Source organism: Strix aluco, chromosome 7 (genome assembly GCF_031877795.1).
Source record: "Strix aluco isolate bStrAlu1 chromosome 7, bStrAlu1.hap1, whole genome shotgun sequence".
Classification (NCBI taxonomy): domain Eukaryota; kingdom Metazoa; phylum Chordata; class Aves; order Strigiformes; family Strigidae; genus Strix; species Strix aluco.
This window is the reverse complement of record NC_133937.1, coordinates 22,840,599-22,912,687: the sequence shown is the minus strand read 5'-3', so window position 1 is coordinate 22,912,687 and position 72,089 is coordinate 22,840,599. Positions and strand designations below refer to the sequence as shown.

The window sequence follows — 72,089 nt, the reverse complement described above, 5'->3', positions numbered from 1 at the left end:
ATAATACTTTTGTTTTGGGGAACGTGGCCTCATTATAACTGGGGAATCCAGTGCCATTACTGCTAGTGACTTGGGTGCAGATTCTGAAACTCAGCTGCTCCCTTATTTCTCATACCCCACCTTTGAACCTGCTCACAGATGCGGGAAGTGGGTAACCCCTCCTTTTGATCAGAAAAGGACAGTCACAGGCTCTACTCTGTGATAATAAAAAATTATTTTATGTGGACAACACTGCTGCACAATCCATTGCAATCTGCAAATGAAACAGAAGGATTTTCAGCAGTATGGTTTTCTTGTATATACAGCCTGTGTACAGAACTAACATTTAATTATATCTTTTTGGGTTAAGAACATCTGAAAATAGCCTCCAACTGCAATTATAACCCATGGATGGCAGACATATTTCTAGAGATAATCTGTTCTGGGCAGAAAATGGGACTTACATGGCCTGAGACCAACATCAAATTTTAAAAACACTTTGCCTTCCTCCTTCGCCTGTATGTTTCCTCACTTCTCTTGGGCCTGTGTGACCAGACAGTGACAGGAGCAGGACACTCATCCAGCTGAAAAACAGACTCATTCTTTGCTGGGTTCAATTTTCAGCAGTCTAAATTGGGATAATCCCAGATCAACAGCCAATTACAAAAGTGCTTTTGAACCATGTACAATTCAAATACTTTTTTACTCCTGTAAATAAGTAATTTGGTTTATATTGCAGCAGCAGCTCAGGAGGATGGGAGCTCCAGTGTGCTAACCACACAACAATGCATGGTCCCTTGTTGCCTACAGCTCGCAGTTTGAAGCCCTGTGCCTGCCAATGGACTCTTGGTCTTCTGCAGAAACCCTTTGCACGACGGGGAGCAGGACTGAAAGGACCTGTCTATATGCTTCCAGCTATAACGTCTGGCCCTGAGCAAACTTTCCAGCATGAGAACTCAGGATAAATAGACAGTTATAAAAAAAAAATATGGCAGCCAACTCTTATGAGTAGCTTTAATCAGAAACAAAATCTGAATGATCTACAAATGGGGAAACTTCGGTCATGGGAGACTGTATAGCAGTTTCCTCAAATGTATGTTTGTTGGCTGTGGCTGCATCAGTCTATCAAATCAATATTTTCTAAATTAAAAGGGATTTATATAAACAGTGTAGTCTTTAAAGTGCTGTTTATGGTCTGTCTGGTATAAATAGTTATGATCATCTAAAATTAGTGATTTTTCTAAAGTGTGATTTTTCTAAAGTTGTTTAATATAGCTCATGACAGCTCATATAGTTGTGGTAAACATGCAGTTTTGTTTTTTAGGAGAGAAACAGAGGCAATATAAAATCCCCGCTGTAAACAGTGCTACAATGGTGGCTAATCAATGGAGGGTTGTTCTTGTTTAATACTAAGCCTGCTTCTTGAGTGCAGTCTGTTTGCATTCAACCATAACTGGGAAGACTTGATCTTGGATATGGGAAGTGCTCCAAAATGCTTGGAGAAGCAATAGACTTCCATGTGACATATTCTAGGTAAAGAGCTGGTGTTATGGTATAACTGTATATGAAAATACAGATAAATAAACTAAATAATACACTTACATGGAAGTAGTTTTCCTGCATGGACCCCACTTTAGGCTTAGTGATCAGCCGATCTGTCTGTTTAAAAAAAAAAATCTTAAAATTAATCATTCTGTCATGTGATGGTTAAAACTGGGCTGTCCTGAGACAGCTCTTAACATCGTTTAGGACTGGGTTTAATGTTACTAGGTGTGCTGGCAGGGTAGGGGCATCTGCAGCTGCAATTCTTGGGATTTTCCCTGGGCATTCTCAGTTCTAGCAATCCAGGGTCCTGGCATCAGCATTATGGGCATAAAACAATGCAGATATTCCATTTCCCTCAGAATTAAGAAGTTTCTGTGTAATGTGCCCACAGAATATACTCCAGCAAACACCCCCTTGACACAGGCTCTTTCTGTCCAGCTGTATATACTATACTTTGCTTCTGAGGTCTTTTTCATGACCATGTAATGCAAAAGGAACAGTAGCAGCTCTGAACAGGGACAAGAGGGCAGGTTTTTCTCTGAAGGATTTTGAAATACGGAGTTCATTTTGCATCTCCCTCTGCTTTAACACATTACTGCTTTGTGCAGTTCTGGATCTTTCTGAATTTTCTTTTTGGATAGTACTCTGCACTGTTTAGTGAGCTATAGGCTGGCTGAAATGATTGTCTGTCGTTAATTGCTCAAGTCAGAACATTTAAGAGCACCGTAGTGTGTTTTTCTTTCTAGTCTGTTTTTAAATGCCTTGGTAAAAACACACTTCAAATACTCTGACAGGAATAGCTTACATGTCCTTACGTACAAATCTAAAGGTACACCTAAATATCTATCAAAACCCAGAAATATGGGATTTGCTGCCATACGTACGTGGCAGTTGCAGACTGTACAATTCAGGACTTGTGTGGTAAAATTATACTGGAATTTCACCTGTCTCTTCAGTTCAATAGTGTCACCTCTGTGTAAATATGTGATTTGCAGGCTCATGGGTTTTACTATTTGAAAAACAGGCCCTTCTTTATTCTCTTTTTATTAACTATATATTCATAAAGCACCCTACAATTATTTGAAAGTATATGTAACTCCTGACAAGCTGTGGTGGGTAGGATGCTTCCAGGTAACATAAGCATTGTAGTTTCTACTGCCAAAGTCGACAGCCATATCTCAAATGTGCTGAGAAGCAGCTGTTACCATTGACTGTGTGGTACCAGGTTAGGATTTCAGTTTGCTGCAACAGAAAACATACCTTGCTCTAATGTTCAGCCATGGCTGGAGTGCCTGGTTCTTAAAAAGTAATGTAGGTTGCTAAAATTAGTTGTGCAAATTTTTTCTTGTCTTTCAGCCTGGTAGATTTTTTTTTTTTCCAAAAATAAATTACTGTTGGCATTTTCATTCTTACCTTCATCACATTAGCAATGGAAAAGTAGCTATAGATTGTAACTTTGCTTGAAATTTTACTGGTGACATGTACAATTGGTTTTCACAAGTCAATGTCTTAGTACTTTTCTCATTATTGCTGAATAAATTATTTTCCAGGATGTTTGAAAAAAAAACTAGCAAATGTTTGCCAAACTGTCTGTAACAGACTATGAAATTGGTTGTGAGCTTTGCTGGAGTCATGAGAAAAGTTTATCTTTAATTACAATTCAAACATTGTATATCAAATTATTTGACTATAAAAAAAACCACCTCACAGCTTCTCAGTCTGATCTCAGCAACTGACCATCTCTCCCAAGGCCAAATGAATCACTTATGCTTCAGGTAATTGAGATTCATCTCGGGCCATTTACTGCAGATAGCAATTACTAGATCAGCTATAAAATGAATTCCTGCTCCCATTGCCTTGTATTCTCTTTGCAGCTGCTGGATCTAATCCAGATTTTTTTTTATCCATGTGTGCTGCTGCAATACCATGCTGGACTGATTCTGGCCAGAAAGTACATTTCATTCTGCTGCTTTCCTCCTCTGGCAGGTTAGCTGTGTGTACACAGCAAATTCAGTCCACCCTTTGTTAACTTGCTGTGTTTTTCATGCTGCCTTTTCCCTTGCTTGCCTGCCTTTTTAAAGCTCTTTCTCCTTTTAATAACATCTGTACACTTTTCAAGTGTTTCTGATTATACTCATCGTCATCTCTTTTCCATCTGATCTCTTGCAGCTCTTCTTTTGCCACAAGCTGCATTTCCAATGTTTCTCTCTCTTTGCTTGTTAGCAAGCCCTGTCAAGACTTGCTGTTGCCACTGTGCTGCTGCTCAGCTCACTCTGCAAAGGGTACTTGTTATTATGTGGATATTAGTCAGCCCTGGAGAGAAGGGCTGCATTGTGCTATGGATGAGGTTGAACCCTGACTGAAAAGGTCAAACTCTATTTTGCTTCCTTTCAGAGATCAAATTATTTTGCTGCAGCCTGCAGCAGAACTAAAGGTATAGAGTCTCAAGGCCATCAGAAGACATGGAGATTTCTGGAGTTTGTATACATGAACTGGCTCAAATTATTTTCTTAAAATGGGACAAACATCAGGAAAACTCTTATGAACAGCAGCAAAAAATTATGGAAGCACAGAGAAAGCCCAGTTGAGAATCAGCTTTTACTGGTTTGACTAGATGAGGCCTGACTGTTGCCCAGCATCTTGAGAAATGGCTGGAACTGACAGCAGAATTGAAATCTCCCTTCTGGGACATCACAAAAGAAACTGTGAAAGAAAAAGCTAGCAGCTACACAGAGAGGTGGTGAGAAGGACATAGAAGTCATTCAGGCTTGAACAAAACACTTCTGTTTTTTGGAGATCAGCTCTTGTTTTTTTAGAAGCAGCTCTCACACCTGGTCATATTCAGTTACTGTCATTGAATGATCCTGGATGCTGTCACTTCCACTTTGCCCTTCTTTCATTTTATCCCCATTGTTGAATGTTATCGGGAAGGTTACCTAGGGTAATTATATATCAGTGGTTCTGCGGGCTCTGGGGAAAGAAATCAGGGATGAAGAATATTGAGCACCCAGGACTTCTGCCCCTGTTCCAGGCCTGAATCATAAGAGCTGAAATATCCTTCCCCATTATCGCAGTACTTTCCTTACCTTCTGAGTCGCCATCTTTCCAATATTAGCCTGTAAAGCAATAGTTTATGTTACTTCTTGTATGCCTGGGTAAAACCTAGCCACAAGAGCTGCTCTGATAAGTTGTGAGAACCAGCCCTGCAGCCTAAAGAGCACTCCACTTGCTAAGCTGAGTTTCTAATTGAAGTACATCACATCTGACTTTCCTGATAGCTGACTAATTGAGCAGCATGGCAACACTCTGTATTAGGCTTTATAATGACTTCCAAGGTTTCAGTTCTTTCATTTACTCAAGATATAGTGACCACCACAGAAACAAGTCTCACACTGCTGCTTTCAGGAGGGGAGAAAGAGTTGCCTCTTTCCTTCAGATTCTGCTGTGGAATGAAAACCAAGGCACCAGCTACACAACACCAGCCCAAATCCCAGTGAGCAGGCTCCCCAGCTGCCAGTGGATCCTCCTTGGCATGAAGGAAACATGGGGAGAGCGAAGCCCCTGGACTTGGGGAACCAAGATCAGAGTCTTGTTCAAATTTGGAGAAGGGCTGGAAACAGTATCAGTCCACTATTTACATGTGAGAGTGAGATTCCTATCTGTGAAATCTGCCTTTCATTTACATCTGAATCAAAATATTGGGTATTTTTGGGACCCAATATCCTTTTTGCTGTTACTGTAGGTAGCATAAGAGACCGTATGCAACTCATGCAATTTTTTTTCAGCGAAGAACTGCCAGCTTTGCTCAACTATGAGCCTCCTGTGGACTCTCTTCTCTCTGTTTGAGAATAATTCACTCCTACGCACTTTTTCTCAAGCTACACGATCCTTTTCCCACATGACTGTGTAAGCATATCCATGCCACGCAGCAATATATTTAGGAACAGAGTACTGAGAGGAAGCACTGGAGTCTGCTGCTGCCTCCTGCAATAGAAAGAATGTGATCACATGGAGTGCATCTACTTACTCAGATCTGGTGTCAGAAGGATGATTTGTGTCCTCTCTGCAGAAGTAAAAATAAATAAGGTTCAGGCTAAGTTCAACAACCTAAGGTTGCATATTAGCAGCTCACAGTTTTCCTGGGAGATGAGGCACTTTTTGAGTTCCCACTAACAGGAAAGCAGCCAGATAAAAGCCCGGTGCATGGATGAAGGTGCTCTCACTGAAGCAACTCATACTTTTTGGTCGTGACTTTAGTGGGCTTTTGTGAGCCATGACTACAGCATATTTTATCAGGATTACCTTGAGTCACTGGCCTGTCTATTCAAGATCTATAGATCTGTGGACTCTGAGCAAGTTCCTGTTCATGCACTGCATTACGAATAGTAAAGTGCAACTGTGGGTAGACTGTCAATTAATTTCTATCTTAATCTCTTGTTTGAATAACAAAGCTGTATTAATAAGTAATAACCATCCCTTTGCCAGATCTTGCAAGTAAAATCTACTCTTAGTGTAGAAATACCAAATGAGAGTAGTAAACAACTGCAAATTATTATGAACGTCGAAATCCCTGACCAAATTAGGTCATCCAAACACTGTCCCTTCCTCCTCTGCATCTTTTCCATTCCCACTCTTCTCCCCCATTACATTGTGTAGGAACAAGACTTTAGAGCAAGAGCAAAAGCAAGTTAGCTATGGTCCTCCACTTGAACCACTTTAGCAAATCTCAAAGACAGAAACAATTTAAATTCATGTATGACAATTTACCACCAAGATGGAGAGCTGGCAAACTGTAAAGTGGCTGACCCACTGCTACAATTCAACCTGCATGAGCTGACAATCTGAATGATTAATGTACATTTGCAAATGGGAATAAATTTGTCCATAATGGAAGAAGCCAGGAGGTAGTCACTGAAGGGGGAAGAAATGGTTTCTAAAAATAATTTGAGGTCACATGGAGTAATTAATTGAACATCATATCATTGTTTATAAATACCTGATGGTTGTGGTGAGGACTAAAGAAGAATGAGCCAGACTCTTCTCTATGGTGACAGGGCTGTGACAGGACAACAGGCAATGGGCAAAACCTGAAACACAGGAAATTCCCCTTAAACTTAAGAAAAAATTTTTTCACTGTGGGGTGATTGAACAGTGGAACAGATCACCCAGAGAGGTTTTGGAGTCTTCATCCTTGGAATTATTCAAAACTGGACTGGACAGAGCCGTGGGCAACCGGCTCTAGGTGGCTCTGCTTTGAGCAGAAGCCTTGGACAAGATGACCTCCGGAGGTCCCTGCTAACATCCACCTCTCTGTGATTCTGTTAAGAAGTTGACTGTGGCTTTTCAGTACCTACACAGAGGTTGCAAATATGAGAATAGAAGGACCAGAAACTTACCTATGTGACAAGATTCAATGATACTAAATGATTTAAGTAAACTGCAAAGTTTTGACCATCTGACTTAGAGCAATTTGCTAAGGACTACGGTGGATACTCCATCAATGCCAATTTTTAAATCAAATTAGGCATTATTCTAAACACCACTGTTTTATTCAACAAGGAACTAATTCAGTAAAATCTCTGGTCTAAGCTGTAATGTGTTTATATTAGATTCTTTTAAATAAGGGTCTTTTTATTAATGGCCTATTCTATATAATGTATATTCTTATACTTTATAAAAACACATTGCTGAATGGGGCCTGTGTTCCAGTGAACTTAAGTATCTTGGTGCATCTTTTAACTCATAATTTTCATTACATTCTTTTGGCCTCAGAAAACTGAAAAAATACAAAAGATATTTTTAACATAGCATTGTCACCATGTAGGAAAAACCTACAGTGAGAAGACTAGCTGATGTACTTTTTTAACTTCATAAATACGACTTTGAAGAAAAAAAAAAACTTTAAAAAAGAAAGTATAGCACAAGAGAGACCTGTACAACCCATATTTCTCCCTGGGGTGCCCTGCAGTATTGGTCTTCACAGGGAAAAAAGTAATGGTGCATGTTTTAGGCTGTGGTTTTAAGAAGCTTTCAAGAATGAAGAATCTCCTAAAGTACAACTGTAACCATGATGCCAAACTTCAGTAATATTTATAAATTTATGGAAACTGTGCCCACCTCCTTCTGACTACAGAGGATGATCAGGTGTCATGGGCACAGAACTGAAGCTTACAAAGATCTTTTGAATTTTAAGCTAGCTCAAAACACAAGGTCACGTGCATCCAAGTGGTGCATTTTCTAGTTCACTGTGTCACTGGGACAGTGGTCAGTGTATGTAGCACATTGCACATGAATAGAGTGCCTTAAGAGGCCTGCTTCAGTTCAAATATTTATTTTGTAGACTGGACATCGATTAGGTCTATGCGGCCTCTTTGTCCATCTATAGTGTGCTGCAAGCATTCAGGTTACAGCACCCAGTTTGCTGTGCATCCTGCTTCTGTGAAAAGCAGAGTATCCTTCCCATCCCTCGCTTTGACTCTGGCAATTTTCAGAAGTGAAGGTGGTACAGCTTGTCAGCATCTTCCATGGGATACCTGGGTAGTGACATCTTGGGCTCCACACTGGCGTGTGGCAGACCAAGAGAGAGCTGGGGGCTGTTTTTCGCAGCCTTCTGTCAGGCAGCCAGGCCAAATCCCTTTAGACGCAAAGGGGACATTTTTAGAATAACTAATGTTCAGTCAGTGACAGGCCAGACAAAGTGATGTGTTTCAGAAAAATGCTGCTCAGGAAGGAAGACTGGAGATATCAGGGAAAGAGGATTCTCATCTTTAGAGAGTCATGTTAAATACGTGCTAAATTTTTCCAAAAAGAAAAGAAGTAAAACTAAATTGGCAAAAACCACCAAGTATGTTTGACCTTTTTTCCCTATAAGCAAAATCTTAGACTTGAGCTGAGGTCTCCCTCATGTGAAAAGAATAAAAAAGAACTTGTTCCCTGTGGTACATTGTTCCTTTCTGGAGATGGGGAAGATGATGTTTGTAATGTAAGTGATTGCAGCCTTTCACCATAATTGTCATGCCCTAGATGGGACTGCATGGCAGATACACCTCTCCACAGAAGCAAACCTCTGCATTGCTAATGCTTTGGAGCACCCTGGAATAGACCTTGGAATCTGCAAGAATCAGGGCTCAGAAATGACCAATGAATCTTACCAGTCTCCCCCTCAACCTTTCACTCAACTTTCATTAACAGAAAACCAAACAAAAATATCACACACACGTGAAAAGGAATAAAGAGCATTTCTTGCTGTTACAATTGCAATGAAAGTCCCCTCTTCCCCACTCCCGGAGTCCCCAGCCTCCAAGCAAAAATAACTGGGGAGGCTACTGCAGAAAGGGTACTACTCACTCCCTCACATAAGCACATTTCTAAATACCCAGTGAGGGTGATTAAATGCCAACATTATTTGCTGGGACTGGCGCTTTGTCTATGTGATTCACCTGCAAAGTTAATTTTGTAAAAGTGCAAACAAGCGCCGCCATTTTTTTTTTTTTAACTCTGAGTCTGATGACTGGCAGAGGTCTGTACCAGCTTCTCAGGCTGCCAAACCGTGGATCGCCTGCCCAACACAGAGTTAGAAGAGTAGTTCACAGCTTGTGAAAAAGAACTTTTTTTTTTTTTTTCCTCATTCCTCCCATTTATGGGCAGATAGAAGAAAAGAAAAGAAAGTAGAAAACTTTGCTAACTTTTAAAGTTTGCTGATTTTCTAAAATGCACCAGCAAAATACTCAGCTAGCAATGGAGAAAACTCTTACAATCCATTAAAGATGAAAACATTCCAATTTTTTGCTAAAAAAGCTGCATTCAAAACCCAGATCAGTGGAACTTTCTTGATCAGCCTCCATGTGTTTACTAACATGCAGATGTCTAAAAATACGTATTTACCAATCACAGGTTACCTGAGTTTAATAGATCAGAAAGAAACTAATGTCCGTTAAAATTTAACAGTCGTCTTCTAGCTTGTGTGCTTGCAGACTTTGAAGCCATGCCCAGGATAAAGTAGGAGTTCTCTGTGGGACTAACCTGATTTGAGGATGGTTAGAGGGTAACCTTTGAAGGACTGCCAATACAAATGATCCTTCTTGATAATGTCTGCCTTGAGCACGGTGAAATGTTTCTTGGATCCTATTCATTAAATGTTTCTGTCCTCTTTGAGCACCTTTCAAGTTAAAAAAAAAAATCAATCACAGAATTTTAGTGAAAAGTTTACCCTTACTAAATAAAGATATTTACTCTAGTGTTATGTTAATTAATAACTGTCTGATGGCCTAATTTGGAGGCCTCAGGATGGAACCGAACAATAAAAAGCAGAATCTTTTCTCATTTAGTCTGCATTTGCTGCTGAAATCAGTCTTTTAGACCTCTATTTCAGCTCTCTTACGATGAATTTAGAGAGATGAATGTTTGCAAAAATAGATTTGCTCGCTGGAGCTAGGATGTAAAGGCACTGGTATTCTCCTTTTCTCCTTCCTTCCTTCCTTCCTTCCTTCCTTCCTTCCTTCCTTCCTTCCTTCCTTCCTTCCTTCCTTCCTTCCTTCCTTCCTTCCTTCCTTCCTTCCCTCCCTCCCTCCCTCCCTCCCCAGTACAACAGTACCATTTTTTAGGAATGCAGCTTATGCTGAAAGTACACAGAGCCCAGATGTAGAGAGCTACAATTATGCAATAGAGAATTTTAGTCCACACTGAGCTTTCAAAATGTCTGGTTTAGATAGTACTTTCTCAAATGGGAGCCCGAATGTGCACTGTATGTACCTTCCTTTGCAGACGGGAAGGTGAAGGGAAACACTAGGTACATCTTTTCTGTTCATTTTTCTCCATGTATTTTGTGCCAGTGCACAGATTTGAGAAGGTTTCATCTAGAAGCCCAGGACAACGATTTCCCCTCATTTGCGGCAGGATTTCCTAAACTTCTGAAGGCTGCTTCTCCTGCTTCAGGAAAAGGAGCAAGGACTATGCTTCCTGCCCATCCCTGGCCCACCTTGGATAACCCTGAGGCATGTCTCCACTCGTTTGTTTTTTGTTTTTTCAAAAACACCACCTCAGATTGTCCTTTTAAAAAATGGAAACCCTTGACAGTTGTATTAGCACTTGTTGCCAGTGTTAATATCAGTATTCACCCCATCTATATGCCTTGTGTATGACACAGATTTCTCCTGCTATCCTATTAGTGAAGTCTTACCACATTTAAATCCAATTATCATTAATTCAAAAGACTGCCAGCAGTGGATATCTTTTCTATGGTTTTAGAGGCTAAAGTATAAGTATCACAGGTCCAACTTTATGTTTCTTTTTATGATAATTAAGTGCTGACTTTATTCCCAGAACTGAAAGGATGAACCCTCCTCTCTAGCTCAGGGCCCCTAGGCATCACCAAAATGTTAGAGGGATCTCTGAAGCCCTGCAGTGAATTTCAGCCTCTGCTTCATGTTGGAGATGCCACAAAGCAAACTTCCAGCAGACCAAAGAACCTCTGCTTTCAGTAAAATGGTCCCTAACCACCAAAGCGTGTCGGCACATACACAGTGCTTCAATTCCATCTGCCCTGTTTGGTAGCATGCGTAAACCTGGATTTTGTGGTATGACACTTAAAACAACAAATGTAGGCACATGAGGAAATAGTAGTAAAGCCAAATAAGCCTTTGTTGTGGCCTCTGCAGCATTAATGTTACTGCAGTAGAAAGCAGAGATGACTTCTTTGGTTATGGGAGAAATACAACTCTTGACAAAACTGTGTTCCATATATGAACAACATGAAACGCTTATGAAATGTGAAATTCTTCTTTTTCATAATATATTTTAGAACACATTCTCCCAGTAATATCTTCTGGAAACATACAGGATAACCCTGCTGCAGCTTAATAAACCATTTGTTTGCTCTGTGCTTTTTGTATTTCAACACACTTTCCCAGATGCCACTCTCAGCTGAAAGAGATGGGCTGTTTCTACATTTAGCAAACAAAAATGTAAACACTCTGCAGTTTAATGAACTAAAACCATGTCATGAACTAGAGGTCTTCCTTTCCTCTCCTGCCTCCCCAAGCAAGCATTTCACTCGGCCTCTAAGCAAGTATTTAAACTTCTCTAAAGGCAATATTGCCAAAAATTAAATCAAAGTGGCTTTCATACCATTTTCATACCTACTAACTATTAAATATGGAAATATCCTGGGACTCATGAACTGACAGGCAGTCGTATTGTCATTTCAGTCCCACAAGAATCTGTTTAGTTTTTCCAATCTCAAAGAACAGTAAAAAAAAAGACAGATTTTGTTTAGCAAAAATGTGTGTATGTTTAAAACATTCATAGCAAATGTAGGAAAATATATAAACCTCACAGCTGATATATTAAAATTATTTTGCTAAGAGCCATGATGTCAGGTGGCCAGAGTTTTCCAGAAAGCTGGTATGTGAACAAATGGATGCACTTTTTGGGTACAGAAAACAGACACCTGCAAACAGCTGAAGTGCTGCCTGGTGTTGCATACAACCCTGTTCCTGTGATGCAACCACGCAGGTCTCATCCACCAACGCTGGAACGAAAGCCAACCATGCTATATAGTAAATTTTCACTTATATTTTACCAATGAATATTTATATCCCAGAAGTACACAGCTGTGATACGAACTCAGACGCACAGAGTATCCACACCACCACAAACAGAAAACAGAGTGATGTGGCTCTTCCAAATGCAGCCCATCAATGCACCCCTGAATTTTGAAGGATGTCAGTCAGAATCTCTCTGTTGACTCTCAGTTTGATCAGAGCTGTTAGTCCTCCTGGTTAAGTGAACAGAGGCAGCTGTTTGCCATCCAAGAGCAAATGCCTTACCCGATTCTTCCTGCAGCGTTAGGAATAAGAAAACTGTATGAGGTATTTCTGTTTCAGTGGCCAAAATCCTCATTCTGCATAATTTGTATGGCTAGAAATTACTGTGTCTTATTCCAGTAGTGGACTAATGTAGCTCTGACTGGGATTAATTGACTGTGTTGAAAAGATAACATGTTGATAAGGCTTATGTTATCTAAATGAGCTATTTTGTATACTTTAATGTCAGGTAAATGGATAGTGTAGAAAGGAGGGAAAAGACAGAGCTAGGGCAAATGTTCAGCCATTTCAGGAAAAGCAAACCCAGCTGGGAGTAGCTACGCCATACCTTTGGTATCAAAACATCCTCACTTTCAGCAGGCAGACAAGCCTTATTCTGGGCTGAGCCAACCTGCCCACACATCGCTTCTGGTTCATGGTGTCTCTCTTTCCTTTCTCCTAGTCACCCAGGGTATGGAAAACACAGAAATCTGGAGCAGGTGAGCTCCTACTAAGCAGGGGCTGCCCCAGGAGCTGGACTCTTCCCTGGCCGCAGCTTTCCTTTGTTGAAGTAGCTTCAGGATATTCTCCCCCAAACATCCCCAACCCTGCCTGCCCTTTGCGGCCTTTGCCAGCATTGTTTTCTGGTTCTGTTAAACCCTCTCTAGGGAATTTTGTGACTACAAAGAGGAAATTTCAGTGGAGTTAATGTTCATACCAGCAGTGTGTGGGCTGCAGCAAGTGGGATACCAGACAGTGCAAACTTGACCACACCTTACCAGTTGCTGAAGAGAAGGAAGGACTGTTGTGATAAGGAAATGGGCAGACAAAAAGCAACTTGGTAAAAAGAAATGAGAGCAACACTCCTGGCACCCCAGTACCTTGCTTTGACCCAGGAATAATGAAGGTTAAGGCTGGCTGGAAATTTTTGGTATTATTATGCTGACTCTTGCAGAGTCAGGACACCATCATATTTGCCTTCTGCAAAGCTTCCTGTGAAGAAACAAAACAGTCTCCTGAGATAATGCTGTAAACTAGCATAAACCCACCATCAAATATAGAAAGATTGGCTGCACTTTCTTACTATACAGACTATGTACTTGCCTGTGCTGACCTCTAAAATAAAAGAGGGCAAGGTAGTGCTTGCCATGAGAGGAAGTGTTTCAAATCCAGATGATTTTAATTCTTTACTTTGGCCAATATATTATTTTGCTCTTACTTCCTAACTAATTTGTCTTGGATTTTAAAGGTGGCTGTGAGTTACCAGAATGCATCTGGGTTTTCAATGGACTTCAGCTTAGGTAATACTGTGTAAAATACAGCTGAAATAGGAAAATACCATAAAAAGAAATTTTTTGAAAGCACTGCAGTCTTTAGAATAGATAAAACAGAAATTCTAATACACGCCAGACAAATATGCATAGTATGTAATCATATGTGTCATCCTTGTGTTACCCTGGTTTGGATTCATTCTAAGTGCACTGAAAAAAGTCTTTTCATGGGCACTGGGCTGGGACCACACTGATATTATCAGGGTGGAAAAAGTAGCAATCTATTATTGGAAGCAAAATACGCTGGTGACAAATACTGGAACTGCTTACATTATATTAGCATTTCCCAATACTTTTTCTCACCTGTTTTTGTTGCCTCTTCTGCTTGATTGTACCGCTCCTTCAATCTATTGCATCTGCCAAAGATGGGGTAACCACTGAACTTCTGACAGTCCTGCTCTGGAGAAAAAAAAAAAAGCAATGCTTAGTGGTACTTGTTGTTGTAGAGAGTGGAAATCAAGGGTCATTGGGAGTTGTTGCATATGGCTTAATAGTCACATACCATTTTGCACATCTATTCATCCTGGGCAAAGAGAGAAGTCAGTAGCACGGAGATGTGTGTTCCATCTTCCAGAGTTGTTCTGCTAATGCAATGCTAATAGACCATGTCCTGGAGAAAACTCTTTCTTCGGGGAATATGGACACCCTTTTGCTTAAATGTGGTGAAGATTTGGACAAAAAGTCATTCCACATGTAAACAAAGTCTGCTTGCTTATTTAAGAACAATTTTGAAAAAGATGAATATGGATCAATCTTAGGGGAGAATGATCAAGAACAACATATTTCTTGGGTGAAAAGGGGGCTGCTCCAATACTTATTCAGCATCATTATTTATTGATGCTACCAGGTTTCAACAACTGACTAGAAGTTGTGGGTTTAGCACCCCTTAAGCATAAAAACATCAGTACCACACTATTTTAAGAAATTGCAAATGATGGCCAGAAACACAAAGCTTTTTTCTTAATCTATGAAGACATAATTGGGAGTAGGCTGAGCTAGATGCAGAGAAATATGAAACAACCATATAAAGGCAAAGAAAGTCTATTGTAGTCACTGGCTGAGTTTAATCTGTATTTGTAAGAAGCGTGTCAACTCAGCCAACAGAAGTTGGCAGCTATGTGTGAGCAGCTAGGTTTTCCAAAGGAAGGCCAAAGAAAAACTAGAGTGTGTTTGTTCTGGCATCAAGACACTCTCACCCCAGCTGAAAGCTCAGCTATGTTTCTTCTTAGTCCAGAATTACCATCATTCTACTCAGCATACTATCATTCCTTTTGGATACATATACATTCTTAAAACAAATGATAATTTGCATCCAGAGGTAATGTTTTTGAGGAAGGTTAATTCTGGTGAGGTTACCTGACTACTCAGCAAGCAACAGGGCACCTTCTGCAGTTCTCCACTGTCTGGTGTCCTTCAGTATCCAGAGCTTTGGATAGATCAGAAACCCTCCCACTTTTTCATATGGGAAAACTGAAGCCTAGGGAGATTATCTGATTTACTGCAGGGTCAATAATTTCCTTTCCTGTTGCAGCCGCATCTGAGAAAACTTATAATTCCCAGGTAAAGGCTTTCAAAACAGAGCAATAATGAAGCAAACTGATGTTTACAAAAGTAGTGTCACACAAACTGCGTAGCTCAGGGAATGAGTTGGTGGTATTAAACCCAAAATCAAAATAATCATGTTTACCTTATTAGAGAGAGATCTGTGGCTGCCTCCATTTACATGGGTGTTATCTGGAGGACTTACCTGGGAGCTGCAATGAGATGGACTTTGAGATGAGAAGAGCGTTGCTTGAGCTTTGAGAAAGGCTGTGGGAGAGTGACTGAAATATTGCTGCAGTGGGATGAATCCCTGGGGAAGGGACCGAGCTAAAGGGGCCTCCACACTCTACTGAGGCTGGGTGGGTGCTGCTATGTGGGGTCTGTGGGTGCTGGGGGTGACACCTGCATGAGGAGCTGTGGGTCTGCTCACCAGCTAAAGGGGAGCCAGGGCAGGTCAGTGGGATATGGGTGAGGCTGCCTAAACCTGGCTTAGCATAAGCTGTGGTCCCGCTGGGTGCAGCTCAGTGCCTCTGGGATCGGGTGGGCTGCTCAGTGCCTCTCCTGGCTAGTGTGGAGCCATGGAGCTCTGCCCAGAGCCACACTCCATGTCCAACATGCCCTGCCTGCTCCCTGGGCTCCACAGGGCTGTGCCCAGGTGCCAGCTGCTGCCTGCTATAGGTCACATAAAAGCCCTGGTACAGAGCCAGATGCTGAGTCCAGATCTCTGGAGCTTCTGGCCAGTGCCTTCATCACAAAACCCCTTCATTTCCCATCAAATTGCTCACATTTACTCTCCAAGAAAAAAGGAACAGGAAAAAGTCAAAAGAAACTTAAAAACTGTAATTACTTTATGGAAAAATCTCACACAATACAGAAAAGAAGCCAGAATTTTATAGAACCAGAGTCCCACAGAAATGATAATAAGAAGTCTGCAGAATTTTATCAAGAATTATTACTTGTTCTTTTCATCCAGATCTGTATTCCTGCTAGAGTTCTGCAGCAAGCCTAAAAGTCCAGTTATAAAGCATTACATTATCATTTGGTCCTTACATAAAGATTGTCAGGGAATTTATTTCCGTCTGCAAATCAGCAATTTCATACTTGAACGAGAGAGACAGAGTTCACTATTATTGTTATAATTGAACAGTTCTATGAAACATTCTTTTGCTAACTTACAAATGCACTTCAGTGAAGTACTGCAAGATGACAAAGATTATTACCTTTGTATCTTTAGATGATAGCCTATTAAACACACCTTAAACCATTTCTTTTCCCAGGATATCCACATAACTGATACATCATGTAATGTGCATGCACATTATCATATTAAGTTCCCACAAACATATTTTTTGCTCACACCATGAAATGAGTTAAATTCAGAGCTAGATTTGTATCTTTATTCATATAAATGCCACCTGCTGTGGAAGTATTAGAGACATTAATAACAAATTGTCAGTCCCAAAATAGCAGTGAATTCAATAGTCTACCAGGTGGATTTTAAAGAAATAAATGCTTTACCAGCTTTGGTTGACAGCCACATACAGTGTGTGGTTGCTGGAAAGAAGGACTTTGGCATCTCTGTGGTCCACAAGAGACTTCTCTCCCAGAGAAGGCAGACACACAAAAGGTATAAAAGCCCGAGTAAAGTACAGTATCATTTTGTAAATTGTATTATCCAGACTTATCATGCATGTATCAGTTTTGAATTTAATCTCTGCATTAACTGACTTTCCCCCAGAGCATGTACCCTGCCAGGAAGATGTATTTCCATTACCTTCCTATTTGATTTTTGTAATACTAATCCTGAGGCAAGCTTGAAAAAGCAGAACAGTGGTTAGATCCCCATCTGTGTTTTGCAGAAAGTTTGTGGAGGTTGGAAAAGGACTTAGGAAAGGATAATTTAGCATCAGATACATAGCTTTCAGATCAGATTTATTAGCAAGTCGGCTATGATGACCAGCCTTAGGGAAACAGGACAGGATTTGCTAATGAAATCCTTGTGCACTTATTGCTATATTCAAGATCTTATGATTTGCATGAAATGCTGCCTTTTGCCATAGGCTGCTCAAGATGCTGACACTTTGCTCTTCAGCAGTAAATTGGCAACAGAGGGATAAGCAGGCTTCTATGATGTGCTGCAGCTGATGTGGCAGATTAGCCATTTCCATTTGGTAGGGTTTGTTTTGGTGGTTTGTTGTTTTTTTTGGGTTTTTTTTTTTTTTTTTTTCCTGGCACCTGATAGATGAGTTGGCTTTTGTATTCTTCTGAATCCTGTGATCACTCATGGTCTTACTGAACTAGTAACAATACAGGACTTGGGAACATACAGGGAAAGAAAAGGGTATTTTACCTTGTCTACCATTTTCCTCCTCCTTTGTCTATGATTGCTCAGGAAGTCCTGCTGCTGCAAGAAGAAAAAGCATGTGAACCCTTGTGAGTGGGCTCAACCAAATACACTTTGCTCATGGGAGGCTCAGGAGTAGTTGCTGTCAGAGCCAAAGCCTAAAGTGAATCTAAATTCATGGAGTAAGAAATTTTAGGTAAAAAACCATAAAATCATGTTTGTTTTGTAAGATGTTGTGCTAACCTTTAAAAGAAATATCTGCAATAAGCTGTGACAGTGAGAGTATCGGAAAGGTGCTTCAAGAAACGTCCAAAATAGCATTTTCATTTGCCTGAAGTGTGCCTGGGGATTGCCAAGTCACATTAACACACTACTCACAGAGCCTTGCTACTGAGAGAGCAGGCTGATAGTCATGGCACAAGAGGTTGTTCCTTCAGCTGCAAATCCAATCCAGCTCACAAACAGGCTTTGGCTCCATCCTGGAGCAGTGACAGTGGGTCACCTCAGTCCCTTCCCCTGCAGATTGTTGCCAGAAAACTCGGAGGAGTGCAGCAGCACTGCCAAGGGAGCAACCCATGGGATAGGGACCGAAGGTGCAGCTCTCTGCCAGGAGAAAGCTCCTGCTGATGGACCAGACCACCTATGGGGCCAGAAGGGCCAGGGGAGGCAAAGCCCACAAACCCAGCTTTATGCTGAATGTTTAAATGTTTTGAGTGCCAGAGATAACCAGGGTACATTGTACTACAAGCAGTCTGATGTCCATAATGCACAAATCCCAATGTTAATTGGAATCTCTACTGTGTTTCAAAGATGCGTTAATTATACTTAAAAGGTGAGGTAATTAAGTGGTGAATTAGTCTTAGATAAAGAAAACATTTAACAGTGTTTAAAAATTTTATAATACAAGATTGGGTATGTTTCTGTAGATGAAATAATTTCAGGAGTTTTTAAGCACAAATTTTTTTCTTCCCATCTTAACTGTCAACACTTTTCTGAGCAAACACTCCTTCACATTAGAATGAGGATTTAATGTGGAGATAAAAACTTGGGGTGGATTCTTGCCCAGCATGAATGAGCACCTTTGGGATGGATGATGGCTCTGCATGTTTAAATACCTGTTTTTCTGCTAACACTGTGAATCATAGCTTTTGGTGCTGGCAATCCATGTGACCTGAGCAAACTCCCCCCATGAACTCCATGTCAACCTATCAACAGTGTTTCTTGCCTTGGACAGAGTCAAAGTTCTTCAACGAGTTTAGAGGACAACTGGCAAACACCTAATCTCCTATTAAAAAAGAGGGAAGAAGAGCTACAGGTAGTGATTAGTGGACAAAACTCCCCTATTTCAGAATAAATAAAACCAAATTAGGCCAAAGACGTCTTTTTTTTTTGTATTAGAAGTATTTACAAAATAGGCTTTTGATGAAGTTAAAGGTGATGAGTTATAGAAGTCCATGCTGAGATACCAATATACATACATTTCTGCAGAAACTGCAAAGGTTACACATTCTGGACATTTTATTAATTCAGTCTGATCACTCAAAACTTTAAACGTTCAAAGGCAGTCAACAGCTTTGGAAGACAGCATTCATATGGAAGCTATTGCCTGCAGATTAGTGACTGGATCTGTGCACTCTGCAGCAGCTGCACCCTCAGGGTAATTGTGCAGAAGACAGTGATGCAGAGGTCGTGTTAGGAAATTGTTAAATTCACCTCGGGCAGAATTTCATCTGGAGCTACGGGAATTATATCAGAAAGTGGTTAGGCACAACTGAGCCCAAACATAGAAATGGAGCAGCTAATTTATGGTGCTATTAATTCTTACTGAATAGGATGTATGTAAAAAAGTGTAAATATGTGCTGCATGGGAAACAGGTGCACCCATGGGAAACAGGTGCACAATTGCTCATGCTGTTTTCTTTTTTCTCTTTTGATAATTTTTCTCCTTAATATATTCAGAACCACAGTGTTCCTGAAGCTGATTATGATCCCTCCCCTCAGACTGGAAAGTTATAGGAGCATTTAGATATATTTTACTTGTCTTGACAAGAATGAGTTCATTAAAGAATGAGAGGTCCCTTGAAAAAGATGCATAATATTCAGTGTAGTAGTACTTCAAATGCAGGGGGAAAACCTACAGGAACACTGTTTACCTTCTGATACCTGAAAACAAACACTTCCTCAATTAAAACTGAGGGTATTTGTGTTTCAAGGGTATTCTAAGAATTAACTTAATAATAAGGCAATTCAGGAATATTCAGAGGGGATAACAGCTTTATGTGTTTATGGCGTGCTCTATGCTTTGGGTATAAACACCCACTAAACATCCAAACTTAATAAAGGGGGAAAATATTAGACATTAAAGCTTCAAAAATGCTTTTTCATTGTGCAGATTGCAATTCTATACACAAAGTTATGATTTTCCTAAATAAGGAAAGAACGACTGATCAAGTTGTTAAGTTTGGGGAACATATTTTGTAAACTAGCAAGTGTATAAATAGTTCTATGAAAGTCTTTGCCAATCAGGTTGTATACAGTCAAAACTCAAGTTCTATATTGACAGCATTTTTACAAGTTGGCAAATACGGGATTCATCCAAAGCCTGCTGAAACCAGTGAGCATTTTCATGGGCTTGAATAAGGACTAACGTGATATGCTTCATAACGCAAATGACACAGCATTCTCAACACCTATCTCTGCAAAACTGCTTGAAGCTTTATAATCAAAATGGATTATTTTCAGCTTAGAAAGCATGTTAAAAATTCGAAGTTTTGCAGAGACTCCAAATGCATATTTTTCAACACAGTATTCTTTAAAACTGTCTATATTTCATTTATCTACATGAAAAAAACAGCTAATAAGTAGAACAGAGAACCGCAAGTCAGGAAAACCAGGTTGGGTTCAATCCTGTATGTGATTTTGTGAAAAATGCTCTGTTCTTCTGTAATGAAAATAATTTCAAAATGCCATAGGCATGCTCTCCTCCAGCACTTGAAGTGCAAAGGTTGTTCTACTAACAAAATCTGCAAAAAAATACATCAAACTGAACAATTAAACCTCTTTATCTGCAACCCAGAACAGAATTTTGCAGAAGAAATTACCTAGAAAGCATTCATAAGAATCCATTGGCTGGTATGACTTCTGCAAATACCCACTAAAAAATTACATTTACAAACCTCTCCATATGCTATAGAAGCAGAAATTTTAGGATGCCTTAAATTGCACTCGTTCACACAGAATTACTATACACAGTGTGGGATGCAGACTGAAATATTGGGAAGTAGCAGTAAGAACTGGTGATAAGGTCTCTCGCTCTCACACAAGAAAATGTTTTGAAATAAACCAGCACCAGGAAATAAACTCCACACCTGATGCGAAGGGTAATTGAGTCCAGGACCCAGAGGTTCCCTGCCTGCTCCACTTAGTAGCTATCCAGCTCAAAGCCTGACTCTACACCAATCCTCCCCAGAGAGAAGGCAGTTTCCCCAGAGAAAATAATCCCTTTGATGGTTCAGAGGCCAGGCAAGGCCTTATTTGAAAGTTTATGATGTTTTATTAACAGCTAAATACAGCCCAAAGAATATAGTGTTGATATTACAATAAAACGTGTCATTTTCTGAGTTCAATAATAAAAAAGAAGTTAGTGCTATGTAATAACTGAACAATTTACCATGATGGCTTTCATAGTATTCTCTCTGTTTTCAGCCAGTAAAGTCTTTTTGGCTTGTTATTTTTGCACATTGCTCAGGAAAATTTCATACTGAGACATGAGGAATGATGGTACTTTAGTTGTTAGACTTACCGCACTTTGCAAAATGCTTTCCCATTCTCAGCCTCTTCTGTCCTCCTCTTAGGTCATGCCTGCCTCGTGAGCAGAAGGGAGGGTTTCAGGCACGACTCCTGAGCATGATTAATATTTTGGTTTAGCCACCAAACCAAAACATTTTCAGAAAACAAAAATTGAGATCAAATCAAAATAAAAGTGCAGTGAGGGCTATTTTCTTTTCCTGAGGTGAGGAAGCAGAAGGCCCTGGTTCACACTGAATCAGAAATGAAGCTTTTATTTCACTCAGAGATGTTAAACAAGAGCAACCACAGAAGTTAAAAGCTAGAGCTCATACAGCATTCACGATAGTGGCAGAACGCAGTGCTCTGAGCAACTCAGTGTGCTCACTTCAAATAGGAGAGGGCTAGGCTCCCTCTGCCTGATGCAAACCAGATTTAGGAGCTCATGGGCTATGGGCAACACGAGTTCAAATCCTGCCCTCAGAAAACTTGAATGCCAATTCCCCCCATTGCCAGTAAATGCTCTGACCACCTGAGTGTTGAATGGAAAGGTTGGAAAGGCACGATACCTCCCTTACTTTGTAAATCAAGTATTTCTCCCTGCAAAACTCATGAACTGGAATTAGCCATTAAATTTTATCAGCAATTTTGGATCGGACAAAACCTCAGGTTCTGAAGGCACAAGGGAGAATTGCTATAGGTTTGAATAGCTCTAAGTATGCAAAACCCTGTAGCTATATTTTATGGATGCTCCATTTATCAAATGTTATTTCTGATGTATATTAGCTTATCTTGCTGCAAAAATCAGACACATTTGCTATAAAACTAAGTCATTAGTGAAATAAGCACTTACACTACTGGCTAGATTTAATACTGGAGGTAGGGAGTAGTTACAAACTAGAACACTGCCCTAGAGTTACCTCTTGTTTTTTAATTCCCTTCAGCCAAAGTCACCCTGTGCTCTGCTTGTGGGCAGTCTGGGAACCCCACCAATAAAACCACCAAAACAAAACAAATCCAAAAAACCCCACCCTTCAATACACAAAAATAAATAAATCTTTTTTCATTCTATGCAAGTTGCCAACATGTGGTTTAGTATTTTCTATGGTTCTCTCTTCACAATCCGCCTATGTTAAAAAAGGTAGTTGAGGGAGACTGGGAAGGCTGTTACTGAGTTTTACAAGATATAACGGACATAAAATGCCCAGCATGTACTGTATGTTAAGATAATATGAGACATCCTTATTTAGCTGCTTTGAACTAGTAGTAATCCATAATTGTGATGAAGCTCTGATCTAAGCAATACATTTCCACATTCTTTTTATATCACCACTTTTAGGTTTGATAAGCTATGTGAAAAATTCTTTGCTATTACTAGCAAGAAGCTCTAAGATAGTGTTTGCTGCAGATTCTTTGTCTCTTAATCGGCTATAATTAAGACAAATGAAGCTATGATATCAACATTGTACATTTCCAAAACTGCCTTGATTTAAAAAGCTTTTAAAAGTCACCAACCACCTGGCTGACAACTTGGTAGTAGTATCTGATCCATCCAAAACATAAGAATCTCCTTCTTGGTTTTCTCCTTTGACTCCCAAGCTGAAAACAGTGCAAAATCAGTGAAGTCATCCTGGAGATACCTACATGCATCTAATTAAAGAAGAACACTAATTGCAGAAATTTAGTACATCAGGATTTTGCATTTACAGCATTCTCAGGACAGCTGTATGTCCACCCACTAAAAAGCACGAACAAGTGAAACCTAAAAAAGGCAGGTAGATTTTTTTTTCCCATAATTACTTTCTTCAAAAGAAACGACTGGTATTTGAGCTACTAATCCTATCAATTTGTTAATAAACCTACATTTCAAATTTCTTTGCTCATCTCCATGTATCAATTTCTAGTAAAACCTGTTTGAACAAGGTTGGGAAATCAAACATGGAATCAAAGGCAAGATATTCACCAAGCTTCAGCTGGGATCTAGCTTTCATTAACTGGCTGACATTAACAAGTGGTAACAACTCCAAAGTGAAAAACTGAGAAGCATTTAGAGAGCTGAAGCGAAGGGCTGCAGCCTCTGGGAAGAGGCAGCCAGCTTGCTACGCCCCTGGCACGGCACAGCTAACTGAAGTGTGCTGCCAAGCCCTGGCCAGTAGCTGCCATGGTGGCTCTGCTGCAGCAGCAGTCTGGGGTGCAAACTGAGCAGACACCAAGAGCTTGGTTAAAGATAGGTCCATCTAGACAGAGTTGAGGCAGATATTGTTAACTCTTTAGCTTTCTAAATATTGTCAGATAGGGTGGGATTTCATATGGTCCAGGAGAGGCCTTAGCCTCTTTCTCATAAGTGGAGCTCAATTGCTCAGATTGAATCTCAATTCTGACAATCTGAAAGCACGTGGAACCCATCACTATCAGAAATTAGGTACGCATGGGCTATGACAAGATCAATAGGAAAGAAAAGCAAACATCCCCAAGGTAATTCAAATAAGCTAATTGCAAGAAAAAGGAAGAGATCAAATTACAGTGACTGATCTGAAACTCATATTGTTATCCCATGGGGATTTTTCTCCTAGACAAGTTGTCTTCAATATGTAGCCTCTGTCATATCTCCTCAGAAATGAGAGATGAAGCATAGTGACTCTCTACGCTTCCCCCTACCACCACATTGAACCATTGTTTTTAACCAGTCTTTTTTTTTTTTTTAAAGAAGCAAAGACACATTTATAAGTTGCACCCTAGACATACTACTACTCATTATACTTTCTTGGCAGCTTTATCTATGTGTTCCTTAATATTAGAATCACTTCGATTTATGAAAATGTGCTGCAAATAGATTGACATTGCATGTGGCCAGGATAAGGGCTGACAAGAGAGCTAGCCAAATAATTCATCTATGTATGTGACAATTCAGTTCTAAAATGTCTTGTTAAATTCCCCTAAGTTATCCTGTGTCTTGAGAAAATGCAAAATAAAACCCTAAGTCTAGTGAAAAAAAGAGGAAAGAAATTTGTCACAAATAGCCTAAGGGATGACTTCCTCATCCAGGGAAATTCAAATTGAAAGCTTCCATTTCTTTATCATTCTACAATTATATATGTTTTATTACAAATGACAGTAGATCTTGAACATAGTGAAAGGCAGCATCACTATGCAAAGAATGCAGATTGTTGCTATAAGTAATGACTGGAGAAATTAGCCGGGGATTGGTTGTGCTGCATGAAAGTAGTAATTTCTTCTTCACGGTACACCTACAAGTATGAAAATGCTAACTGAATGCATGATTAAACATAGCATCTGTGCTTATGTCATATATAATTAATAAGCTCTATTAATAAAGTCAGCAACAAATAAGTTGAGAAGAAAATGAAGGGTAAAAGATAAACTGAGAATACCTTTGCACCATAAAATATAAAAGCCTTGATGCATCAGTTGGTGCCCTGGAGACAAGGGAGGGAAACCCAGGAAGTTCATTTTTTCTTTTGAACAACTAATGATATGAAAAATGATGCAAGCAATTACACCTTCAGATTCACAACTGCAGCATACCCATTGCAAACAGTTAAAAATGAAAAACACACACAACTATAGCTAGCACATGGGGACAGGAAATCAAGCAAAGACCTCAAAAACTTTCAGCACTATCACTTTAATACAAAAACTTACTTCTATTGCATCCCTCACATTTTGGTTACATGCTTAATGTAGTTTACACAAAAAACCAGGGAATAACAGAAGACACAGCTCTCAGCATAGCTGAGTTGACGCTGTCTGAACAACTTTGATTATAGGATGATGTTTAACTCTTAAAATCAAGTATAGGAAAATAAAACTGGGTCTTCTAAACTAATTTACATGAGATTTTAGTTAGTTCTGTACCTGTGATTTCTTGGCCAACATCATAGACTACCAAAGAAATCAAGGTCACTTTTTTAAAAGGTAGAATTCATGGGTATTGAATATTTCAGTATAAGAAATACATTTTAAAAAATCTGTAAGCATGTGAAAGCCATCACAAGTAGAAAGTGGGCAAGCATGGGCCAGATGATCAGTAGGACGAAAGCAAACATCCCCCAGGTAATTCAAACACAGCTTGGTTGTAATACCCCAGGAGATTTCAGCCCCTATCTGGTAACTAACAGAGCAAAGTAAGAAATTATTAACTTAGAATCCTTTTCACAGATTTACAGAAACCTCCAGTAGCACAGGCTACTGGAAAGAGTTTTCACCTTCCAGAATGTGCCGTTTGAGATAATAGCTTAATGCATTTCAATCAATACACAAAAATACGTTATTGAATAGGTTCTGAATCCTAAAACAAAACCACTCAAAACAAAATGCAATGAGGTTGTTTATATGCAACAGGAACAAATGTATGTTACTACTTTAAAAGCTTCCGTTTGAATGAATACCAAGTGCTTTCAGTGCTTGGGAAAATATTCCTTTCACTGTAAAAATTGCCACAAAATTTGGGATTCTGAAAGAAAAGTGATGCAGAACATTTTATTGATTTCAGTACAATTAGACAATGCAGTAAGCACTATACAGCAGTGCACATGGGAAAATATTACAGTTTACTCAAGATTTAGATTTATCTAATGTGATTGAATTAAAGAAAAATTATTTCAGTTCTTAAACTAAGATATTAATTACTAGAAGAATTAAACCTCATCAGTTAAAGAAAAAAATTATATTTCTGCAACTCAAAAACAATTCTATAGTACTATTGTATAAGAATAACCAAATTTTTCCTGTGCTCATCTCTATTTTACATAGGTCACATTTATCTACCATGATTAATTAATTTTTCTATTAATGAAGTGAAATGTTTAAGAATGAATATGATGCATTTAAGTTGACAGAACATGCCTTGTCAGGGAATTTTAAAGTCTGAGCAAGATACTCCTCCATCTTGGAATCCAGAAAGATTTGGGAAAAGATCCCTCTGTAACGTAGATGAGATGACAACATTAAGTGCCTTCTCTGCTCACTGTGGCATATATTACTGGCCCATCTACCCGTTCCTTCCTACTAACCAAGGCCAACTATTAAAACCCCTGAGCAGTATACATGCTGCCACCACAGTCCTTGAAAATAGGTGTGGGAAGTTAAACATAAAATCACTAGAAGACAACCAAAACCAAGAGCCACATGTCGAGTTTAAACCACACTGTTTTCAAAATGACTGTGCTTTGGCTACTTTATATCCAGCTGGATTTATTTTCCAGGGGACAAAACACCGTTCCTGCCCTCCACAGTATCACTGCTGACATGAAATGAATATCAAAATAAATGAATATTCTAGCTCTCCTCTAGAGCAAAGAGACTGAATGTACATTGAGTAAACTCACTCATTGACAAGATGGTTTGAATAACTTACACATAGTTTGAAATAGTCATGTTCTGACAATGCCTACAGAGACCAGTGGAGACTGGATTGTTATTATCCATAGTGTGGCAGCAGCCAGAGATGCTAGTGTAAAGATACAAAGGACTGTGTCAGAACAGATGCACTTCCCCTGGTTAATATGAAAGCATCCTATAGAGTTAAAGCACCATATAAACAGGAAGCCCGTAAGTTAAACCTGACCATCATACATCTACATAATCTAGGACAACTCTCATGGGAAGAGAATATTGCGACAGAAATTAAAGTCTATTCATCACTCACTACAAATACCAAATCATAAAAATTGATGCCAAAAGTAAAAATGGTAAATGAAGCCTTGCTGTGGTAGAACATAAAACTCCTGAAACATGCAACAAAACCATTAATGGATGTATCCTATTCTCACACATACAGGTATTATTTATCATTAGCACTGCAAAAGAGTCCAAAACTGAACTTATGTTAAGTACTGCCCAGCTTACATGAACTTCTACCACCCTGCCAGAGTTTAATGAGCAACTACTCTACCAGATCCTCAAAGACAAAATCTTTCCATCTTCCTTGACCTGAGTTCTTTCCTACATGTAGGTTGTAGAACAAGTTATTTTTGAATGAAACACCCATTCTACAGCTATGAATGCACTAACTATATCAAAGTATAATAACCCTTGCCATACCTGTTCCCCTGTTCTATTTTACATAAAGCCATTGGTGTTTAAAGACTTTAACAAGAATTTAATTAACAATTTGAAAGGGGCAGATCTCAGGGGGTCCACTTTTGCTCATTAATTTAACAACAAAATCCAACTGACTATGAATTATAACATTTCTAACACAAGTGAAACAGCTGTGGCAGTCCAAACTACCCCATTATTATTTTCCTAGACACTATGAATCTTCAAAAGTGCAAGGAACTTCAGCAACATATACAACAAAAAAAGTCCAAATAGAATGGAAAATGACTTGACTTAGACAAAAAATAAATTTTCTTGGAAGATAACTAGGTGCTCTAGAAGGAAAAACACATGCTCTTACAGTCTGTCAGTCAGTACACGCAAACAGAGGTTTTGAGGGACCTTTAAGATATTTCATTTTTTTCAGGGAAGGATTCTAAAAGAATATTAAATACCACAGCTATGAAAAATAACAACAGATAAAGAATTTGCTTTTGAAGCAAGTCAACCAGTACCACCACCACCAACTACAGAGAAGCAGCCTCACCACTTAGGGCCAAAAAATGAAAAGGAAATACTGCATTTCAATTTTAAACATCAGCACTAGCCATCTTATCCCTAGTTGGAACAGGTCAAAGCAGCTATGTTTCCTAACCTCTTTCTAAATACCAGTCTTGAGGCTATTGACTGTTCAGAGGTCAGTAACAATCAGTCTCCTCTCTTTGAGGCTTTGGCAGAGTCTCTCACTGATCCCAATAACACACTAGGGAACTCTTCATGGAAAGAGAAGATATTTTCAAAATCCAACGCTGGACAGAAGCAACTGCTTCTCCCTCCTCCATATCCGTTTGCTAGAAGCCAATTTATATTTGCTGATTTTGTGAATCTGAAATGATTTGTGATACACATTTGTAAGATACAACTTCTCTCTTCGTTATTTGTACTTAAAATATCTACTGTTAGTTAAGAGGAAAGTCTGACATCTAATTAAGTGGTTTCAATCCTCATCTTTGCTGCCACCTGTAGGTAACTTGAATGGTACAAAAGAGACAAGAAGCAAGTTTGAATCTGGTCAGGTATTAGTTCTGTGGTCAGGACCCGTCCCCATGAGAAAGCATGATGCTCTTGTTACCTGCTTCTGTCGATTTTAATGTTAAAATTAGTCTGAAAAAGATAAAACATACAACATCTTGGCTTTGTCTCTCCTTGTACCACAAAGTAATCTTGCAACTGAGGAAATAAAAAAAAATAAGGAAAATTAAGTTGAGGATCTATGCTATTTTACAGCATTATTACACCAGAGTATGCGCTGGAACACCTGTAATTTTGACTATAAATATAGAATATACTTCTGGGTGTCTGTCTGGTAGTTGAAACTCAGTTTCTTTTTCAGTGAGCCATGCAATGTTTTAGCAAAACTGTTGCTGTAAAGAAAACTTTTCAAAAGAAAAATAAGACAAAAGAAGATAGGTTGATCATATTTTTAAATCCATTATGATAAATTTGTAAAACGTGAAATTAGACAAGGGAGGCCAGAAATTGAAATATTTGATTTAATGACTGCACAATTTTAATACATAAAAATAGATACTTAGTAATGAACAAGTTTATACAAACCAGATTTCTTTTGTACGGTACAAAACAATGATGGAGATAAAAAAAGATTTGCTGGATTACAGGGCAAGACAAAAGAACAAAAAAACATCATTGAGGAAAAGTTTTAAAATGACCAGAGGCTTATTTCATAAATACAGTGCAATACTTTCATTTAACAAATACAAAATTTACTATTTAATTTATCAACATCAGGAAATATATAAAATGTCATTGAATGACAATCTTATTTAAAAACTGATGCAAATACAATAGCCTTTTTAGAATTCTGAGGTAATATTACACAGTAAATCAAAAAAGCTTCAATAAATAAAACTAAACCCAAGGCAAAGTGCAATTCAGTGAAAATAAGAAGATAAAGCTTTTATTTTAACCATAATAGATAAATAGTTATTAAAAGTGGGCTTAAGCCATAAAAAAATATCTTGGCTAATTTGCCGTGTTTTCAGATAAACTGTATAGCTATTTATTCATAAACCAACCTTCCACGAATCCAATTCTACAGAGAGGGGAAAGGGGGGAGGTGTTTGTTTCCAGATTTCTTACCTACATTCACATTCAGCTGTTAAAAATTTAACATTGCTTGAAGATATCTAGTTCATTCAGTGCAATGGTGAAAGTTCAATTTATTTCTTAACATCTAAAATCCTGTAAATTAAAATTGATTTTAAAATCTCCATTTGGGACAATGTAAAATGCACAAGTTTGAAGTGCTGCTTTTAACACTCTCCATGCTAAACTAGTTTTGTTCCAGGCTGAAGTCAATAGAAATTTTATTACTGGTTTCAAGGACAGCACAATGAATACAGTGCCAAATATTTTAAAATATCCTACTATTTATCTCTGCTTTAATAAAACAGTAAAATCACCAGTACCTTCTGTAGGAAATAGAATAAAATAAAATTTACACTTAGCTATTGAAGAAAATCCACAACAGCTTTGAAACTATGGATTATGCAGATGAATTTGTTCATCATGTGTAAATCTGTTGGTTGTACATAAATAATACAGAGAGGGAAAATAAGAATAATATAATATTTTACTCTTATTGCAAATAAGTAATTGAGTATAGACACTACAAGATACTTAAGCATCCATGCCCCAGCAGAAGTCAATGGGGAAAGCTGACAAATTAGATGCCAGTGTCTTGAACGATCTGGGCCTCATTCAGCTGAAAGAAAAATCTATAGAACACACAGTAGCTATTCATATTAAAAAAATACTATACTGCATGCTGATAAATTCTTTCCATTTAATGAATAAAACCCAGACTTATAATTACATCTGCATTTTAGAACCAGTTTCTTTCCCAGCTCCTAATTTACTAACTCAGAGCAAGCATACCAAGAATTCTTTTCATGTAGTTTGTGCAGTGATAACCTCAAAACATTGTCTTTAAATGCTGGCCTTCAAGTTAATGAAAGCTTCAACATTCTTCCGAAATGTTATTGTATTCACTTTTGACACAGCTTACTTAAAACCTTCAGCAAAGTTGCTGAAAAAAAATGATAGCATGATACACTATATCAGTTTTTCCATGTGTTGTGGATTTAGTTATTTCCTGAAATATTTCACCATATGTGGAATTTATTTTAAATATGTAGTTTTGTTTACTATAACGCTACAGTAGATCTGGTTAGTTTGCTGTCAAAGAATGAACATACAAGTTGCTTAATACCTGTAGTTTGAACTTGAATCCCCTCAAACTGAAAAAAAGTACCTTTTAACACTCTTGTACAGTCAAGTGTAAAAGCTGAATATAGAACATCTAAAACCTCTTATTCATAAAAAATAAATTTTTAGCAGTAAATGGCACTATCAAAACCCTATTTGTTCACAGGCAGTTATTTACATGCTTCTTAGACAGCCTGTTTCACTGAGAAGGAAAACCAGAATATTAAAACTGCATACATTTTATAAAGACTAAAATGCCTATTTGCCTTTGTGAAAATATGGCTACATGCTGTATGTTATATTTTTTCTATTATTCATGTTAATTGAAAACATTCTACCACTGGGATTAACTAATAAAGAAATATTCTGTATATTATGTCCCAGTGGATACCTGTGGTATAAAGGAATTATGATTAATGATAAAGTGCTATTAAGAAAAAACAGAAACAAACTATAACTTATAAATTGTCTTAGTTGGGTTCTGTTTATCAAATAGACTAGCTTTTTGTATGAAGAAAGCTATTTTCTGTGACAAAGCAAGCAGTAAATGTATTGCCATTCAGGAAAAAACATACACTTCATATTTAGTTAAAAAAAAAAAAAAAATCTAAGTTGGGTAAGACTGGCACAGTATCAAGACATAACAACAAAAAGCTTAAAGGCACAATTAGAAGAGAGTGAATGCTACATAAAAATGCTGTTCTTGAAGTATTTCATTTTATTCTAGACCAAAACCCTCTGCATTTGAAATTCCAATGATCAACTTTTGCTTCAGTTCCTTCTTGTTCTTGTAAGGAGGGAGACAGAGCTGGTTGAAGCAGGTATGGGCCACAGGTAACCTAAAATAATTTTTTTAAAAGAACCCAAAAAACCCACATTTAATGATAACACAATAGAAGCAGAACACTGCCAACTGCCTACACATATTCAGTCAAACATTACTTAAATAAGAAACCCTGTAAAAGGAACATTGATCCTAATGTTGGTTCAAGCTCTGTTGAACACAAATAACACCACTGTTTGTCGGATGCACCTCAGGTGAATTTGTTTGCCTGCAACTCCCTCCCCACCTTTCTTTTTTTTGTTAAGTTGGAAACATCTCCTTCCAGGTTTTGGAAACTCCGGGTGTGACTTCAAAATACCTTTTTCTCTAAATACAAAATCTGGGTATAATCAGAATCTGCAACCCAAAGAAGCAAGGTGTGTCTTGCAATAGGTATAGAGGCACCTAGATGAACCACAGTTACTGTGAGGATACAGAACTCAAAGTTCAGGCTGGTAAAATACATCTTTACAGACGTATGCAGAGCACTGAGGTGCTGCTAGAAGCCCTGGAAAAACAACAGTTCACAAATTTTGGTCTTAGCCACACCAGCACTTTCAGTTGCAAGTTTCTTTGGAGAGCTGTTTGAAATATATATTGCAGATACCCCTTAGGACTGCCTGACTGAAACACTGGAAACTCTGCTCCTCACTAGAACGGATTAGTTTGATGAGAACTGTTCTTCAGTAGCAGAAGCATTTGTTTTGCCAGCAGTATGAGATGCCATTAACATCCTGCCTCAAAGCCACAGGCAATAAGAAGCTATGGGATCTTCTTGCCCTTTATATTCTCAAGTGACACACAGGACAGCACTGAGGATATAGACTGATTACTACAACTGATTACTTGGGGGGAGAGAGGAGAAAGGCAATGAGCTGAAGCTCAACCTGACATTTGGAATTAACCCAACACACTGAAAAATTTCTAAAACTTGGACACTTAAAAGTTAAATTTTAATGTGTGACTCAAAAGCTCTTTAGTTGTTTTCCTTGAAGCCCTTAGTTTTTTGAATGGCAGCAGCTTGGCCTTTGGTCATTAGTAAACGTTCTTGAAAGGGGGTGGAATCCCACCAGATCTGGAAACCCAAGCTACTTCCCTCTCCTACCCTTTCAACAAGCAAGCAGAGATCTGTTAATGAGACTGGAGTCATGTGCTTCAGAATTTGGAAAGTTGGAAAACTGGATATTAATTTGGCAATTCTTATTGCTATTATATTCTTTGGTCCTGTTGTGTGAGCAATGCAATGCCAACATGTCTACATCAATCCCTGTGCAGGCAGTCTGACTGCAACAATTATCTTGCAGAATACAGACCTACATAATTTTAAAGTGCACACTATTTCAAAACACATTTTCCCATTTTTAAGAAAAAGAACATTTTACAGTAGAATGAACTTAAACAGAGATTCAACATTGACTGATATTTCTTCATTTTTCATTAGATCCTCACATTCCTTTAACATGTTACTGGAACCAGTTATTAGCATTAGAAATACGTTAGTAATAAGATAAACCAAATTTAAAAACAAAGCCAAAATTTATTTTGTTTATGCATTTAATTCAGCTCTCAACAGAAAACCCAACAAAATTTTGACTTTAAAAATATAGCGCCATTTAAGTATTTTGATTATGTTTGAGAAATCTAGGTCAAGCCAGTAATTACTGCTTAGCAGCAATTACTGCTTAGCACTGAGCTTCAGAGCAGTAAGCTTTTCTATACAGCTTTCCAAATTATTTAAACTGACTTTCTCCAGTCTTGAGAAGAAAAATACTAGCTGCAAAGTATGTGGAATTTCTCAAGTCAATTCAATACAAAATAAAATGCTACCAGAAACATAAGAACCTGGCATGAACAATTTAACCTTCACAATGAAATTACAAGGCTGCTTTTATTTCTTCTGAGCAAACTCTGTATCAGCCACACACTTACTAGAGACCCTAAAGCTACATCTTTTCATACATGTTAAAATTCTTGTTTAGACCATCAAAAAAGAATGCAAGCATTTCCTGCAACTGCAGGGGCTCCTATGCATAATGACAAACAGACTCAACAAATTCAGAAAAATTAATGGTGATTCACAGTATATTTTCATTAGCTCAGCTATCATGTTAAGAACAATTAAACAAATATTTTATTTGCATTGAAACCATGTAAGGAATCTCTATAAATAAAGACTTCCTGGCCCCAAATGTAAACACTGACTGGCGAATCAATTTTGTATCAGATGCTCACCTGCAAAATTTATGTAGGCAATAAATGGCTATAATAACATTCTGAAGACAAACTAAAGGAGTCCATGCAGTTTCTTCCTTTTACATTAGTTTTCTCTTCTTTAAAAAGACATTCAAAAGCGATAAGGGCTCTCAGAAAATAATTTAACAAAAATTTTTAAAAATCCAGAAAACAACTTACCAATTAGTGGATGTGTCACTCTTTGAAATCTTGAAATTCAGATCAGCCATTCCTCCCACAGGTACTCTATCACTTCCTGTAGCAAAATGTAGCAGCTTCTTTTGAAGGTCAAGAGAAAATCCAAGTACTACATCCCAAAAGTATCTATGTTCAGGGCCGAGGGAGAAGAAAATGGTGTAACTTGCCATATCATGACAAAACAGTAAGAGCATAATAATACAACTGCAAGTACTACATGAATACATGACTGTCACTTACTGAGAATTTAATGAATGTAATATATAGGACATCGGTTCTATCCTAATATGCAAGGTTAAATAAATTCCCAAGGACTTAAGTACAATGTTTTATGAATTTTGGAATGATATCTTGTCAAATGATGCCCAAACCCACTTTTCTATAAAAATATAAATGCCTTCTACTCACTAATATAAACGTCCTTAGTATCAAATAGAATTGGAAGAGAAAAAGCATTTTTAGAAGATTAGATAATAAAAAAAAAAAAAGACTCAGATTTCACTACGCAAGTTTTGAACCTACTCTTTTTAAACTACTTCTAGCTGATTGTAACCTTTTAAAGGTATTCAGCAACACATTATGCCATTAAGAATCTAACTCTTTCTATTTATAGATAACAGTGTCTTTGTCTTATTTGGAAATTGGTTTTTAAAACTTCAATCATTCTCAGATTATCCTTGAAGAGATTATTCCCAACAGTCTACCATTCTATGATTTTTTTAAACTCAGTAATTAGAATGAAAAAAATTAAGCCTACCGTATAGTGAGATCAGTTTTTTGGTAGCCCTCATATTGGGTACTTCTCTGTAAAGCGGACATATCAAGTTCAGGACTGCCACAGACAAGAATTTCAACTTCTTCTGGACGAAGTAGCTGCCAAAAATCAAGGATAAAATATTTCATTTTTTTTAAAGATAAGAAGTGATGCTACTAGATTCAGATTAGATTTTTCTTTTGGCGTTATAGAAAAATTAACAGAATATCATTCGCTATAAATCTAACTTAGATACATATTGTTTTATAGAAAAATTAATTCCTCAGTACTTTGAAGAATCTCTTACTACTGTATATAGTAAAAAGCAAATTACCAGATAACATCATATTTTAGTGTATTTCTTTTGTTCCTCACTTCTTTTTCATTCTTACATTTATTACACTGACTTGCTTGTCATCTGATTAGATTACAAATGGGTCAGGAAGAAAATTAAATTTGTATGTATGGAATTCAGAGGGAGGGTCTTGGAAGTTGTAACCAAAATTCAGATCATTTCGTTTACACTGAAAGTCCCAGTGTAGGTTGATGAGTAGCAGTGGCTGACAGAACTTGACTCGTGTCCCCCCAGGGCTCGGTTTTGGGGCCACTCCTGTTTAACATCTTTATTGATGATCTAGACGAGGGGATCGAGTGCACCCTCAGTAAGTTTGCAGACGACACCGAGTTGGGTGGGAGTGTTGATCTGCTCAAGGGTAGGGAGGCTCTGCAGAGAGACCTGGACAGGCTGGGGCGATGGGCTAAGGCCAACTGTATGAGCTTCAATAAGGCCAAATGCCAGGTGCTGCACTTGGGCCACAACAACCCCCAGCAGCGCTACAGGCTTGGGGAGGAGTGGCTGGAGAGCTGCCAGTCAGAGAGGGACCTGGGGGTGTTGATTGACAGCCCGCTGAACATGAGCCAGCAGTGTGCCCAGGTGACCAAGAAGGCCAATGGCATCCTGGCTTGTGTCAGAAATAGCGTGGCCAGCAGGGACAGGGAAGTGATCTTACCCCTGTACTCGGCCCTGGTGAGGCTGCACCTCAATTACTGTGTTCAGTTTTGGGCCCCTCACTACAAAAAGGACATTGAATTACTCAAGTGTGTCCAGAGAAGGGCAACGAAGCTGGTGAAGGGTCTGGAGCACATGTCTTCTGAGGAGCAGCTGAGGGAACTGGGGTTGTTTAGTCTGGAGAAGAGGAGGCTGAGGGGAGACCTCATCGCCCTCTACAGCTGTCTGAAAGGAGGTTGCAGAGAGCTGGGGATGAGTATCTTCAACCAAATAACAAGCGATAGGACAAGAGGTAATGGCCTCAAGTTGTGCCAGGGAAGGTTTAGACTGGATATTAGGAAGCATTTCTTTACAGAACGGGTTGTTAAGCATTGGAATGGGCTGCCCAGGGAGGTGGTGGAGTCCCCATCCCTGGAGATGTTTAAGAGTAGAGTCGACTTAGCGCTGAGGGATATGGTGTAGTTGGGAACTGTCAATGTTAGGTTAATGGTTGGACTAGATGATCTTCAAGGTCTTTTCCAACCTAGACAATTCTGTGATTCTGTAATTGTACACACTGCTGTGCAAAGCAAACACACATAACAGTAAACCATGTTTAACAACTGCTAAACTTACACCTGCAGAAACTACTTATTCCTTTACAACAACATCATTAAATTGCATGAAAGTATGTCAGGGCATTTCAATGGATATTCATTCTCCTTCCAGAACCTGCCCTGCAGTCACATCTCACTTTGCTGCAAGCATGTCATACTTGGCTAATTTCACAGGAATGAAGAAAATCTCATGCAAATTGTAATTGCCTCTTCTTTCTCTTCTTACTGCACAAGGGATGATGGAAATTACAAAAGGCATTCCAACAGCCAAACAGGACTGAAAACGGAAGAATGTTTAGTCTCAACATCATTGAGTGTTCTTCCTGCAAAAAGTAATAGGTGTTTTCAGAGGAGACACTCGAGCACACATAGTTGTTCTGTTGCTCGTAACTGTAGGGGATACAGAGAATCCTTGTAAACCATTCACAGGAGAGCCCGTGAAGTGTCTGTGAATGCCTACTGATAAACCTAACTTATGGAGCTTTATTTATCTGTTTTCAATGGAACACTACAGAGAACAGTTGATTACCTGCTTAATTTCTTCTGCTTATGTTGGATTAATCAACTACCTTCATTAATCAAGAATCTTCAAGACTCCTAAAATCATCCAGCGTAATTTCTTTAATTCAGATAAGTCATTGTCACATATTTCAAACAGAAGAAGAGTTATGTTTCTTTTTATTCTTACCAGTAATGCATATGAAGCACAGACACTATGAAATCCATAATAGAAAGCTGCAAATTGTTTGTAGATTGATTTGTTGAGAAGAAAATCAACATAGAGCTGCACATATTCTAAAAAAGAAAAACATTTTATTTTGCTACATATTTTAAAATAATTTCTTTAATAATCATACTAATTTAATAATTTGTTTAAATAATAATTTGTTTTAAAATAATTTATTGTGCTCTCAAATTGTACTGAATTAAGAAAAATGAATGCATTTCACTTTAGATACTATTAAATTGGTAGATATTAAATTGGTAGGAACTACAGTAATTTCATTTTCCCACTTTGTTAGAGAAAACCTAGACTTATAAGAAGGAAAAGGACAAACAAATCTGCCAAATATGTGTAGTTAATATTGAAGTACCTTTCCTATTCTGATTTGTGACTGGAATTTTATCTCCATTTGGCTTTAAGTTGTAAGATTTTATAACACCAAATTCTTCCTGAAAAACCTGGAGAAAAAAGGAGTCAGTGTCAGTACTGGACAATACATTCATACACTCCCAAGTTACAAAGCTTGTATTTATTATTTCATGTATTTCCCCTGTCTCTCTCTTTAGCACATGCTGTAACTCTGAGGGTTGTGGGATTTTTAAAAGTTAAATGTTACAGTTTTCAACAAATTGCTCAAGAAATTGGTATTCAAAGTAAAAAAACTGACCCACTTAGACAGTGGCATATCAAACTGACCTGCAGGCTCTGGAACCACGAAATATTTCATACAGGAAAACAATTTAGGAGCATCAAATACAATTAAGAAGGTATTTGTTCCACAGTAACTCACCTAGGAACTCAAAAGTTCCACTACTGTCAGTGGGTCTGAAGTACCCGCTATTGTCAGACAACTTATATGGTCTGACAATAATGGAACTCAGAACTGAGGGAAAAAAGGTCATTACTAGTCCAATACACATCCATAAACCAGCACTAAATTTTACTAACTAGTATGTGTTCTAAAACAATGAAGAAATTAAAAAAGCTTCCTTGATTGAAGTAGAAGTTAGATGTACAGGTCAGGCAAAACTACCATAACTTGAACAAGCTATCGTTCAAGTGAGATTTCCTGGACAAAGCATATAAAATAACCAGAGTAAGCTTCGACTAGCATCTGGGTTAGACAGAAAATGGATTGTTTTGCAGCCAGATGAATTCCACAAATCAGGTCACCGATTGCAAGGTGATGGCTGAGAGCTGGAAACGCACTAGCAGTTGGCCATGCAACCCTGGCAGTCAGTGCTCAGATCCACCTACACTGCCAAGGGACAACAGCTTAAAGCCTGGTAAGGGAGCCAGCCTCTGTATGCCCTGAGGCCCCAGGTCTAGACTGGTCTTGAAGCAAGCTTTAATGCCCATGCAGTTATATTCCAAACAATCAGCAATCACAGAGTAGTAGACCACTCCATTGCAGAAACATTGGTAAAAATTACTGAATGAGTTTGAGAATCACTTATAATTGTGTATTTAATGACCTGAAAGGTTGAGTAAAAATCCTCTTCGACATTGCCTTCATAGGATAGAAGTTCACTCAGTCCATGGGCCAGTTCCTACAATATATGTAAAAACTCTTCAGTAAATCTTCAAAACTAAGTGATGTACTTTGCAAGGACGTGCCAGAATCATTACTTTATACAGAAAGTATCTTGGAAAAAGCTGTATATTCAAAATGTGTACACAAAGAAAAACCTCACTGCTTAATTAATATGTGTGTGCATATATATTTGTTCATTTTTATTTCAGTATAAACTTACATTTTCCTGTTTACTACTGAAAATGCATCTAGTATGTTCATATCAGATTTTGGTATTCTAACTTCAAGTAGATCAACAATACTGCTATGCTAGAAAACATGGAGACTTTATCAGCCTGTGTTGAAACAAAGGCTGTTTTCAAACAGTTTATAATTCAAGCATTAAATATAAATAAACCAGGTTTTAAATCAGTAATTTAGCCTCTTAAAAAAACATAATACTTACGGGCATAATCTGAAACAGGTCATCTAATGTGACATCAGAGATGCCTACAAGTGTGTTATGATCACAGGGAACAATGGGAGGACTCAATAATTTCTTGTAACAGCAAGGTGGGAAACGAATATCCAAGGTAATGCTATTATATACAGCAAGTCCCATAAGCTATACATGTCAAATGTTAAGGGCAAACACCACACATCCTTATTATAGTTAATATTTTAAGTAACTTGAAAAATATTTTAAGATTTTAGTCAGCATACTCATTCTAAACTAATACATGCTAAACAAACAGAAGGAATGAAAATAATTTTTTTGTACTGACAATTTTAAATACAATTTTGTATTACAGTTAAGTACTAATTAAAATGGTCAAATGAGGCACACTTGAGAATCTTCATCATAATACTCTATACAAGCATTTCTAGAATAAATTGTTCCAAAGTTGTTACGAAAAAAGTTTTTAAAGAGAACTGTAGATATTTTTAATAAGAAAATTCTAGAGAGCGCTCAATATAGCAATTTTTCTTTTAAATAAATCTAAAAGCATGAAGACAAACCTGCACTGGCACTACAGCTCATCAGCTAGTACATTTAAGTGTATGTCATGAAACAAATTAGAAGAATCCAGTTCACAATTCAGCTTCTCACTAGAACAGAATAGTTTAGTTGGAAGAGATCTACAACAATCATGTGGTCCAACTGCAATCAGTAAAATGGGGACATCGTCATCTCATCTCAGTGGAGTTATTAGCATATATTATCATTAATCATTTGTCTGAGGACTTCATAAATGAGCACAACAGAAAACCTAGGAATATTAATGCATACAGGCTCATTTATGTTTACTGAATTAAACACAAAGGTGTAAAAATTACAGCTTATACACAAAAAAGTTGCACGTTTAATCTTAATTCTAGTATTTTCTGACCGTAAAATGTACCACGTACCCACATACCACCATTTTCTTCCTATTTTTAGTTCACTTGTTTGAATAACATTCTTTTTATACAATTAAAATGGAACACACTTGTATACACAGCATCTGAATGAACTTTAATCAATGCCTTATTTCATCCCCATACCAAGTCATTGAATGGCTGTTCATTTAGCACCGTCTAGCGGACACAAAAGGATACAGCTCCAACCAATCGGAATTCAGAATAGTTATCACACTTAAAGCTGCTGAACCAATGGCAGTGTGAGTCCTTGTGGTAGGTGAACATGCCTGCAGAACAGGAATGGGGTGGCCTTTACAAAATCTCATCTTTCTCATATATGCACCTTTAAAAGTGCCCCTGAGTGCCTGTATCTCCACACTTGTTCTCATCTCCGTCTTCCCGACCACAGCAGGAGCCTGCAGGTGCTTGGGCAAGGACCACCAAGGGCAGTGCCAAGCCTGAAGGAGGCAGAAGCCCACCAACCCTGTTGTGTGCTGGTGCAACACGTTTTCCAGTGCCTCCAGTAGTGGATATCCTGCACTGTCTCTGTGCAACCTGTTTCTCCACTATACTTCATCATCCATACAGCCAGAAACATTAATTGTCTAACCAAAAATTTTTTTGCTGCAAGGTAAACCTATTTCTTCCTTCCTGGGTCAATAGCAGATGACAATCTTCAAAAATGCTGGCATGAATCCTATGATACAAATACCATAAGCTTCACTTTCTTAGAATAGAAAGCTGTAAAAAGTTCATTTTGTACACACACTAGCAGCAAAGGGGTACATTTCTTTTCTGTCAAAAAATTGTATCAGAGAAGTTAAAAAACCCCAAACCACCAATACCCTAAAAAAGCCTCTCACTGGTCTAAATGACAAGCTAGATCCTACTGAACTCACGACTATAGACTAGCTTGACTGCTATTTGCGTCAGATAAGGATCATTCTGTTTTAAAGAGTGATAGAAAGTAAAACCCTATGTAATGAAGCCACATAATAGCTTTAAGATGCCTAGGAAGTATTGCTCAGAGAAGGAAGACACTCTAGTTAAGTGTGCACTACCAGTGAAATTAACTCCAGCAATGCAGAAATTGGATAAAGTGTGATGACTGGTTTTAATTTGTTGGGATTGAATGGGCTGACAGTTTATTACTGTTTCTACAGTCAGTGTACAAACCAAAGCACTGAATAGTTTTAAGGACATCTTGTATGCAGTAGTTCACCACATCTGTGTTTGAAGATGAAGTTGGGGAAAAATAATATTTAAATGAAAAATTTAAACTCCTCTGGATTAAAAAAAGAATAAAAATCCAACTGATGTCTCAGGAACATTAGTTCTTATGAAAATTTATAGGTAAAATTCTGCCTTCATATTTTTCCCCTCTACTCTTCTGAACAGTACAACTTTCTTTTGAACTTTTGCTCAAAAAGGTGCTCACCACAAAAGCTTTAGACAGTGCCTTTATCAGAAGCAACAGAACAGTTGCATGTAAGGCACAGCAAGGTTCACATACTGAAAGATGGCAGTGATACTGGAACAGAATAGGCCTCAAATCCCATTTATTGTCTAAACCAAGATGAAAAAAAGCATCGTAACACCTATAGGAGGGCAGACAACAGTGTTAATTGGGAGGTCTTTAATTTCAGGGATAAATCTGCAGGATCAGCTGACCTGGAAAGGGTAATAACAGTGATGTTTTCCTATGTTTTTCCTTCCAAGCTTCTGACATACATTATTTGCAATTTAAACATTAAATACAGCAGAGTATACAGCCCCTTTCTAAGGGATGAGAACATTTCTGAACTCCTCCCACACTTGGCTGATAGTCATATCAATGAAAGAATTTACACTTTAAAGTGAGAAAGCCTGCCAGATCTGGTGAAAAAACCGTTACTCTTGAATGTTTCCAAACTCATCAGTTACCAAGCTCTGCTGACAACACATTTTTACTAACGGAACTGTCAAACTTACAGAACACTTTCTCCAGGATAAATTGTTTCCTATTAAGGTTGTTATCACCAAATGTCATCTCTCTACACAGACCCCTTTCTACTAGGAAAAGGGCTATAGGCAAATAATGATTTCAGCAGATTTGAGGACATATTTATGACTTAAAACTCTGGACCCTTAGAAGGGGACCTATAAACAACAGATGACCATGCATTTAAGGGACATGAACACTTCCAGGCAAAGACAGACAAATTCTTGCATTCTACCAATGACTAGCAAGCATTATGCTGAAGTTCCTGGAAATCAATATTTCTAATTTAAGAGCTAGCCTGGGAAAACTTTAACCCATTATGGCATCTGTAATGTATCCATGCACAGCTGAGGAAAGCAGACTCATTTGAGAAATATTAGAGTGGGGAAGAACACCACCCAGATCCTTCTACAGCAATATGAAACAAGTAGATAGAACTGCTTGTTTATGAATGCTCATTCATGTCTTCCAATCTCCTATTTACTCAAAAAAATCTTCCTCTTTTTTTTCTGCTTTGGGCCTGCAAATATCATTGTGGGCTCACAGGTCCTGAAGACAGCAGAGGCAGGCTATTTCCTTCAGTCTCACATCTGCCTATACTGTCTCTGCACCTGACTGAAGGACCTTTCTCCCCTGAGAGCATCTCAGACCCCTTTAAGAATACTGGCCACACAAATACCCCAAACAGAATGTATGATAACAAAGAATCAAGTAAGAACTAACTGCTGCCAGTACTAAACACAGAAATAATGCTAGAACTTGCATTACACTGTCAGTGCAACTATCAGTGCAAATGGAAACCATTGATGCATGGGAGGCCAGAATCAGCAGTTTGCCAGAACTGAGCACAGTAACAGCATCCAACTGTAGCTACTTAGGAAAACCAGGAAAACTCCCTAAACTACCAATATGAAGACAGCTGAAGGCAGTGTAAAATGGGAAAATGCAGCACGAGGAGAAAGAGGAAAGGATGGCAGGTGACAAACAAATACATTTGGCTTTATCTCCACTTGAATATTTGCTAAACCATCTAATTCAGAGGCTGCTATATTGTCTCTTCCTATTTTGGAACAGGAATATCATATTCCAAATCGCAACCAAACAACATATCAAGCTAAATGGAAGAAACTTATTCTTAAATCCAAATATACAAAAATTTCCATGGACAGACAAGTGTCAGTGTTTCAATGGCTTGCATATCTTTTGCTTATTCTTCTCAGCTTGTTAGTAGGTCTAACAATTCACTAACACTCATTCCATTTGAGTTAAATAGATTTAAATCATCCTTGTCCTACTCCATAAAATAGTTGAAGGCCTTCTCCCATCTGCTCAGAGGTAAATCAAGATCCAGTCTCTGGCAAGAGATAGAAACACTGTAACAACACAGATATATCAGAGGAACTTCAAGGAAAAATCTACTGCTAGTCTTGAATTCCCCTGCTTTGTATCCAGTATGCTCACTGCCTAGGTATACTAACAAACCATAAACATTGAGCCTCTGGTTTCTGAAACAAGGTTTAGCATGACTAAAGTCTTAAAAAGCTAAATCATAATTTTAATTCTAAACATTTCCATTGATCAGAGATTTGTTCACCCTCTAATTTTGCCATACCACTGAAGCACAATCTCAGTTTTTCAGCAACACTTGAACTTCCCTATCAAAATCCAAAATCTTCAAAGATCTTCAAGTACTTCCCACTCTCTTCCATTTTCCTCTATGCCAAAACTTCTTCTCATCTATATACAATTCTAACCTGCCTGGTTTTTTGTTTTTACATCAATTAGTAACTGGTCTGCCTAATGAAGAATTCTTATCCATTACTGTTTGATAATTTAAAAAGAACATATTTTCACATTGTACTTAAAAATATTTATGAGGACTCACCGTAATCTGGGTGAAAAATCTGGCGAATCAGAAGAAGAAACCATTCTTTTGTCAGGCCACCCATATCAAGACCAGCTTCCCCTACAAACGTGACTTTCAACTTCTTTTTCAGATCTGCCCTCTTCCTTGCTAACTATTGCAAAATAGGTAGGGAAGAAGAAAAAAGGAGATGTAACATATTATCACTATCTCTAGCCATAGAGAACCCATCTCTATCTCTCTCTACCGCTCTTGCTTTGTTTAAACTAGTAATTTGCATCATCTCCTACTAATAGGTCAAAACTATATTGAAACAATGATTGAATTGCAGAAGCAAGATGATCATGACTACTTGACATCATTAACTACCTTGCACATGATGCCACTCTCTAGGCTTGAAAAGAAGTTAGGTGTATGCAAATGGACTTCTAATAAGCTACTAGATACAATGAATTGAGTCCATCTGGAATATTTTGGACCTATATATTTTTTTACCTACACAGAAGACATTCTACCAGGAAGAAATGATACATTAAAAAAAATAATTAGACATCCTTTAGAGATATTTAGAAATAAGGAGGTAGCTAAAACTTTCAATATTTGGACACCATTCTGTTCAGCATAAGATACCTGCCAGAAAGTATCATCTGTTTTGCAAAACTGTTTTTTGGACAATGGTAACAAGTTATTTTCATTCCTTTGTCCTAAGAGATAGCATTTCATCCAGGTATGCAAAGTTGCTGCAAAGAATTAGATTACAGCCTTTCACAATTGGCAGTGATCTTTCAGGTCAAGTCCCTATACAATTTTTATTTAAATCATTAATTAGCGGCCAGCTCCAGAGAAAGTGTTTATACCAGTTAGGAAGATGCATATGCTAAAACAATGTCTATGTTGTTAGCTGCTCAAGTAAATTCCTGTTGCACAAATTTTATAACTATAGGCATTTGTATTATTTGACACAAACTTTTTATTAGCTGAAGTGATTTTCCTTTCAAATTTAAAAAATTAATTTGCAAATACAAATAAGACATCTTTCCCCCACCTTCCACTCCTCACACTTGTAAGAATATGGATAATATCATACATTCTTACTCATCCCTGAGATGGACAGAAAAAAATATAAAAAATAAATAGCCAAAATATTCTTCTATCAGAACTCTTGAAGTTGCTCTTGGCTATTTTCATGTGGTAAAAAAAACCCCTACAATGCCTGAGAGAAAGCAGTATTACCACTCATATTTCTTCTATCTTAGGAAAGAAGGCCAAAATAGACAGGCTTTAATGTAGGAAAAAAAAAGTTTAAACTTGTTTTCTGAACATGAGTAATCAGAATTTGTTTGGTCTTATTTTCACCACTTGGACTTATTTTTCCATACCATCAGGCTGTTTTTAGTGTTGAGAAAGAATAGGGAACTAGATTTCATTAAATAATGTTAATTAGCAAGGTTCAGTGGATACTGAAGAACCGCCTACTTTAATGGACACATTTGTTTCATTTTTAAAAAAGGAAAAATTACATTCAAGAATGTGAGGAATTAGTTAAAATCAAGATAAGAACTTAAGAAAAGAAAGGCTAAAATAATTCTTATAGGATAGAAAAGTTAGTGAAGGAAAAGAATAAAAATATTCCAAGAATTAGAACAGAACAAACTCATTAGTGATTAGTCACTTACTATTCATGTTCCTATCATGACCTGATAATTATGCACCGCATTCTTAAAATAAAAATTGCAAACACAAATACATACCATGTGGCATGCAAACATGTATGTTTATTGTAGGCTTAGCTATGGAGCAGTACGAGGATGAAAATAAAGTTCAGAATGTCTAACCCAATCAATTCTGCAGCACTGCTATTGTGACAGAAATTCAGTTCTTTTTATTTAATATTATAGTTATATTCCCAATCTCTTAGCACAGAAAGATTTAAATATGACTTATCAAACTGAAACTAAGTGCAATAACTGTTCTGCAGCAACACACCATTTAATTACATTTTTTGTTACCTCATCAAGTGAGTCACTAACAAGATGCGTCCTCCTCACTTTCACATTTAGGAACAACATATTCATGTCAGGTTTCTGTCTGCGAGAGACTTTATCCACAAGGCTTTGCTATTTGAATGAAAAAGAAACATCATACCTGTAGTATCTTCATTTAAAAAACAAAGTGCCATACTTGATAAATGTAGAAAGTCCTTAGTATCTTGCATTAAAGACATTACCCCAATATGATAACTGCTTCAATATCTTCTAAGAGGTAGAAAGCAATTTCTTGTCTATTGCAGATAGCATTTACACCATAGTCAAACTAACTTATCAGGAAGTTTAACAAGAAGGCGGCAATTGTGCAGCAACCTTTTAAACTCCCCAAATAGTTAAAAACATACACATACAATTCTGAAGACTGGTTTATGCTTTACTTAACTATTGACAAGACACATCCAGCAAGACAGGAATGGATAGGTGGTGGTACTGCCACATTGAGCACCAAGGAAACCAGTATCACCTAGCACCTGAATGAAATTACCACTGGAGGAGGCAGACAATGCTTCTTTCAAAACAGAAAAGGCTGCCCAGAAGCAGTACCTCTTCTGGGACTTGTGAACATACAGTTGCATCTTGGTCTTCCATGACAACATATTTTCATAGAATAAAATAGGAAACAGTCCAAAATCTCATGGAATTTTTCTTCCTTAATTATCATGTTAATTTAACATGCTAGCACATTATGCTTATTTCTGAAAAAAAAGTTACTGTAACTCTTTCTCCACAATACTGGTATTTATAAGCATCCTGAAACTAAGAACAATAAAATAAAAAGTACTGAAAGAATCCAGCATGGACATTTGTATCAATAGTAAAATGGCTCAAATTCTTTTTCAGGGTAGTCTGAAATACTAGAAGTTGTGACGAAGGGCTGTATGCAATACCAATCTAACAAAAACTTAAAAAATACCAACGGATAAGGCACAAACATTTATCACTAATTGACTTACCCGTGCAATACTTATCATCTGTTGTTCTGAGTCCCTTTGAATAATAACTTTTTTTGCTGCTATAGAAATAATAAATGGGTATTGACAGAAAGAAAACCTAAGAACAAGAGAAAAGAAAAGTATTTGCTTTTTAGCATCTAGCATATTATTTTCTTTTTAAGAATACAGGAGTGAATCGTTGCATTAACATTCAGAAACTACCTTCCCTCCACTGATAGTAATTTGCAAATAGCTGCTGGTTTTTGTGTTGTATACATAGATAATCAATTCAGTAGAACAAACTGTTTATTGCAAATACTACTAGAAATTGTCATTAGTAATAACACTTATCCTCAATAAAGCTCTTTTTTATTGTTTATCATTATCAATAGACCTAATAAAAAGTCATCTTCTGCTTTAAATACTAAATTCTAATTGCTACACTAAATTAAAGAAAATGATAGTATCTTCTTACTAAATACAAGAAAACCATCTATCTCAGTGCAGTATTCTTAGGTACACAGTAGAAATATTTCTTGTTTGGCTTATTTGCTGCAGAATTGATTTTCAAAGGAACTGATTTTCCACAGGTCCTTCAGATTTAACTTAGGGTTACAACTGTTTAGGACTTCTAAAATATCAGATCACAGACACATTCCACTGCAATCAAATAATACAAATAATTTAGAAAAATTTCAGAAATCATCAAGGTAAAAGATTTTTTTGTTACTGGTTATTTTGGTAAGTTTTTTGTTGATTTAGCTCATGCATCACCTAGCAGAAGTTCATATTGAAATACCCAGAGCTTCAGACTCTATGTGTGCATCTTCAATCCAGACTACATGTGCACGCTGAATCCTGTCTCTGAGAAGCTCTGAATTCTAGCGTCTTTAGGAAAGAATGGAAAATGAGGAAAAATATTCTCACTTGGCCTCCTGGAAATCCTAATCCAAAATGTTTTACCAAGGAGTGTTAACTTAGTTCGAAGAATTATGTATTTCAAAATATTTTATATAGGGCTTGCTCCTACTTGGCCTTCTTAGTTTCTAAGCATATAGTCTTGATTGCAATTCTTTTGTTGTTTTTGTTTTGTCATTGTTGTTTCATTTTTTTAAAAAAATTTCTTTTTAAGTGGAACAACACAGTTAAAAGATGTAAAATTGGAAAAAAGTGTGGTTGTAACAAAGTAGAAGAATTATATTTACCTTAAAAATAATACAGATAGTCTGCACTTCAGCTACTCCAGAAATTATGTGTCAAGCAAACTTTGTTTTGATATATAATGAATTTCCAGTGTCCCAGCTAACTGAAAAGAACTGGAGCAGGTGGAGATCTTGCAGCCCTTTTATAAGTTTGGATGTGGGTGCCAAAACAGCCAGATGGTGCCAATGAAAAAATAAAAAAAAAATTTTTAAGCTCAGCACTATTCAGATTCCAATGCTTTGACTGAGACTATGCAAAGCCTACTGTATTTATTGCTATCATGTGTCACGAGGTTTTTTTGTTTGGTTTGGGTTTTTTTTTTTAATTTTCTTCCTTCCCAAGCAGAATATCAGGTATCAGACAGAAGCCTAGCCTAAAATACCTGCCTTTGGTGGAGCAAATTATGCCCTCCAATTTTTCCTCAACCACTGCTAAAGATAAGGAAAATTGCACATGCAATAAACAAAAAGCTACATTTGGATGGCTGATGTCTTAAATTAGCTTACTGAAAAGTCTTGAAATATGGGGAAATTTTAATTGATCTTCTGATTCAAGCTGTAAAGACTGAGTGATACATACTGATATGCTGAAAAATGCAGCTATACAAAATAACATTTTTATTAAGAAAACATTAATAAGATTTTAAACTTTAGCAGAAAGATGAAATGCCTAGATGTTTCTAAATCATACTGCTGGCTGCCTCTCGCAAGAAGAAAATACCTTTGCAAGCTCTGAGTCTGTAAAGATTTGTGTGTTCATTTTCATGTAACAGAAATAGTACAGTTGATTTAACTGGAACAAATATGATCAGAGCCACATATATACAGGTAATTAGATACATTTTCATCATTAAGTACTAAGTGTGCACACAACATCACTTTCTATGAATGTATTGGAGGTTAAAATATATTCCTTGTAAGATACAATTAGAAGTCTATGACAATAAATAATAAACTCATATTATCTATATTTTACATCTTTTCTCCAGTTTGCAAAGGCAGAATGAGATCTGTTACAATCTCACATTCATGCAGTAGCAAGTATAGCACGTAGTAGCTATACTATGTTTTTCCAATGAGATACAGTATTTAATGTAGCTATATGTACATAAAAGGTATGTATACACACACACTGTATATGCACTACATATAAAATAGATATCCACAATGTAGATACAGTGCTTGGAAATACTACTAAACAAGGACTACCAGTTATTCCTTTTACCTGTGAGAATTTCCATAACACTGCCAGTTATGATACTCTTCCATAAGATCAATATGATCAAGTGTAGAATTATAGAAATCCGTATATGAAATAATAGGAGGACTGATCAGACTATTTGCAGCATCTATAAAGAAAGCACAAAAGTCTTAAAATATTGTCTGGATTCGACACATCCATTTCCTAGGCATCCTGAGCACCAGTGACCTCAGAAACTTTAAGGCAAAAGCAGCTGCTAATAACTTTGTCTCAGTCTTAGCTACAGAATTACAACTATAACATAACACCATGTGACATCATAATAATGGTTGTAGAAAATAGTAAATCCCTAGGTTCAGCCCATTTACAATAAGAGAACCTTCATTTGACTCTAGCCCACTTAATGACATACACTTAAGGCTGCACAGATAAAGAATGCTATGTTCTGCTGAAATCAATGAAAAAGCAGTTTGATAGATGGATTTCTTAAACACCTTCACTTAATTTCAAGCATAGCTATGGATATAAAATCTACATACTTTCCAGTTAACAATTATGTGTTTTAGTTTGATGCCTGTTTGCAAAAGGAATGGAAAGGGAGGGGCACAAAACATAGTATGCAAAGATATGCCTATTTCCTCAGGTAACCACTACATCATCTAGACCCACCAGTACAAAAATTAAGTACTTGACCAAATGAAGAAAACCAATTCACATTTAAGCTACCTAACTCATTATGTACCATTCATATAATGTCAAACAGCTAAAAAGTTTTCTCTATTTGCACTTAAACGTAATTTAGTTTGGATCAGTCAAACACAAAGTAGTGTATTTTGAATTACTACATATCCCTTTTCCCAGAATTAAAGAATCACCAACTTTTTCATAGATGACTAGACAACACACGTCTTGGTTTTAAATACAGATGAGCTTATGTGTCTAAACTGTTGCTTTGAACAAGCAGGACTGTGCAAAATGCTTTTAAGTAAAAGTTTTAAGTTGACAGCGAAATGAAAATATCCTCATCCCAATCTTAATTTTCACTTGGTGGTTTCATTTTCTCCAAGAAAGGAGAAAGAGTTTTTGCCCCTCAAGAAAGGGGACTGACCTTAAGCCCCCCATTTCCATAGTAAGGGCTCTAATCACTGAGGTATTGGGGATGAGTGGGGGAGAAGGTTTGCATTTGCAGTGGTCAAATTTGCTGTGCTCTATGTTGAGCTGGACAGGAATTTACTTTTTTTAAGCTATAGTTCTGGACTTAAGAGGCATGTGCATTGTCTAACCTCTTAGATGCTAAATACTTCTGTGGGGATAAACCAGTCACAGAAGAAATTCTGGTAATTACACATTTTAAAAAGTTTCTTTTATAAATCTAAGGGAAACCTTAACTATTGGTTACTCCTGTGGACTTTTGTTTGAATAATCTTCAGTTGTTACATGAAAATGATGCATAGCAATTATCTTCTACTGGAAAGCAAGTATGAAGACATGCCAATAGATGTTTTTTGTTGCTTACCTCTTTTTAGGAATTTTATTGTAGTTTGTACTGTGCCACCATTGCTGTCAGTCTCCCCCAGAAGAGGAGAGTTATAAACGATCACCCCCCCCATAGGCATATGTAGGTCTACACACAAACGTACATTTCTCTCTCTCTCTCTGCACACACACATGCATACACAGCTCAAGAATACCTACTAAATAGAGCCAGGACTTTGGTTGCTGATGGAATCCACCAGGTACATTTCACCATAGGTGGAAACTCTTCAGGTTTTGCAGGAAACAGGCGTAAAGAAATAAATTGCAGTAACCTGTCCACCAGCTGCTTGAACCTCCTCTGTGAAATCCTAAAACAAACATGCTGCAGTTAATCCCATGTGATCACTGTCCACTGTAGAGTTTATATTATCAGATTTCAATGTTATTTTTTAAAAAACATGCTTTTGTTCTATACATAAAACAAAAATTCCAAATATAAAGTTTGAAAGAGCATGCTTTTAAATATTGGCACACAGCAATGCTCTTCAATGTACCCCTAACTATGCTTTTTAATGTCTCTGATTTAAAAAAAAAAAAGCACAATGGAATCATTACTTGTTCTTGACTTTTAGTAAACAAAAAGAAAACAAAAATCCTTAGCTATTTCACTCCACAATCTGAATATTGAGGAATTCTGACTTTTTTTGTTTTGAGATACTTGGTCCTATTGAATAAAGAGTAGAAGGTACTTCATATGCTTGTGACAAGTGCACGTTTTAAATTATGCGCTGCACCACTTCCGTAATATCACAATACACATATATGTGTAGATATATTAAAGCATCCTTTTCTAAATAAGAGCTCTCCTGTTTTAATGATTTAGATTTCTAATACATATTTTAAGAATAAAAACATCAATATGCCTATCGCATCCTTAACCAACAGGGTAAACCTTATTTCTAAATAATGGTCCAAATGAAATCACATATTACCACAGTTTTAAGCAAATCTAGACATATTACAGGGTGGGGGGAGGGAAATATAATTTCCATCCTTGCAGAGAAGAAAATCCTTTATTAACAGATTCCCTAGGAGATAAGGGAATTATGAATATGGCCATTGAAACTTTTTTTTTTACCTCAGACTAAACATTTTGCACAGCCATTATAAGGAAGGCAACCTGCATACCAACTTAAAAGCTTTTCTTTGGGCAGTTACCCCCACATGACTTTATTAGTGAGGTGCTATTCAGAGTTATTTCAATTAATTAAAAATCTAATGTCCTAACTACACTGTCTCACCACTTCTATTACACTACAAAGCAGGGACTCAATTTCCTTTGTGGTTTTCATACAATACAGTAAAGTTACAGTATCTTTTACAAATTATGCAAGATAAACCTTTATTTAAACAAAGATCATAAAGATGTATTAATAATACCATTTAAACATGTATCTAAAAATGTGCACACAAGTTATTTTACAATTAAGGCTTTCTTGCATAAAGATATTAATTCTTACATATTATATACAGTTTGCATCTATAAATCAGTATCACTTAGTGGACTATGTCCAAATGTAACTTTGAAAACAACAAAAACAATCTCTTTAGTCAATTAAATTAGCTTTCATATAATTTATAAAACAGTCAACATCAATGGAAATACAGTAACAATTGTAATCCTAAAAATGGAATTTTTAATTTTATTTTTTTATTTTTTTACTTTTTAGACCAGTGCACTAGGAAATGATGGTCAGCTTCTGTTAAGGCTGCTATCTGTCTTAGCAAGTGAGCATAGATGACATAAGTAGAAGTGTTACTAAATTGAGGATTCTGAAAAAGATTAAAAAAATGTGTTAGGTTAATAAACTGCATAAAGGGAAAAAAAGTCATTAGGATTTTTTATTATGTTTGTTGTTGCCAATACAATTACGCAGGAAAGGAATTCACAAAATTGCTGTGACAGTGGTAAAACTATGAAAAAAAATTATTTGCAACTTCTAGTCAAATAAAAAATATATAACTTCTGTATTGTAAAAGTATGATTTTTTTGTTTGTTTCCAAGAAAGCCCACAGGTAATAAAGGCAGTACTCAAACTATTTTTCTGGATTATCATTACTCTGTAGCACATAAATTACACTCCTCTGAGTGATGTGCTTTCCATCTCAGTAATAAGGATTCTCACAGCTCCTGTCTTCCCGCACATCAAGCCAAACTTATTTTCCTCTTATAATGTATGAATTCACACATTCCCACTTTTCAGCAGGATATATTCCTTATAATTCACAGCTAGTATACCACCCCAGAGAAGAAACTATTGTCTCAAAAAATTAAATTACCATCTGATCTTCTCAAACAACAGCAGAAACCTCTTCTTGTGTGGAGAGGTGTTATCTACACTGGCAAAATTTAAAGGGGAAATTTGCTACAAATGCAAATCAACTATAGTAGTAAAGGCAAGAGGTTAACACAGACAGAAGCGAGACAATGTAGCCAGTCAGACAGACTGGAGAGAGGCTGCTAGATCAAATGGAACACTGGAGAGAGTTACAGCAGTATCAAAAAGTGCATATATGGAAACTTTCTGGAAAAATCAGAGTTACAGCATATCAATAAGAACAAATAACCTGCTAAAACATTTGTTCTTTCAACCCACAAAGTGATAGGAAACAATTACGTATCTAACTGTTCATAGTTTTAATCTATGCAACCTTTCCCTATCAACTGTATTCCATTAAGCTCCCATTCCCATCATGCATACCCTACACTTCTGTATTTTAATACATTCTTATAACAGGAAATTAAATGTGAAGTATCTCAGCTATACAGAGTATCGTTTGCACAGTATACTGGTTTATAGATTATAAGTTAAGCAGACATAGACTTAAAGAAAAATACTGTATTTTTCTTACCTGTAAAAGTATACAGTATGCTCTAAGATCATCTTTTGTTCGCGGCCTATGAATGAATGAAATAATAAGCAGAACCATATGTATACATCATATACACACATTAAGAGTCATGAAATCACGCACCTATGATTTCACTTTGCTTTGCCAATATGTGTAGAATACCATATTTAATGATCTTCACGTCTCGTAGAAACTGAAAAGGCGACTTAAAGATTTTGACTACTCTCTAAAGGCAGTAGGCTATTTTAGCATGTATTTTGTGGCATAACACGAGAGAACGCAAAAAAAAAGTCAGAACTGAAGAGTAAGAGGTATTCCAAAGAGGGAAGTCCATGCTGTTGTCTATCTCAGCTGACACCACAGAAGAGTTTATTTGCCCCATCTTTGATAGTTCCTGCCAGAATTCTTCATATACTTCTACCACCACAGCCTCTGTACTACTTGCTGTTGATCTGCTTTAGATAATGCTTTACATAACCACACATACACATGCAGCAACAGCACAGAAAGGTAGTACAAGGTGAAGAAAGGAATAGCCAAGGGCTGGGTCACAGCTGAGTCACACCAAGGCGCTGCCTCTTGATATATCTTTTTGTGAATCAAACTATGCATTCTCACTTCTATTACTTCTTGCTAAAACATTGTTATCTCCAAACCTCCTGCCTGTGGGCTATGCCTTTCTCCATCCTGCACTGCCCTTTCTCTGCTGTTGTCACACATGAATGGTATGAAGTAAACTTTGGATCAAGGAATTATCTAGGTTAAAATATCCTAGTTGCTGTTGGGGGATGGACAGGGAGAATATGTTTTACTCTAGATAAATTCCTTAATTCATCTTACAGTTCAGATGCCAAAAAGATTTCCCTGGCAGCAAGCAGCTGACATTTTGTAGGGAAATGTATGGCTGGGGCTGCCTCTCAGAGGTCCAATGTCAGCTTACAGAGTTCAAGATATATTTCAGCAGATTTGCTGCCAAAAGGAGACAAGTTCTTATGAGTCAAATAAGTTCTACCAGAACATTTTATTTCTTTGGCTAAAAAAATAAAGACAAAACATGTATCAGTTGTAAGTGCTGGCACAACAGTAATGCAAACGTTTGTTGTAATTACCCTTTCCATTCTTGTAGCAGACCATTAATTATTCCTTTTAGGACTGACTTCTGAACATCTTGAGGCTATGGAAAAAGGAGAGGGAAAATCATATCTGCTGTAATGATATATATTCTATACAAGATACTGTACACACAAGCAAATTTGTTTTGCTTGTGATTCAAGCCAGGTAAGAAATATTCGTGTCATGATGCTGAACTCCTAAGTATCTTTCCTCACAGACTATTAGCTGAAGCTTGAAGTTGTGCCAGTGGTGGCTTTCAACGCTTTAAACAACTTAATAACTGTAAATATAATTTCTAAATTACTCATGTCCTTTGTTTACTAAGCACAGTACCTACTTTTTGCTACCACCATCCTCACATTTTCCTTATTTCTCACCATGTAGTGTCCCATCACAGTCATGTCATATCTTCAAGTGGTCTTTGAGATCTACCACAGTATAAACTGTGCATTACCAGTAGCAAAAATTTCCTCCTCTTTTACTAAAGCAGTTTTCATGATTCTATGACAATTCTCATGGGACCATTTTAAGTATGTTTTGAGAGATTCTTCAGAAATTGTGCCTATCTGAGAAAAACTTTTGGTATAAATTGCTTCTTTGCATATTTCTTTGCTGAAATAATTGTTACAATGTTTAAAAACATGAATTCTTTTCTTCTACTTACAGTGTTTAATAAGGCATCATAGACAATATTCACAAATTTTGCATTGATTCCAGAGTCCTCAATGGTATTAAATGGAGAGCTGGTATCTTTCTGTAAGTTAGATAATACATGAAGCATTTTGGTTTTGAAGTGTTTTGAATATTTTAGCTATCTATGAAAAAGTTTAACAGCGAGTTTAAATAAAACACATACAGATATAACTATTTTCCTTATCAAAACATAAGAATCTAGGTTGCTTTTATTAATATGTGAAAGATGAAGCTAAACAATAGTAATCTACACTTTGGCAATATTCACGTAACTTCATTACCTTGTTCTATTTTAAAAATGTAAGAAGATTTCAAATAATGAATTACATCAAATTTTCACCGTTTATCTTTGTTGTTGATCCACCATCAGACAAGAGCAACAAAATCATAAGAATTCAATATTTGTTAAGTAGCTAAGTAACTATTTTGTCTAGGCTCAGGTCCTACTGTCCATATTAAATAGCATAAGCACATTTTTCTCTGTAATAAGCAGGAAATATTAATTTAGCATGAATTTAGAAAGTTTTCACACATGAATATGATCTTTCCCAAGAAAAACTGAGTATGCCATCACAACACAAGAACAGCTATACTACTCAAGCCCATATCACAGGTTATTTTCGGCACAGGGAATTTCTGTTTCCAGATTTGCCTGGGCGTCCATATTAGCTGCATTAGCTTGCATGTTTTTAGACTGTAAATTGTGTAGAAAGTATCTACACAGTCATAGTGTCACAAAACGAACTACATACTGGAATTTTAAAGCTCCACATACACTTGAAACACAGCTGCTTAAATGGGAATCAATAACTCAATGCAATAACAGACTATCTACCAAAGGCAGGTAAAATCATGACAAAATTATCTTAGTTGCTTTAAGTAACTAGCTGCAAGCCTTTAACTGATGTTTTTGTAAAGAGTTTGAAGATACAAAGCACTGTAAGTACTAAACAGTATTATGAATTATTTTCTACCTTAAATGCAGCGTTTATCTCCAGGAAAGAATCAAATGTTGTAGAATAAAAATCATGTACAGCTTTCCAATCTCCTGATGACTTAGCCTTTTCCACATCATCCCTAGAAAGAATATATTAAAATATTGGTAATATAAGGGTTCAATCTTTCCAGCCAATCTTTCTAGACTTTAGACTGCATTGTAACCCTAAGATTTCCTCCCTAAGCACACTTAGAAGACAGACAAGTATAATATCAATATCTTTCTGAAATCTTTGTTGTCATTTTAAGATCATGGTATTACAAGAGAACAAAAGCGTATTTTGTATGAGCAAATGTCTCTTATTCAAAATGTTAATTCATGGTGTCACAGTTCAGTATGTTAAGACAAGTAATTAGCAGAACAGAATTATGCTGAAGATACACTGACATGATAAAATTTCTGAGACTTATTTATTCAAGTATGCAGCCTCCTAAACTAGTCAAATTCATTATCATTTGTACAAAATTTTATCTTCAAATTTTTCAAATAAAACTTAAACTTTGTATGTGGCTGTACACATTCCTTAAGAGGACAACAAAATCTATGGATTTACTCTTAAAGTACTTTTAAGTATTGGACCTTAAAGCAAGTATCTGTATATGAAATTCTGTATACTATCATATGTTTAAAACAAACAAACAAAAAACCCCCAACCAACCTTTGAAGCAGAAATCTAACTATCTACAATGCTGGTGATACAAATCCCAGTTTGCTCCCCCACAGATAATTTCTTGTACTAGATATTATAAGTTATCAGTGGGACATACCAAAAATGCACATGACTTTTTAATACTTTACTTCAAAGAATAAAATTCTTGATAATTACACAATTAGACAGCAGTCAATACAGAAATCTAAATACGGAAAAAATTTTCAAATCACCTGAATACTAACAAAGGATCACCTCTTGTCAAATTATCTTTTATACCTGTTTCCTTTTCCACCCAATACACACAGTGACTAATCAAAAAGCATTCCTTTTCCTCCATGAATGCACAAAATTTCAAACATGGAAAAGAGCAATAAAAACTATATGCACATACATCTCTTGGAGCAACTGTGATTTTTTTTTTTTTCCCATCTGTTTGAAAAATAGAAGAATCAAGCTTCTTCCTAGGAATACTTCTCCCCATTTCCTGACCAAGATTATCCTGCTGTAAAGCACTCAAGGGTATTACAACAGCATAATGTTGCTCTGTGGGTGCTAAGGCTAAAAAAAACAAAAAGCCATACTTTCAATGAATTAGTAAATATCCCTCTAAGAACACACCCACACTATATTGGCATATATATTGCCAATATATTTTCATGTATTGCAGGCAGAATCCCCTAGTATCCCCTAGATACACCTTATGCCATTAGTTTTTCAACAAAGTTATGTCATTTCCTCAAATGACAGCGTCAACATCACAATTTTTGGGAGCATAGGTATGTTAGAGAAAAAACATTGCCTATTGCTTTGTGCTCACAGAGAACCAAGCAAAGCCAGCAAAACTTTGTGATGTAGACCTGACATCAGGGAAACAGCCTATACTAGTTAAAAACAATTCAGGTAGTTTCCCTGGGTACTTCTGCTAGCCTAGCTAAGCTGATCAACCATCATGTGCCAAGTATCATAACGGTGTTGGAAGAAATATAATGCAGACGCACTTTTGATTAAGGGTCTGTACTGATCTGGAAAAACAGAAATGGAACACAAGACACTATTTCACATCAAGTCTACTTCTATCTAAACCAGTGTTATAGGGCAGCAGCATAAACATGTCTGCACAGACTTTAATCTTAAAACCCTTTTTTTCTTAGACAAACTTAAAGCATAGTGCCTCTCAGAGAAGTCCTAGGATAGCTTATACTTACACTGCTTAAAATTGTGGTCACATAAGCAGGAGAATACATAAAAAAAGAAACGTTTTTGCCATAAAACTAATATTGAAAATTAACACACTTTAACATAATGCATGAAGAAAGGTCATTTGCACTTTTAGCCAAAGTTAGAAATAGTGCAGTCCACGTAATCACCACTCCAGGTCCTCAGATATGATGTTATACATTTAAGTGTCTGATGTGCAGCGTTTCACACAAGACTGAGAATGCCCAGTACCTCAATGGAGAGGATACACCATAATGGACGGTACAAACAAAATACCTAAGACTGAAAGAGATTTTCCAGCCTACAATAAGCCATATGTACTTTTTTCCAAAACCAAACATCCACTGAATGTCAGAAACTGAATTTCTAACTCTGAAGTACAAGCTTTGCCATTTCTTGAACAGAACAACACTTCAAGCTAGAAAAAGTACTTTGTTAATTTTCACAGTAACACAGTTATCAATCCCACCATCACAACCAGACTAAATGCTTGTCAGTCTTACTGAACTGTTTCCTCATTTGAGATTAGCAAAATCAAATGTATGAACTAGGACAAAATGAAGAAAGTCCAAAGAAAGAAAGTACATTTTTAGAAACAGCAGTGTAACTTACTGAAAATCTTTCACAGTTTTGGTTCGGATGGGAAGGGAAGGTTCAGGAGGAACTGGTGCTTTTTGTTCTTGGGGTAGTGTATCTATAGAGATGCGCTGCTTTTGTCGTACATCGAGGCAAATGGGTGGTAGGTCTCTCACTTGCAAAGAAAAGTAAACAACAATAAATACAATCATATAGAATGCAATCATATATATAAACATATATATAGGAACTAAGGGAAAAAAAGAAAACTCACACTCGTTGATTCTACTTCTTTAAACCCCTACTCATCCAAGTACTTTTCCTACCACATGATCATCCTAGATGTGATGGAAACTTCAACTAATTGAAGGGAAATAAAACCCTAGAAACAAGAACTGTGTCCTGAGTTCGTAACTATGTCTTTGCAAACAAAGTGCTCCTCCTGCCAATGGAGGGAGAAAATTGGCCGGTCTGTCTCCTATCTAAGGCCTTCTGAAAGAAGGGAGTCTCTACTATTTTATAAATGAACTCCTGGACCAAGCTGCAAACAAATGATCTGCCCATTACAAAAACAAAGAAAGCAAACCAAGCCAGAAAAAAAAAAAAAAAAAAGAAAAAAAGAAAGCTTGTGATCTGTGTTCCAACTTCTTATTAGGGAAAATAGCAAGATTCTGTACTTACATAAGATACGCTGGTATTACATCAGTAACACACACTGGTATACATACAGCAGTATTCACATCACACAAGAAAACCTGAAGTTCATATATAATTTCATTTTTAGAAATGAGTGCTGCAGAATTTTCATTAAATCTATTTGTAGATGTAGATGCTCAACCTTCTGAACAATAAGTCAAGCGCCTTCTAAAGTCAGATGTGTAAAGGAAGTGCCTATTCTGAACATTACATCTACCTGAACCTGTGAGGAACTCAAGCTAAGCAAGTTAGAACATAATTACAAAGGGAAAAAAAAGAAGTCAAAGGATGTCATGGAATTAGTTACTCAGAGTGATCCTGTTATATTTGCTGTTTGAAAGACAAACCAAGCAGTCCATGACTGGTAGGTATTAGAGACGAATACCACTATTGTCCATTATTGTATTGACTATATATCGTAAATATTGTAATATACAAACTGTAACACTGGTGGTTCCCTGCACCTAAGAAAAATCTCAAGCACAACCACACCAAAGTCCAACTGTTTTCTGATGTACAAGGACAAGTCTTCAGTCAGTTTTTCTGCACTGTGATATATAATTTTAGCTGAAGCTGACTGTGGATCTCTACGGTCCCTTAAAAGAATCTCTCCAATAAATTAAACGGGAAACGCGTTTTCTGTCTTGCAGCAGAATTACTGCTGAAACAGTAGCATCTTTAAACATTTCTTCTCAATAAATTTGGCCGCCTATTCTAAGTACAAATAGCAATGCTTTAAAGTCTATTTTACTACTTACTTTGTATTTGACGTGAGAATATTGTACTGGGTTTATGTGGCAAGGTTTTGGCGTGGCCTCTGTGAGAGAAGAGATGGGGCTGCCTCCATGTCAGACACAACCAGCTCCAAAACAGACCCACCACTAGCCAAAGCTGAGCCCATTGGTTACACTGGTAGCACCTCTATGATAATGTAGTTAAGAAGGGGTAAAAAACACTGCACAGCAGCTGAGAGAGAGGAGATTTAAAAAAAAAAAAAAAAAAAAAAAAAAAAAAAAAAAAAAGAGCAAAACCACCCTACAGACACCCAGGTCAGTGGAGAGGAAAGGGGAGGAGGTGCTGCTCCATGCACTGTAGCAGATTCCCCCGCAGCCCATGGAGAAGACCGTGGTGAAGCAGGTTGTCCCCCTGCAGCCCATAGGGGACCTCGGTGGAGCAGATATCCACCTGCAGCCTGTGGAGAGCCTGCAGCCAGGCAGGCTGCTGGCAGGAACTGTGGCCCATGGGGGACCCATGCTGGAGTAGTCCATTCTTAAAGGACTGTACCCTGTGGAAAGGGCCCTTGTTGGAGCAACTCATGGGAAGGACCTATATTGGAGAAGTTTGTGAAAGACTGCAGCCTGCCAGAGAGACCCCATGCTGGAGCAAGGGAACAGCGTGAGGAGGAAGGAGTAGCAGAGCTTTATGATCTGACCGCAAACTCCATTCCTCACTCCCCTGGGCTGCCTGGGGGAAAGGACGTAGAAGAATGAGGAACAGAGGAGTCAAGTTGAGCCTGGGAAGAAGGAGGGGCAGGGGGAAGGTGTTTTGAGGTTTGTTTTTGTTTTAACTGGCAATAAATTAATATCCTGAAGTCAAGTCTGTTTTGCCTGTGGCAGTAACTGGGAAGTGGACTCCCTGTCTTTATCTCAACCTATGAGCTTTTTCATCTTATTTTCTCTGCACATCCTGTTGAGGAGGGGGAGTGGTAGAGAAGCTTGGTGGGAATCTGGCAGCCACCAGGGTAAACCCACCAAAAACATGAAAAAAAATATTCCAGTGCAGTATACACAAACATCCATTTTACTTAGAGTGTCTTTTCAAATATCCATAAAATGCTTGTTTAGTATGATTTATACTGTACCTTTTAAAAAGCATTTATATGAATTATGACATATGTTTGGGATAAAAGACACTATATAAAATAAAAGCGTCCTCAAAAGTCAAACATGTTAAATCAAAATCCTCTATGAATTGTCTAAGAACCCTCTAAGTCTTTTCCAAGAGCCACTGTTTTTCAAAATTAACTAAACATCAAAGTAAATTCACTACTGCACTGCCTGCTCCATTTATCACAGCAAGGAAATAGATGCTAACAAAAATCTCCCAAACCCAAAGGCAGATTCTTTTTACTCATGCTAATGACAGAGGCACTGTCATTGTGACTTAAGTCAGCCACCATTCATCAGATGATAATAGATCTGAGCTGCCCTCAATCCCTGGAGTATGGCATTGATTATAGATATGGAACCTTGCCCACTCTCACAGCTGGTATTTAAAGCTATTTAAAGAGAATTGTAGTAATTTTGAAAACAAAGTGGACACGTAGATACAAGCCAAGGTGCCAAACAATCCTGCCATGCAAGTGCTCTGCTATTGCACATCATTCTCTGAAAGCAGGATTGACTGACTTTAAAGAAACTAAGACTATGTCTTCTTTTTCTACTCTGAGAAAGACAAGTCATTTTCATTTAGCTCTCATTATGTCTTCTCAATTTTAAATGGATTAAACATTGATTTATAACCAGCTGAATATACTGAAATGAGGAAAATATTCTCTCCACAACTGTAGAAGAGACAGCTGCTGTCAGAAGCCATTTCTCATTTCAGTAAATTGAGGCTGCAGGTGCTAAGATGGTAACTTGTGCCCTGTCAGTGATGCAATTTTCTTTCAAATATACGCAGCTTAAATTAGACAGACTAAAACTGAGTTTTAATAATATGTTTAATAACAATGTCAACTTCAGTATGTTTTGCCATAATTCAAGTTTATTTGTAAAAATATTTATTTGCTCATCTGATATTCAAAAATATTAATTAAGATCTGTCACTTGAGTTCCATTGAGGAGAAACTTGAAACTTTATGTATTGAGTTGATAAGCAGCAATACCACAATATTACAAGACAAGAAAAAGCAATCATTTCTGGCTGTTTGCCCAGTTACATCAAGTAAAAAGACTCAGCAATGCATGCCTGCTTAGGGAATGATCAAAAACTTTGAGGAGGAAAACCTCATTGATGGGAAACAGAACTGACTAGTACAAGGAAATTCAGAGTGAATGAATTTAGAACAGCAATTATTTTCACAATGACCAACACAGCTACTGGAAGATGAAAATTTTCAAAGTAGGCAAAAGCAAAAAAATCTTACTTGTATTTCTAACATTAGGAAAGAACTAGAACAATCTAGTTCCTATATAGGTTTCATACCAGATCATTGTTAAATTAGAAGACTTGTTATACCAATTCAATCTCTGTGGCAGCTACATAGCAAACAAACATCACTCTAGCTTTCATGCTGTATTTACCAGCATTACCTTTTCCAGACTTTTGTTTTTCAATGAAATTAACATTCTTTGAACTCAAGCCTAAAGTTTTACCAGTATATGCATGTATACATACACACATATTCAGAGGAACAGCACACGTATAGATAAACTGAAAAAAAACCTCCACCAACCAAGCATCATTCCTGAATTGCAGAATAGCAAAAGAAGCATTAACTGAGAAGTTTGTTTCAATGATTTCTTTTTCCATAAAATACACATACCTCAAAAAATTTTCAGTGCATCTTGGACTGTTAATAAAAATAACCTGGTTTTCTATAGGCAGGTTACCCTGATCCTGAAACTACCAGAATATCTGCTCAATTTTACACATTGAGCTCTATTTCAAGAATATATTCTTGACTATAGTAAATATTGCCATTCATTAGTGTGGTGGGAATTAACAACTAAGTACTTATGAGGCAGTAATTACAATTGGGACAGTATCATGTGCAGCAAGAACTGAGGGCACTTCAAGAGAGAGGTGTTCAACATTTTTGTCAGGTACAAAAAAAAAAAGGGCAGGGCGCAGATTTCTTCTGTTTAGTGAAATGAATTCTGCAATAGGGTACTGTATTTTTCACGTTGCTTGCCTCAATACCAGATTTAATTTTACTTTGTCCTAAATTTTATTAAGGAGTAGGCTTTCATATCATAAGATTGTACTAAGCAACTATTCAGACAGATGCTGGACAGGAAACAATTAAGGCTTAAATAAAGACAGACAGTAGCTTGGAGTCTATGAATCAAATGCATGCATGTTTCTGTTAAAAAGGCTAGCAGCTGAGTAGTTAATATTGACAAGAGGTCACTTTTAGCTTCTTAGAAAATAGTGTTATCTGAGAAAGAGAAAACATTTTATTTCTCTGAGCACTTTCAGATTCCAACAATATTGCAATTGTTTACATGCAATTCATATATGAAGACTTCTCTTTAAAAATATATAGGTGAGAGCAACGTCCACCTGAAGGTTGTTCTTCCAGCTTTGTTAGCTCAACCTTACAGCACTTCGTAAGAATCAGCAGAGCTCTGACCTGCTTTGCAGCATCTTCTTTTTGCCTTACCACAGGTATTGCCCTCAAGAACAGCACTTCTACCTTAACTCCAGTAGTTATGCAGCTGCGGGAGAATTCTTCACTGGCCATCTCCAGCCACCTTGGTATCCTTTGTGACTTGAGTAAAGTACAAAGTCCTGTCTGAGCTATCATTTACACATAACTGCCTTTTGTGGTTCAGCTATGCCCCCCCTTTTTTTTAAGTAAAAAGCACCTCCTTACTCTGTAACAAAAATTGCTGTAAAAAAATAAAAATAAGAGTCTTCCATTGACTTTCACTTTTGCAGTATAGCTAGCAAGGATACAAAGATTATTTTAGTAAGGATCTAATCCTGCAAGGTATAAACCACCTTTTTCTGCGTAACTCTGAAACTGACAATAGCTGTCCATAGTTTTGTTTCAAACTCACACTGTTTAATTAATGCAGTCTTTTTCTTTCTAGCCTCAAATCCTTTGAGTGCTATAAAGACTTAGAGAATCACAGAACAGTAAGGCTGAAAGGGACCTGCTCAGAGGCAAGATCAATACAGACCTGACAAATGTTTGTACAGCCTTTTATCAAAAGTCCCAAATTACTGAAATTCCATCTCCTAGCCCAGAAATCTAATAAAAACTCAAGTCTACCCACAGTGTCATCTCATCAGGCTTCATGATTCTAGACTATCATACTGAATATACAGCTCCACTTTCTATCTTTTCATCAATTATCATTACCTCATCATACCACAACAACCTTCCTTCTCACCTTTAAAGCTCTTCAGAACTTACCAATCTCTGCCTGTGAATTTTATTTTGTGTTATCACTGGCCTTCATCTTCACTGAAAAACAGCAACTCTCAGCAACTGTCTCCCTTAAAAGCCCTATGCTTGCCTCATCCCTGCCATCCTTCGGATGGTGATAGAAAAATCTTCACAAAATTCTGACACAATTTCTAGAGAAACTGCCATCTGACTGCAGTTAGACAAACAGTATCTGCAGATGGGCTACTGAATGGGTAACTTTCTTTAAAACTTCAGATGATTATTTCATCCTCCAGGTCTATTTATTTTTCTCATCCAACTTGTTTCTATGACATAACCTCTAGAGAGGATGGACTATCATCTATATCACTGCCTGTACAATGTACAGCACAGCATAATTTAATGAAATCTAGATTTCTAGGTTTCTTGGCACTACCACAATACAAATATTGGCAGAACACTGAGCACCTTCTTAAACTGGTAGCTAAGTAACACAGGGCTTTTATTCTCTTACCATTTTTGATGTTGGGTATAACAAGTTGCGTAGGCGAATTTCTGTTTCCGATGCCTTCTTTCTTTTGGTTGATAGTTGTGATGAAATTGCTGAAAGTGGAAAACTGATTTTTGGCTCCTCTCTCCAACCCCTGTAATTAAGATGACAGTATGCTATAAAGGGCTAATACATTACTGCAAGAGTAATCTTACTCATGAAGTATTACACAGAATACTTAAATACCTTTTATCTTGAAATCAGAGTGGTAATACTTAAATAAGACATAAATAATGATTCTACAAGTTTGTTTCAAATTGAATCAGGAGAGATACCATAAAATTCCTTTCATTATATTAAAAAATTCAAGTATTAATTTGCAGGATATAAAGATATCCTTGGATTACTGTGAGGAAAATACAATATGATTGGAACATTTTCAACAATATTTTAACTTTCTGTATCCTAATTTCTAACTACTTTTATATTCTTCACTACATCCAGCTCAGTTTAAACAGATTAAAGTTCCTTTTTCCAAATAACCCTAATATACTGCAGTGGTTTAGACAAACTTCCCAAGACTTAGAATTTTTGGCCCCACATCTCATGTGAGCTAGCCTGCTAATAAAATTTGAATACTGGTTACCTGGGTAAAAACCCCTAATGATTCAAAATCATCAGCACCAGCTGCCACTGAAGAAAGGCTAGCCAACAAACATTTGTTAACAAAAAACCTGCCCGAGTACCTGTGTGTGCTGCCATCAAGAAGTCTGCACAAGCCTTTGCTAGAAAGTATTTTAACAGTGAACAGAAGTGAAATCACAAAACAGACTCCACAGGATTGTGCCAACTGGTCTGTTTGACACTGAGTGCTATTAGATATAGTTTTACTCTGGAGAATTCACAAAGCATCGGTGGGTTAAAGGGCTTGCCCAAAATGACAGAAGTCACACCATGAAGATTTTAATTTCCATCTTATTTCCAAGCCATCAGTTGATATGGGGCAAAGGTAGATCAACTCAACAGAAGTATATACACTCTCCCTGCACATCATGATTTCCAGCCTCACATTAACCTAAAGATTCATTTGCTTCATATCTGGTATTTGTGCTCTCAGTTAAAAAAAAAAAAAAAGTTTTCATGCAAATCAAAACTGCAAATCCCCAAACGAGAATAAAAATTCTAGAATAATTAACATAATATCCTATCAATTTTTTTTTAAACCCATATGTTTCCCTTTCCCATTACGAGTAGTAAATTTGGACTAAAACACGCAGCCAGAGTTCTGAGGAAAGCACTTCACTTCCACCACAACATCCTGAAATACCACCACGAGGATAATAACACAGCCCATAAACCTGACATGCTGCAGTGTACACAAGCTGGTACACTGCCGGGAATATTAAATAACTGTGGCACAAACAGCCATTTTTCCATGGCTTAGAGCTCAGCAAATTATAAATTTGAACAATCAGCAGGACTTTGGGCTTTAAAAATACCAAGTTTCAACTTCTAGCTCCAAACTCCTTGTATGCAAACATTCAAAAAGAAAATGTAATTACCACTACAATTTTCACATTAACTTTTTCTTTTATTCTGTAACGTCTGAAATATCATTAAGATGCTTCTTAAAAATGACCTGGCACATGACTGGTGAAAACCAGATCCTGAAGAAACATGCCAAGACACAACTGACTGAAAAAGGACTTTTAAACAAATCCAGATCTGAAGTTAATCCGCTGCGTCAAAAAAATGTATGCTTTAGGTAGAAAACCTCTGGAGCTTGGACTAGTCTAGTTATGATTAATAGGGAATAGATATCATAGATAATTGAGAAGAGGAGCTTTTATGAAACAGACTTTTTGACCAACTCAAGCTTTCTAGGTTTTAGTCCAGCCATGCCACTGAAATAGCACAGTTGAACGGTTATTGAAAAACATTCTTAATGCCACCTCCCCAACAACGATCAGAAAGAACAAAAATTGTATGTACCATTTAACTCCATCATCCTGTTCCAAGTGCAGTTCCAACAGTATTAAACAAACATATGAACAAAGGCTTTACTGGAAAGCCCTGAAGGAATACTGTGAAACTGCATGCTTATTAATGAGGATCTCTGACACCTCCTGGGAAAGTAATCTAGGACAAGTATATAGCACCATGTCATACTTACAAAATTTTGTAGGAGGTCAGTGAGCCTCTAGAGCCTAAGACTCTACACACATACTGCCATCAGAAAACTGGAAAATTGAGCCCCCTCATAAAGAATGAGTATGCTTAGAGAGAGTAAGTGGATCAAAGTTATCTTTAATCCTCTTTATTTAAGAGCATATTAATAAACTCACAACTCTGCTGGCTCCTTATTGGAAGTTTTCCAAAGTATTAAGCCTTCCGTAAGACTGGAGAAGTACTAGCATTATACTTTATAAATCTATGTTTTTCATTATTGAAGTTAAATTAGATGGTGAAAATAAGTCAAACAGTTTGCAAAAAGAACATACAGAGTGCTTTATGAGAAGAGGCAAAAGACCATCTAGAAAAGTTTCTTGAAAATCCTAGTCTTTAGCCCTAACTTAACTCACTCAAGATCCATATGTACGTGGCAAGCAAAGGGCAGTGAAGAGTAAAAGGTTTTCTTCCCTGTGCAAGAAGACATGGAGGACATCAGATTACTTAAAGGAAGCTGTCAAGGCAACAGCCTATGCAAGAAATAAGATTTTTCCTTCCATTCATATCTTGAAAGGCGTAACATAAGACTGGTTTTGCTTTACAGATGCCTCTACTTGTTCCTGCTTACTAGGGGCAAGTTATTTAGCTTCCCACAAGTTTCTTTTCAGAATCTGAATACAGACCTCCAAACCATCACCCCTTATGCATTATTTCTAACCACTATTTGACCCATAAGGAAAGCCTGAACTTGCAGGATCATGTTAATTTATTCATGGACTAATTTAATCTCCGTAACTTTCCTTAGAAATAAAAGCTCCTCCCTGCCCCCAAGGAACCATTCTTCCACAATTCTACATGGCACTTGGCTAGGAAAAGCCATGACAATAGCAATAGCCACATAACCCCTTAGCTCCAATTTACAGCCAGCTTAAACTCCCGATGAGACATCTTTCATGCAATGCTCTTAGGAGAAAAAGGATACCACAGTTATCGTACTAAAATTCTGACCTTTTCCACAGCTATTGGGGAAAATGGAAACTAAAGAATGTGTCACGCCTTCACATTGCCTTCGAGGAAGTCATGTCATATCAGTTGCACAAATCTATGGTGGATCTTTAGTGCACTGAAGAAAATGTCAATTACACAAAATCTGGAGATGTTCTGAACCAATGACATCTGAGGCTCACTTCATAAAGAAACAAGGTATAGTATCTATATCACCACAGTCATCATATGAGGACTATAAATTTAGAAACAATAGGCAGAGAGAATATTAAAATTAAGGTCATGTGGAGTACCACTTTATTTGTATTTTTAAAGGAAGGGAATTTTAATGGAAAAAACCCCATGACTAAGCAAAGATTTTTTTTTAAGATACAACAATTTCCCCCTTTTGTCATCACATCACATTACAAACTTTTCCCCAGTTTAATGAGGAGAAAACCAAGAATGTATTTCTCTCTTTAAAAGTGTTTGAGAGGATTTGGTTAAGTAACACTCATTTTTTGATGTTCAATCAGAACTTCTAATACAAGAACTTGTATTAAAATCATGCTATATATGATGAATCTCACAACATACTTCACAAAGCCCTGGAATTAGATGTGTAGGTTGGTCACAACTAGGGCTTCGCAGACCAATAGTCTAATACCTTCTTTACAGAAACTCAAAGGTCTTTCAAAAGCATACCTGCACCCTCTATTTGGTATATTTTGATCAAAACCTGCATTGTGTTACAAACAGAGAAATCCAGGGCTATGGAAATGTTTATTACATCTTTCCCCAAAACTCTCTCTCTGTAACATACTATTCAAACCCATGTGCAGCTCTTTGTAAATTCAAAATCCCACACACATTTGACAAGCAACCACACCTAGCCAGATCTGAGCTCCTCTCTAGCACACCAGCTTAGACAACTTACACCTGTGGGCAACAGTTCAGAGGTACATGAAGGATCTCCAGCTACAAACAAGTTATCCTGATTCTTTAAGGCAGTGGGAATTCTACAAGGCTGCCCGGTTGCACACATTTTTCGTTAGCCGAGCTAAGCCTGACACATTTTAGACCTGCATCTGTATCTTTATTCTAAGGGACTGGCATTTCCCATTCAAAGTCTGAAGTGGAGAATTTCAAAGGTAAAAGCAACTCCTGGGCACTTGTCCATTACACACTTCTCCCACCAAATCTGTATTGGAATCACAGGAACAAACACATTCTTCTGCATTCTGCAAAGTTGAAAGTCTTTCAGAAGATTGGAATGTTGTAGGCAAAACACAAAATTGGCAGAATTGCTCAAAGGAGTTTGCAAGTTTGCCTATGATTACTTTGTTTAGCATTACAATTATATCACAACAGTCATAAACATTAGATGCTCAATTTTTTAAACTCAAATTATGTAAAATGGTAAATATCTGACTTACTAGAAGTTATCAGAACTGTTGAATTAAAATACCATAAATGTACCACTACAGGACTGGTAAAATTTTTGCTCTGTTGTTGGACTGAAATAATTTACAGCAAGCTTTAACGTTGAGCTATGTAAGATATTCAACTCATGCCAGGAAAATTTTATGTTCCGTAATATTGTATGGTCAGCAGAAAGAATATCACAACTCTAGTAAAATTAAAAATCTCAAACAAGGCTTCTGAAATGAAATTATTTTGGCAAATATCCTTCTCACAGTTTTTTATCTGTGTTAACTCATCACGTATCGAAACGTTTTGTCATTTTTGTTTCAACGCAGAGTAAAAACAGGAAAAGACCTTCGGAGAAAAAGTTAAAAATACAGAAGTATTTTCCAGCTAGCTGTCTTGCTATTAAGCGTATTAAGAGCTGAAACCCTCCACCCCCAAAACCCTTAACGAACATTCACAATGCTGCAAACCCTCAGTCATGACTAACCCACAAGAGCAGACCGTTGTAAAATGTTAAAGAACTATAAGTAGACAGAGAATTTATAGCTTCATTATGTCACTGCTTACAGATGCACTTGTTATTTTTAAGAAACTTGAATGAAAGCCTCTCAACGGAAAAGAACATGAAAGAAAATGAACATGATGCTCCCCCAACAGCACGAATAAAGCGGCAAACATCGCAAATGACAGCGGGGACCGCAAAGACGGTCCTGCTTCCCCGGGGCCGGGGCCGGGCCCGGCGGGCGGCAGCCCGGCTGCTGACGGGTCGCCCGGCCCCGCCGGCGGCCGCAGGAGACCTACCGCGGCAGCCGCGCTGGATGCCGATGGGATGGGCGGCAGTTTCTCTCGCTCCTTTTCCTTCTCTCCCTCTTCCTCCTCTTCTTCCTCATCCTCGCCGCCCTCCTCGGCTGACCGGGGCACCGCGCTGCCCTGGCTCAGCTCCGCGCCCGGCGGGATCCCCGCGCCGGGGTGGAGGTCGGCGGCAGCCGTGGCCGCTGGCGGGCTCTGCAGCGACATGGCCTCGCTCCTCACGGCAGCCCCTCAGCTCCCGCCGACACCCCGGCGCCCGCGCCCTCTTCTTCTCCTCCCTCCCGCCGCCCCCCGAGGAGCCCCCGCGGGCGCCCCCGGTGCCGCCGCTCCGCTCCGCGCGGGGCCGCCGCGGTAATGCAGCAGCAGCAGCAGCCGGGCTGCTCCCGGGCGCTCAGACACCCCCGCACGGCGGGGCGGAGCGCAGGCCCGCCGCCCCCGCCGCGGCCCCGGCGAGGAGGGGGAGCGTGGGACGCAGCGGCGCGGAGGCGGCCGGCGCCGCCGGACCCCGCTGCCCTTGCGCCCCCTCAGCCACCGCGCCACCTACAGACCGCGGGCAGGAAGAGGGGCCGCCGCCATGTTGTTTATAGGCGGCTCATAGAAACGCGCTTGGCGACGGGGGGCGCCGCGCGGGGGCAGCGGAGGACACGGCTACGGAAACTCCGTAGCGCAGGAAAAGCCGCGGGGCCGGCCAGGCGGCGCCGGGCGTACGGGAATCGGGGCTGTCCCCCGCGCTCTGCGCAGCCGCGCGGGTGAAGGGCTTCGCTCGCCGGGGCGGTGGCACCGCCGGGCCCGGGGGCGGCGGGGATGCCCGGCAGCACCCGCCGCCCGGCAGCACCCTGAAGCGGTGCTTCCGCCGGCCGCGCTCTCCCGCCTCCCAGCGACGTCGTGCCCGCCGCGGCCCCCGCGAGCGGGGAGCGGCCTCCTGCCGGCCGCGGGGGGAGGCCGGGCCGGGCCCGGCAGCGAGTAAATACACGAGTAATAAATACTAAACTGCGGTGAAGGGGCCTCGGGGCGGATGCTGGCACGGCACTCCCGCCTCTTCTTCACACCGGGCCGGTGTGGCATCTTGCACCGCTGGCAGGGACTGCGCTGGTCGTGGCACCTCTCATACCGCCCAGTCACCTCACGGTACCTTCATCGCGGTTTCACGTCACACACTCCAACGTGGAAAATACAGAAATGAAGTGTAAAAGCTTAGTCCTGTCTCTCTTTCACTGGCAAAGCCAGAGCGGTGCCAGGGCCTGTGCATTGGCAGGTCTTGGCCCTTCGTTTGGACAGGTCTTGCAAAGCCTGAGGTAGTATCTGCTGTCAGAGCGTCTGTGCAGTAGCCTGGGCTTGCTGAAGCTTGGCTGTAATAATATTTTAAAAAATCATCTTCAGAAGACACGCTATAGTTGAACTGCTTGCAATAAAACATCTAGACTACATGTAACAGAGCATTTGTCTGCAGGGTACTGACCTACCACATGGCGTGGTATGCAAAGGCACAGGAGTCCTTCTGCATGTGAGGGGTGCCATGTTTGTGTGCACTAAGCTACAGAAAATTTAAGCCCTTCAAACCATTAGCTGCCAGACAAAGCAAGTTGCTTTCAGACCA

General features: G+C 37.9%; 1 protein-coding gene across 1 annotated transcript; it reads right to left on the bottom strand.

The window, feature by feature from the left end:
* Nucleotides 1–28,928: 28,928 nt before the first annotated feature.
* HECTD2 (HECT domain E3 ubiquitin protein ligase 2) lies at nucleotides 28,929–70,752 on the bottom strand. Its single transcript, XM_074830914.1, has 21 exons — nucleotides 70,484–70,752; nucleotides 65,123–65,252; nucleotides 58,830–58,968; nucleotides 56,325–56,427; nucleotides 55,322–55,411; nucleotides 54,654–54,718; nucleotides 53,545–53,590; nucleotides 52,355–52,464; nucleotides 50,851–50,999; nucleotides 49,180–49,303; nucleotides 46,774–46,870; nucleotides 45,782–45,889; nucleotides 43,794–43,926; nucleotides 40,126–40,214; nucleotides 38,993–39,151; nucleotides 38,489–38,563; nucleotides 37,384–37,471; nucleotides 36,978–37,084; nucleotides 34,688–34,803; nucleotides 33,913–34,056; nucleotides 28,929–31,516 (listed from the first exon to the last, which is right to left on the bottom strand). The coding sequence occupies exons 1-21, from the start codon at nucleotides 70,697–70,699 to the stop codon at nucleotides 31,396–31,398; spliced, it is 2,409 nt and encodes an 802-aa protein (XP_074687015.1). The 5' UTR covers nucleotides 70,700–70,752; the 3' UTR covers nucleotides 28,929–31,395.
* Between the last annotated feature and the right edge of the window lie 1,337 nt (nucleotides 70,753–72,089).

Bases quoted from the DNA above. Each gene is read 5' to 3' on its own strand.
- HECTD2 (XM_074830914.1), bottom strand. From the start codon at position 70,699: ATGTCGCTGCAGAGCCCGCCAGCGGCCACGGCTGCCGCCGACCTCCAC. The intron at 46,871-49,179 runs GTAAAAGGAATA...TCTTGTTCTTAG, and splicing joins TGTTATGGAAATTCTCACAG to GTTTTCTTTCTGTCAATACC. The intron at 39,152-40,125 runs GTATCCTTTTGT...TGACATGTATAG, and splicing joins AATTCCGATTGGTTGGAGCT to CTTATGGGACTTGCTGTATA.